The sequence below is a fragment of the Bombina bombina genome, chromosome 6 (genome assembly GCF_027579735.1).
Source record: "Bombina bombina isolate aBomBom1 chromosome 6, aBomBom1.pri, whole genome shotgun sequence".
In the NCBI taxonomy this organism is placed as follows: Eukaryota; Metazoa; Chordata; class Amphibia; order Anura; family Bombinatoridae; genus Bombina; species Bombina bombina.
Genome location: NC_069504.1, coordinates 201067460 through 201139548, shown reverse-complemented (window position 1 = coordinate 201139548; position 72089 = coordinate 201067460).

Genomic DNA, 72089 nt, shown 5'->3' with positions numbered 1-72089 from the left:
TTTGTATGCACTGCTTGTCAATAGAGTTTTGGCTCCAGTCTATTTGTCTTTGTATAATAGTGGCCAGTCTGTATCTCGTCAGGTCCGGTACCCCAAGCCCTCCCTTGTCTCTTGACCTGTATAGTGTTTGTCTGGGAACCCTTGGCTTAGCCCCCCCCCCATATGAACTGTTCCATATGTCTTTGTAGCCGCGGCAGGAGATCTTTCAGGATCGGCATTGGTAAGGTTTGTAATATGTAAAGAATGCAGGGTAGAACATTCATTTTAATCCCGTGGATTCTTGCAATCCACGAAAGTGGCTTGCTTTTCCAGCACGAAAGGTCCCTGAATATATTAGTTTGTAAAGCCTTGTAGTTCTCAGTGAATAGTGTTTTGGTGTCACCAGTCAGTACTATACCCAAGTATTTCAAGTGGGCTGGTGGTATTCTCAGGGGACATGTTTTTTTAATGTGTTCTATTACTTGTTTTGGGGTATTCAGATTTAGCATCTCTGATTTAGTCAGGTTTAGATAAAAATTTGAGTGTTTTCCATATTCTGTAATGGTGTCTAGAAGGAGGGATAAGGAGTTTGCTATGTCTGTAATAGAAAGTAAGACGTCATCGGCATACATTGCCATTTTGTACTCTGACGTATTTATTTGGACATCCCTAATGTTTGTGTTAGATCTAATTTTTTGGGCTAGCACCTCGATTGAAAGTGCGAATAAGATGGGTGATAAAATGCACCCCTGTCAGGTGCCATTTTTTTATTTCGAAAGGTTCGGGCAGAATCGTGTTCACTTTGTCCCTAGCGAAGGGCTCTGAATATAGGGAAACATTTTTGTTTATGAAGGTGTGCCCAATGTTTAGCCTCTACAGTGTGGCCCTAAGGAAGTCCCAATTCACCCTGTCAAAAGCCTTCTCGGCGTCGGTTGAGATGGGGGAGAGTGGTATATTGTTGATTTGGGTATTGGCTGATAGTTGCAACACTTTTAGGGTGTAAATAGTTGCAACACTTTTAGTGTGTAATCCCTGGCCTTCCTGCCAGGGATAAATCCCACCTGATCCAAAGATATTACTATGCTAAGTAGAGGGTTAAGCCTTTCGGACAAAATGTTTGCAAATATCTTTACGTCCGTGTTCAATAATGAGATAGGACTAAAGTTCTGAGGTATATCTGGGGTCCTCCCTGGCTTCAGTAAAATGGCAATATGTGATTCTAGCATTGATTTGCTAAAACCTTTAGAATCTTCCAGGGAATTAAATAGTGTTTGTAATTTGGGAGCTAATATTTTTAGATATATTTTTTATAGTATTTGGCTCTGAAGCCGTCGGGGCCTGGGCTCTTCCCTGTTGGAAAATCTTGGATAGCTTTTAATATTTCGCAATGTTCTATGGGGGCATCTAATTTAAGTGACTGCTCTTCCGATATTTTGGATAGGTTTCCAGTGTCTAAATATTGTGCAATGTGGTCTAATTTGGAGTTATGTGTATGTGGTTTGGATGTGTCTCCTGCCAGATTATACAGTGATGCATAGTATGTTTTGAATATGTTTGCTATAGATATGCTATCATGTTTGGCTTGGTCTGCTTTGTTTTTAACTGAGTGGCTGTGTTGTTTGAGCTGTTTGCGTTTTATTGTTCTTGCTAGGAGTCTGCCTGATTTGTTTCCATGTTCATAATAATGCTGACGGAGGATAAATGCTTGTTTCTGTTGTCTATGTTGAAGGTATTTATTTAGTTCTTCTCTAGTTTTAGTTAGTTTTTTTAATATTGTGGTATTGTCAGGAGAGCATTTATGGGTAGCCTCCAGGGTCTGCAATTTTTTGAGTAGGGAGTCGTATTTTAATCTGTGCTGTTTGTTGATGATGGCCTTATGTTTTAAGTATTCTCCCCTGATCACGCACTTGTGTGCTTCCCAAATGTTAGTGTATTTAGTATCGGTACTGTCATTTATTTGGAAATATTCTAGCAACGATTTATCCAGTTCATTCCCCACTACTGGATGGTCCACCAGTGAGTCCTCCAACCTCCACTGAAATGCGGAGATTGGTTTCTAAGGCTAATTAACCATGCAAGAGACCGGAGCGTGATCTGACCAAGTGATAGGGTGTATATATATGTTTTTAACCAAAGCTAGGCATAATACATCTGTCAGTATGTAATCAATACGGGAGTATGTATTGTGTGGGTGCGAGTAGAAAGTGTAGTCAGCTCTGTCAGGGTGTATTATGCACCACAGATCGATCAAGGTCAGTTCACGGAGTTGTGTATTGATACTTTTATATCTCTCTTGGGTATGGAAGATGTGCCTCCATAAGTGTAAATTTTGGGATCAAGTGGCCCCATGAGTAGTAGTCCTTTGCTATGATCAATTATTTTAGTTAATAGTTGGCGCATAAACACTTTCTGCACCAGTTTAGTGAAGTATGTGTTTGCAATCGTTATAGGCCTACCATATAGCAGACCATTAAGTATGAGCAGTCTACCCTCTATGTCTTTGTCCATACAGTATGTATCAGCTGGAAAGGGGTATCTTGTCTGATGAGTATGCAAACCCCATTTTTTTGGTAGGGCCCGAGGAGAAATAAGCTGTGGGATATTTATGATGTAATTGTTTAGGCTCTTTGCCCTTCTTAAAGTGCGTCTCCTGTAGGAGAAGTATTGCACTCTTATGGTTGTAAAGATCAGACTGAATAATGTTCCTCTTCTGCGGCACATTTATACCTTTCACATTAGCAGTGGTAAACGTAATCGAGTGAGTTTTGTTATGTTGAGACATGGAGGTTATTGCAAAGTATAGGCCCGCTAATATAACTAGCCACTTCATATTGTAGTTTCTAGTGTTTATGTTGGGTGCCTGGGTATGAAAGAGGGGTGGAATGAGGAAGGTGGGAAGGGAAAGAGGTTTCGAGGACACAGCTGACGAGGTGACGGAGAATAAAAAATAGAGGCGCCACTATGGCCTAATATCGCTAGTACAGGTAAAATGAGCAGCAATATGAGAATGTGAATACTCACAAACATAAAGCACCCCACTGGTGCTAGTAGAGCAGACTGACACTTCTCAGTGGTTCAGCACACTGTATCCAAAGCGCAAGGAATCCTCTGACACTCCAATGTATATGTGCCTATGGATAAAGGAAAAAGCAACACAACATGGCCCAATATCATCAAGACAAGGGGAAAATAATACCAATTGCTTGCACTTACAAGATGGTGGGCACCTGCAGGTGCAATCTCAGCAAACTGGAGCCAAAACGTCGCCCAGTAGACTTAAAACAGCAATCCTCAACAGGAACCAGGATCAACGATATAATTTATCACAGGAGGTGAAAAAAATACACACAATAGCAAGTGTATAAAAGTATAAAAAGTCTTTATTAACACAGCAACTAGTTTCTCAGCCTACTCAGGGCTGTTTCATCAGGCTAAACCTAGCACCCCCCTAACTTTAAATTAAAAGTTACAATATAACTATCTTAAAATAAATAAAAACTTATCTGTGAAATGAAAAAAAAAACAAATTTTAGAGGGTTGGTTGGGTGGGGGGTTTTACTGTTGGGGGGACTTCATATTTTTTTCTAGGTAAAAGCTGTTTAACTTAGGGCAATGCCCTACAAAAGGATCTTTTAAGGGCTATTAATAGTTTATTGTAGGTTTGGGGGTGTTTTTATTTTGGGGGGCTTTTTTATTTTTATAGGGCTATAAGATTAGGTGTAATTGTTTTTATTTTTGATAATTTCATTTATTATTTTTGTAATCTTAGAGTTTTTTATTTTTCGTAACTTACTGTTTACTATTTTTTGTAATGTTAGATTTTTTTTTTTTGTAGTATTAGTTGTTTGTTTTAATGTGTAATTTAGGTTTTTAATTGGTAGTTTTTTTTTTTTTTATTAAAATAGTAATGTTAATTTATAGTTTATAGTTAATTTATAGTTTAATGTTAGTTAGTTTTTTAATTTCACAGGTAAGTTTTTATTTATGCTAAGATAGTTATATTGTAACTTTCAATTTAAAGTTAGGGGGTGTTAGGTTTAGGGGTTAATAGTTTAATTTAGTGTTTTGCGATGTGGGGGTCCAGCGGTTTAGCGTTTAATATGTTTATTTATCAGTTGCAATGTGGGAGGCCGGCAGTTTAGGGGTTAATCACTTTATTTTAGTGTCGGCAATCTCATACTTTATTTAGGTGTCGGCGATCTCGGGGGTGGCAATTAGGGGTTAATAATTTTATTTAGTGTCGGCGATGTCGGGGAGCGGCGGATTAGGTGTTACTAGATTTATTTAGTATTGGCGATGTGGGTGGACAGTGAATTAGGGGTTAATAGGTAGTTTATGGGTGTAAGTGTACTTTGTAACAATTTAGTTATGAGTTTTGTGAAACATATTTGTTTTGTAAAACCCATAACTACTGGTCTCAAATGGCAGGATGGCTCGTGTCGGTATAGGCAGTAAAGCAAGCATTTTAGCCGGACTGCACAACCTGTAATAGGGCGCTATGGAAAATCTCGCACTTAAATGTCATTTTTTTGACTGTGGAATGGACGTTGCATTACAGGCTAAAATGCTTGCGGTATAGCTATACCACCGCGACTCGTAATATGCGTTTCTGGCCAATTTTTCAGCAGTAATAGCAGTACCGCACCGTAACGCATAACTCATAATCTAGGCCATTGTTATTAATAGTATAGGACAGAACTATATGAAAAATGCCACTACTTGCACACCATTTGGCTTACGTGAGGGCTTTAGTGCACCTGCAATATCCAAATGCAGATGTTAGAGCAAACTAGACAATTGCTTATGACATAAAAAATAACTTTGAATGTCAAGCTTGGCAATTATTAACTTAAAAAATACAAATACTGGGAAAAACTTTCTGACCATACTATGCTTAGCTAAGAGGAAAGAAGTAAGAGAACTGGTATGAAATAAACCTTCTTACGCCATAAGGAATTTAATAAGGTAGAAACGATCTTTTACAAAAGAGCAGCACACTATCAAGATCTCATTTTGGGGGGATGTAGTAGGTTTAAAGAATAATTTGAGTAATCACTTTATAGAAAGGTTGTCTCACTCATGGAAGAAGCATTCATGAAAAACAGTAAGGACAAATACTGTAAGGGAATTCAATAATACCTGGGGTAAGCATAACAGTATCATAATAATAAATTAAGTTTTATTTTGTAAAAAAAATTATGTCCCTTTTAGTCCTAATCATCTGTCAGAATCAATATTTGTATTATCTGATGCAAAAATAGTTCACAATAGACTTGTGCAGGCCAAAAAAAATATGTTTCTAACTAAATTTTCATTTTGGATATTATAGGAAATTTGTTTCCCTGAATATTTAGTGGCGGCACTATTAGGTTTTTATTTCATTTAAAACTAAATTTAGTTAAACATTTAAATTCATTTTTGTTAAACAAATGTAAATGTTTTAAAGCTACTGAGTTAAAAGTTCACCTGTAGCTACAAATACTTAACTTGGCACACACTGGAGGGTACGATATTCTGATCCTCTTTTTGCCAGAGCTCCAGCTTAACACTCTTGATTCCCAGGACCTGCACTAACTTTAATGCAGGTCCTAGGAGCCAAGCACGCAGTGGGGCATATGTATCAAGCTCCGAATGGAGCTTGATGCCCCGTGTTTCTGGCAAGCCTGCAGGCTCGCCAGAAACAGCAGTTATGAAGCAGCGGTCACAAAGACCGCTGCTCCATAACCTGTCCTCCTGCTCTGAGCAGGCGGACAGACCTCACCGGAAATCAACCCGATCGAGTACGATCGGGTTGATTGACACCCCCCTGCTGGTGGCCTTTTGGCCGCGAGTTTGCAGGGGGTGGCGTTGCACCAGCAGCTCTTGTGAGCTGCTGGTGCAATGCTGAATACGGCGAGCGTATTGCTCGCCGTATTCAGTGAAGTCTGGCGGACCTGATCTGCATTGTCGGATCAGGTCCGCCAGAGTTTAATAAATATGCCCCTAAGACTCCTGTTAGGGCTCTGGCTAGAAGAGGATCAGGTTAGCATGCTCTCCTGTGCGTTAAGTATTAAAAGGAAACTAATGAATACTTATACATTTTTTGGATTTTCTCGCCGAATATGCATTCGTCCAATAATAAATGCACATCTCTAGTTCACAATATACAGAAAATCAATTCTAGATATAAATGTTTTAAGAAACCACTAATTAAAAAATATACAACTTTTCTTTACACAATGTAAACAAAGTCCCTCATTTATCATTCTGCATGTAGACAATGTTCTCACAAAAATAACCTATCCACACACGTTTGGGCCTCTGGAATAGCATCATCTGCTGGAATTTATGATTGCAAGAGCATCCGGGATAAATGAGTCCGGATTGTCTGACATCCGCAATCTCTGAGTTTGCAAATATATTAAGAAGCAGCAGTCGTACAACTGGTGCACTTTAACTTGGGTTTTCAGGCTTGCGTGAGAGAGCCTTCACCAAAACTCAAAGGCTCCAAAACTAATTAAGCATTTCATAAATGGGGGCCAAAGTATCTTGCCATAAAGGGTATTTGTATTAGAGATATCCATAGGCAAATGTTCACAAATGTAATTTTTAATTCTTGCTCACCACATCTTACATACTACGTTTCCTATTTCCTGTGTGTGGGCAACTGTTTATTAAAAATGTATTATTTTTTATTTATTTATATTTTTTGCTTTATAGAATTTCTGAGTTACTTGTACGTGAAGACTAGGGGGCTTGCCGGAAACAGCAGTTATGGAGCAGGCATCTAAAGACCGCTGTTCCATAACTGCGGTCTGCATTCCACCTGATCCTATATGATTGGGCTGATTGACACCCCCTGCTAACGACCGATTGGTCCCTAATCTCCAAGGGACGGCATTGCACAAGCATTTCTGGTGAACTGCTTGAGCAATGTTAAATGGCGACAGCATATGCTGTAGGCATTCAGTGATGTCTGTCGGACATGAGATGCTACAGCGTATCATGTCGGTCAGACATTTATAAATCAACCCCTGAATCTGCATTCAGTGAAGCACCATAACATTCCTACCCTCACAACCAAGCACATTGCATGGGGAAATAAATCATTGTTATGATATTTATTTTTGTTATTGTATATAGAAATCCAATATGTTCACCTTAAAAGTGAGACCATCTGCATAAGTTTGTGCAATGATTCAAGGTACTTAAATATTAGAACGGCTTCATTTATGTTATAAAAAAATGATGCTGTCATCTGATTTATGGTACATGGAAGAAAAAACACTATTTTTTTTGTTAGTCTTTTCAAATAAGTGTCCTGTACTGCATATACCTATTGTTCCTTGGTTAACTACACCCTCAGAAAAAGTAAGTATATTCAGCACATAAGCATTCGTTAAAAAATAAATTAATACAAATACATAAAAAAAAAACTTTTAGACAGAAATTTTGAAATGCAATGTCCCGTTAATATATTGCAAAAAACAAAGATGTAGGGGCATATGTATCAATGTGCGAGTAGACATTATACGAAGAAGCGTATCATGTCCCCTGCATACGCTGTCAGCATTTATCATTGCACTAGCAGTTCTGGTGAACTGCTGGTGCAATGCTGCCCCCTACAGATTCACGCTATCAGGGGGTGTCAATCAACACAATCTTATTTGATCGGATTGATTTCTGTCCGCGGCCTCAGAGCACGTGGACAAGTTATGGAGCAGCAGTCTTTAGACCGCTGCTTCATAACTTCTGTTTCCGACGAGCATTACAGAGCTTGATAAATATGCCCCGTAGTGTCCTCTCTACAAAACCTTTACATGAAAAAATATTTATGATTATACATGTCAGAGAAACCTGCATAAAATAAACCAACAAATATATGTTCTGTTTTATCTGTAAGAATCATTAAGAGAAAGATAGATGATAGATAGATAGATAGATAGATGATAGATAGATAGATAGATAGATGATAGATAGATAGATAGATGATAGATAGATAGATAGATAGATAGATAGATAGATAGATAGATAGATAGATGATAGATAGATAGATAGATAGATAGATAGATGATAGATAGATAGATAGATACAGTAGATAGATAGATAGATAGATAGATGATAGATAGATAGATAGATGATAGATAGATAGATGATAGATAGATAGATGATAGATAGATAGATAGATAGATAGATAGATGATAGATAGATAGATAGATGATAGATAGATAGATAGATAGATAGATAGATAGATAGATAGATGATAGATAGATAGATAGATAGATAGATAGATAGATAGATGATAGATAGATAGATAGATAGATAGATAGATAGATAGATAGATAGAGTTAGAGATGTAGTTTGAGAATAAGAAGTTGAGTTAGTAAAAACAAACTTGCCAGCCTGTTACTAGAAGATCCAATATTCATCACACATATTTTAAATTAATGGAATTCAGTTATAATACACAATGAAACACTTAAACTGACAGATTAATTCATACATGTAGTTTTTAATTTATCACCAGAAACTCTTAAGTTAAACAACTACTTCAATCCATTTAAATTAAAAATTGGCTGCAGGCAAGACACTAATTGCCAGCAAGTCACTGTGTCACTGTGTAATGGGAGCATCACTATGACATTAAGCATTCACTGAATTCATTGGAATCCTCAAGAAAATACCAGAATAAATGGCATATAACATTGTTAGGACTGAGATGTACAGAATCATTGTGCTTAGAGACAGTGAAATTGGCCTCTACAACAATGCATAAAATGAAAATTAGATAGATTGATGATAGATAGATAGATATAGATAGATGATAGATAGATAGATAGATAGATAGATAGATAGAGTTATCCAGTTTGCTAGTCAACATAAAAGAAAATTTACTTGACCAATATTTAGGAAAGGTGGCAGGGGGATACATGTGATGGAGAGCACAGTCTTTTTCTATTTAGTAGATCTAGATATATAAAACATACCAAACATCATTCCAAGGTGCCATCTATTACTGGGAGGTCCAGGTTAAAGTGAAAGTAGGAACCCTGTATGAGAGGATGGAAGGAAGGGTTATGTGACCCCACTAGGAAGAAGACATGGGGTTAAAGAAAGGACAAGGGGTTGGGCTGAAGAAGGGGTTTATAAAGATAAGACAGGAAGTGGCAACACACATTTTAATCAGGAGCAGCCCGGTGGGGGATTAATTTTTCTTACCTGAATGGAGGCCTTGTTAGCTGAGCTGATGGAGGTGGCGAAGCAGAAAGGAGCTGGCTGGATCAGGGAGAGGCTGGAGACTGCAGGGAGAACAGGCACAAGAGATGCGGTGGAGGTCCCTGTCACCAGAGGGGCAGCTGCTAGGAGGAGCGTGCGGCCTGTAAGGAGATCCAGGCCTCCAGCACGTCTGAGCCCAGATGGGGGCATTGGTGGAAGGAGGAGGGGGAGCAGCAGGCCCTCTGGCAGTCCAGAAGATGTGGAGCAGCTGGGAGCAGGAGGAGCGTCAACGGCCAGGCCCAGGTCGGGCTTGAGGCCTAGAGAGGAGGCGGCTGATGACGTCACGGCCCGGCGGTCGCAGCCGGGGCCGCAAGGTAGCTGAAGGAGAGGCAGGTCTGCAGGGGCCATTCAGGAGGCGGAGCGGCAGCAAGCAGGACCAGAGGAGACGGCTATGGAGGGCCCGCTGAGGGGACCGGCTGCTCAGGATGACGTCACGGCCCGGCGGTCGCAGCCGGGGCCTAGGCCGGGAAGAGGTGGACGGCGGAGCAGCCGGGCTGTGACGCGGAGGACAGTGGACTGTGCCTCTACGGCAAGGGTGGATGAGGCGGAGGAAGCCAGCAGGGAAACAGAGGCTTTGGAGGAACTGGAGCTGTGGACGGAGCCACCACTGGAGTTAGAGGCCAGTGGTGACTTCGATGAGGAAGAGGACCCTCTGGAAGGAACATCGGCAGGAGCAGGAACAGCTGGCCAGGTAGGGGGGATGTCTGCCCTGGCGCAGCTTTTGAGGATGTTGTCCCCGCAACGGGGAGGGGAAGGGGGGGCAGGGAAGGGAATGTGAGGAGGGAGAGGGGGGATGATGTGACTGGTGCCTCTTCCTCACAGGCGTCTAGACCCGGACGTGATACGGGGAGGGAGCATACCCCCTTGAGGAGGCGGGAATCACCCAGGGAGCGCAGGAGATCTTGGTCACCTCGGAGCAGGGGACCTGGAGGGACAGAGAGGAGATCGCCAACTTGGGCCAGGGTGGACCGGTCCAGAGAAAGGAGCAGGCATGGCAGGGGGAGGTCCCCTGCCAGGAGATGGACGGTCAGACGCCTTCTGGAAGTGGGCAGTGAGGAGTCGGTCAGGAGACCGAGAGAATCGAGCCGGAATGGGGTTAGCAGGCCTGGCGCAGGAGGAGGAACAGACAGGCGGGGAGAAGGACCGGCTACAGCGGCGCGGTCAGCAGGTGAGTCGACTGTGCTGCTTCCAGGAGTGAATGATAGCTTGGCTGGCGAGAGAGAGGTGTTATTGGCAGGCTTGAAGGGCCTAATAGCGACCCTGGAGAAACCATCAGGGGTGGGGTCACCAGCGGCGGCATGGGTGCAGCCAGGTGGTGGGGCCCAAACAGGAGGATCGCAGGCAGGAGGAAGTACGCTGCTGGCAGTAAGCGGGGCCGCAGGTGGGGGAGAAACTTTGAAGGTGCCGGAGGATGCATTGAGGAGGCCGTGTCTGTGTTCAGTGGGACCGTTGGGGATCCATCTTACCAGTGAGCTGCGGGAGAAGATTTGGAAGAGGGAATACCTGGAGATTCTGTCGCTTCTTCCTTTGGACCAGGTATTGGAGGTGAAAGAAGACGACAAGGAGAAAGGGAAAAAGGAGGAGGAGGAGAGGAAGAAGCGATGGAGGAAGCTGCCCAAGACATTCTGGAATTGGTCCAGGGCATTCTGTATTCTAGCGAGTGTGATGGGGGTAAAGTTCCCAGAGCAAGGTTCGTCCCTATTCTGTTATTATGATGAGATCTCGAATGCGTACAGAACATATGGCGGAATGGCATGGTGGTGGTACGATGAGCGGTTCCGGCAGCGAATGGCGGTGAGGCCCGAGATGCGGTGGGATGATAGGGATATGGGGATCTGGTTGGAGATGATGACGCCCCTGAGGGGGGGCAGTCCTTTCGGTCCGCAGGGCAGGGAGTTGGAGCCGGAGGGGGTGCTGGGAGCACATCGTCGGTTATCCGGAAGGGACTGTGCTTTCAGTTCAACGAGGGTCAATGCCGCTTCGGGGCATCATGCAAATACAAGCATGAGTGTTCGGGCTGTGGGGGAATCCACTCTTTTGCCAAGTGCTTTAAGAAAGCGCGGCAGGGAGGAAAGCCTGGAGAGGTGGGTAATACGGGCGCGGACCCCGGTGAAGGTAGAAAGGATGGTGCCATGGCTAAAGGGGTACGCCAATAGGTGGGGATGTGTGGCGGATGCCGACTTGCTGCTGATGGGGTTTAGTTCGGGGTTTTTTATTCCACATAAAGAGCAGGCACCAGGGGTTTTTGGGGGGAACTTGAAATCGGCACGGGAATTCCCGGGTGTAGTGAGGGAGAAGTTGCGCAAGGAGGTAGCGTTGGGTCGGATGGCGGGACCTTTCGAAAAACCACCCTTGAAGGGTCTACGAATTTCTCCGCTGGGGGTGGTCCCGAAGAAAGGGGCAGGCCAATTTCCGGATGATACATCATCTGTCGCACCCAAAGGGGCTGTCAGTCAACGATGGGATTGACCCAGAGTTGGTGTCAGTGAATTATGCTTCCTTTGACAGGGCATTCGCGTTGGTGAGAAAGGCTGGAAAGGGGGCATTGCTGGCCAAGGCGGATGTGGAATCAGCGTTCAGGCTGCTGCCGGTGCACCCTAAGTGCCATCAATTGCTGGGGTGTTCGTTTGAGGGAGCTTTTTTCGTGGACATGTGCCTGCCAATGGGCTGTTCAATCTCCTGTGCGTACTTTGAAAAATTTAGTTCCTTTGTTGAATGGGTGGTCAGGCAGAAGACGGGAAAATCCTTGGTGGTCCATTACCTGGACGATTTCTTGTTCGTGGGTGCAGCGGGTTCAGGGGATTGCGAACTCCTAGTAAAGGTGTTTGGGGAGGTAACCAGGGATTTTGGTATCCCGGTTGCGGCTGAAAAATCGGAGGGGCCGGTGTCATCATTGAGCTTTCTGGGGATACAGTTGGACATGATTCGGATGGAATGCAGGCTCCCAGAGGATAAATTGACAGACCTGAGGGGCGTGCTGGGGGAAGTGCTGGCCGCCAGGAAGATGACGTTGCGACAGCTCCAGTCACTGCTGGGGAAGTTGAATTTCGCATGCCGGATCATCCCCATTGGCAGGGCATTCTGCCGCCGGTTGTCGTTGGCGACGGCGGGAGTGTCGGATCCAAGGCACCACGTCAGAGTGACGAGGGAAATGAAGGAGGACTTGAGAGTGTGGGTCACTTTTCTGGGCGAATTCAATGGCAGATTGATTATCCAGGAGGTAGGTTGACTTGGGTCTATTCACGGATGCGTCGGGGGCCCAGGGATTCGGGGCTTACCTTCAGGGCAAATGGTGTGCTGACAGGTGGCCGGGCAGCTGGAGGGAGAGTGGGTTAACCAAGAACCTCACGTTCTTGGAGTTTTTCCAGGTAGTGGTCGCGTTGCGGGTATGGCCCCACATCCTGAGGGATAAAAGGGTCACCTTCCATTCGGATAACCTGGGGGTGGTGATGGCCATTAACAGGTTGACAACGAGTTCCCCTCCGGTGGTCAAGTTGCTGAGAGCGTCTGTGTTGGAGTGTCTGAGGAATAACGTAACTTTCAGAGCTGTGCATGTGCCGGGTAAGCTGAATGTGATTGCTGACACTTTGTCCCGTTTGCAGTGGGAGCGTTTCCGGGCAGCAGCACCGGAGGCAGACCAGGAAGGCGTGCCTTGCCTGAGGGATCTATGGAGCTTGGGCATGCTGTAATTGACTTGATATGAGGGTCGTTGGCGTGCGCCACGTGGAAGGCATACGCCCGGGTGTGGAAGCAATGGTGTGAGTTACATGGGGGGAGGCATTTACTGGAGGATGAGGATAACCAGTTAAGGGTGCTGTTGGCCTGGATAAAAAGGTGGGGGGAGGAGAGGCTGTCGCCTTCAGAAATAAAGAAAAGGGTGGCAGCCTTAGCGTTTTGGTTCCAGTTGGTGGGGGGTGGAGACCTCACGAAGGTGTTTATGGTACGGATGGCGGTGAGAGGTTTGTGTAGGGGGAGAAGGAGGAGTGATGACAGGAGGCCGGTGACGTTCGCTGTGTTGGAAAAGGTAGTGGGTTGCTTAAGAGGGTTGTGTGTCTCTGAATTTGAGGTAGCGCTGTTCAAGGCGGCTTTTATCCTAGCGTCTGGGCATTTAGGGTGTCGGAATTGGTGGGGCGGAACAGGAGAGACGAAGGGGGTCTTCAAGGTGGGGAGGTGATTGTGAGAGAGGGGGTGGTAGAAGTGTGGTTGAGACGGTCGAAAACGGATCAGTTGGGGAAAGGATGCGTGGTGAGCTTAAGGGAGATCGGGGGCGAATGTTGCCCAGTGGCTGCAACCCGTGTTTACCTCAGTCTCCGCTCCAGGAGGGAGGGGCCATTGTTTGTCCATGCTGATGGGTCCATATTGTCGAAATACCAGTTTATTGCGGTTTTCAGGAAGGCCTTGGGGAGGCTGGGGATTGGGGCCATGGAATTTGGATCCCATTCATTTAGGATTGGGGCGGCGACTGAGGCTGCGGGGTTGGGTTTGGATGTTGCTGTGATTAAGAGGATTGGGAGGTGGAGATCGGATAGGTTTCGGGGGTATGTGAGGCCAGGGCTAAGGGCCTGAGCGCAGGGTGGGAGCTGATACGGCTTTCTTTGTCTCGACAGGTCCGGTGAAGTGCTGGGTGATCGGGCACTCATACATTTATTGGGTCAGGAAGGCTGCCGCGGTGAAGGACGATGGCTTACAGTTGGGACTTGCTAGGGAGCAGGTGGAGATCAAGTGGTTTGGGATCCGGCGGGTATGAAGTGGGATCAGCTAGTGAGGAAGGTGGTGGAGTTTTCTAGATTGTTTTCTACCCCACAGGTTTTGGTCATACATGTCGGGGGAAATGATTTGGGATTCATGTCCCAGAAAGAGTTGGTGGAGGACATGAAGAGGGGTATTGACCGGTTGTGGCAGCTCATTCCTGGGGTCATCATTGTATGGTCTGAGATTGAGAGTCGGTTGGTGTGGAGGGCAGCCTGGGATCTGGGGAGGTTGGAGGCTTCCAGACGGAAGATCAATAGGATGATGAGCGGGTATGTGAGGCGTGTTGGGGGTATAGGCTTGAGGCATGTGGAGTTTGAGGGGGAATCAGGGAGGTGCTTCTATTTGAAAGACGGGGTCCACCTTAACGAGGTGGGGCTTCACCTATTTAACTTTACTTTGAAAGAGGGGATTGAGAAGGCCTTGGCTCTGGGTGGCGGTTCTCATCCGGAGGGTGAGAGGTGGCGGGTTGCTTGCCCTGGTAGGTAAAGGCTTACGCCTGTTAAGAGATGGTTGGGACTTCCTGTTTCAGCAACAGGGGGTTGGTTAATGGTGGTAGCCCCTCCCCTGATTCGGGCGGGGCTTGTAAGAGGAATAAGTGGGGGCAAGCACTGGGTTGTTTATAAAAGTTGATGTTATTTATGTTTATTTATTGTTAATAAAGGAGCTGCGGCCTTTCAATCCCAACAATAAGTGTGTGGTGTGTTTTATTGGGTAAAGGTGCAAAGTCAACTTGACTATGGGGGGTCATGTAAATTTTGTTGAACTAAGCCCAGTTTTTAATAATCCTATTAAAAACAGGGGCACTTTCATTCATCAAACTTTACATTTCACTGCTTTTGTTAAAATACTTACCTTTTCTTCATGAAAGCCACTCCATTGCTTCCCTGCCCGTCGCAAGTCTCTTCCTACATCAGAAATGATGATCCCGGCCTTCCTCCAATCACCGTGTTGCTTTAGGCAATGATTCCACGGGGGGGGGATCCAGAATTGAAGGATGCCGGAATCGTCATTGCTGACGTATGAAGAGGCTTGCGACGGGCTGGAGAAGTGCTGGAGTGGCTTTCAAGAAGAAAAGGTAAGTATTTTAACAAAACCAGTGAAATATAAAGTTTGATGAATGAAAGTGCCCCTGTTTTTAATAGGATTTTAAAAAAAAATGGGCACTCATTCTGCAAACTTTACATTCACTTTAAGTAAGGTTGTCAGGCTCCACAGCGTGCTAAGAACTGCGCTGTCTTGAAGGCTTGGACTGGCAGGCGCACTAAGGAAAGAAGGGTGTAGCAGGAGCCGTACTACATAGGGTCAGATTAGCATGGTCAGCTCTCTGGATGTCCCTCATACCTTGCCTGGATTATTTTAGTATTATTGATTATCAGAAGTGACCCTGGCCTTGTTCCTGGTGTCAAGATAGAATAGGAGTTGTTAAAAGTCTTGTTAGACTCCCATTTAGTGCTTGGTTATTTTGCATGAAAACTGAAGAATTCTTATTACTGGTCTGTTCCTCTGACCTTGACGACAGCAAAGTTTCTGACTTAAAGGGACTCTGAACCCAAATTTTTTATTTTGTGATTCTGATAGAGCATGACATTTTAAGCAACTTTTTAATTTACTCCTATTATCAAATTTTCTTTATTCTCTTGGTATCTTTGTTTGAAATGCAAGAATGTAAGTTTAGATGCCGGCACATTTTTGGCGAACAACCTGGGTTGTTCTTGCTGATTGGTGGATAAATTCATCCACCAATAAAAAAGGGCTGTCCAGAGTTCTGAACTAATAAAAAAGCTTAGGTGTCTTCTTTTTCAAATAAAGATAGCAAGAAAATGAAGAAAAAAATTATAATAGGAGTACATTAGAAAGTTGCTTAAAATTGCATGCTCTATCTGAATACGAAAGAAACAAATTGGGTTTAGTGTTCCTTTAAGCAACTTGTCGGAGCTCCCAAAAATTGACAGTTCTGCAATATGCAGAATGGTTTGAACAATTGATATAAAGATTTCAGGGCACCTTCCTATATCTCAGGATTTCTGAACAAAGCATCACCATTAGAGTTTTGCAAGTAAAGACATTTTTACATGTGCTTTGTACAGTACATGTGTGTCTTACTGGCAGTCAGAAGCTGTAGGCAACTGTATTGGAAAGCACATTAACCTGATGTATACAACAATTGTTTATGCACTACACTTTACCACTAAAATTATAATAAATGATATGAGTTCTGGTAATCTCAGAATGCATGTATTCAAGCCCTCACACATTTCTTAAATATTATTATTATTATTATTATTATTATTATTATTATTATAATTTTTATTATTTACTTATAAAGCTCCAACATTTTTACATGGCACTGTTCAAAGGTACATTAAATTTATAAGGATACAGTTTGATACAATATTTAAAATAGCATATCATACAACAATATGTTGCATGCATAACAATTGGCAGCTTTTCCTTTAATTTACCTTTTTAAATTTGTGCTTGTCAACTCCCCTCAGAAAGGTTGGAGTTAACACTGAATAATTAACCCTCTCAGATTAATTTGATGATTACATCTTTCACAAATCTATCGTATGTTTAAAGGGACATAAAACACTTTGGACTAGATTCCAAGTGGAGCACTAAATATCAGTTAGATAAAATGATAATGTGCGCTGGTATTACAAGTTTTCAGCAATGCTAATTCGACCTAGCATTTGCATCAATGGGAAGCACTGCTCTCACAAGAGCGTGCTTCCATGGGAGCTTCGTTCTAATGCCGTCAGAGACAGCATCAGAACTTCGGCGCCAGCGAATGGCAGCAAATATAAATATATATGCTGATATACATATATATTTACAGTATGTGTTAATATGTGTATATACACAAAAATATATAGGTATATAAGCAGATACATATATATTTACTGGGAACACAGTTTTATAAGCGCCATTTGATAATTATCTTGCTCCCACAAACTGGCAAATTTGCCCGTTTGCAGAAGCGCGATAATGCTAAAACTTTGCAATATAATATTAATATTTATTTTGCACCCTTTTCTTGTAATTTAATTCAGAAAATTGTGGGTTTTGCAATTTAGCATAGACTCCAGATTTAGGCCCCATTTATCCTAGTGCATGGGGACAAGGTTCTCAGAAAGAGAACCTTTCTGCACATCTTCAGGACCTCTGGTGCAGCATTACCTCTGAAATGTTAGCGTACAAAAGCAATAGCTGGTGCAGCCCCACCCCCTGCTCTCCAACCAAGCAATTGAGCAAGAGAAGAGCATGTCAGTCATCCCAGATTGATTGTTTGACATTCACAATCAGAGCTTCTTACCTTTTGGATGTAGGCTTGCATAAGTGAGTTTGCATTAAAATGTCCTTGGTTAATGGGATCTTAACAATCCTTTATTCCTCATGTCATAGGTTACACACTCTATAGACCAGAGCTTTCCAAACTTTTTATGTTGGTGACACACTTTTTAGACTTACATAATTTTGCGACACAGTAATTCAGTTGTACTAGCAAACAGGAGGTTAAACTAACTTGTTTTAAGAGATACGGACACATACATAAATTATATAATAATGAAATGTATTACAAGTAACAGTAATGAGTTAAAAAAAGTTTAATAACACCAGTAGCTACTTACCATTTTAATGGGATGTATGAGGTTGATGGGATGAACACAGTTTTTGAATATTTAGTGGAATATTATATAAAGACACTCGCATTTCATCATCAAGCATTTTAAGCTTCCACTTCCTATCCATATATCAAGAGCAGGAACAGCAATGCACTACTGGGAGCTAGCTGCAGAAAGAAACCCTGACTTCAGCTCAGCGTTTAAGCTGCCGCCCTCAGCTCTGTGAGTTTGACTGACTACTGCCTGTGCTGCAAACACATTGCTGTCCCACTCACTGACTACACATTCAGTCACGAGCCAATTGAGGAGTCTACATGTGTCAGTCAGGAGCCAATGTGCCGCCAATGGGAATAGTTTCAGTTCCCACTGACCTGCGCCAATAGGTTAAGATGATCTGTGACCCACTAGGTATCAATCACGTGTTACCATGTGATATGCGTAGCAGGCAGGCGGAAAGTTGGAAACCAGAAAACAATTTAAAAAAAAATCTCATTAACCCTTTAATGACCACAGCACTTTTCCATTTTCTGTCCATTTGGGACCAAGGCTATTTTTACATTTTTGTGGTGTTTGTGTTTAGCTGTAATTTTCCTCTTACTCATTTACTGTACCCACATATATTATATACCGTTTTTCTTGCCATTAAATGGACTTTCCAAAGATACCATTATTTTCATCATATCTTATAATTTACTTTAAAAAAAATTATAAAATATGAGAAAAAAATGGAAAAAAACACACTTTTTCTAACTTTGACCCCCAAAATCTGTTATACATCTGCAACCACCAAAAAACACCCATGCTAAATAGTTTCTAAATTTTGTCCTGAGTTTAGAAATACCCAATGTTTACATGTTCTTTGCTTTTTTTTGTAAGTTATAGGGCCATAAATGCAAGTAGCACTTTGCTATTTCCAAACCATTTTTTTTTCAAGATTAGCGCTAGTTACATTAGAACACTAATATCTTTCAGGAATCCCTGAATATCTATTGACATGTATATATTTTTTTTTAGTAAACATCCCAAAGTATTGATCTAGGCCAATTTTAGTATATTTCATGCCACCATTTCACCGCCAAATGCGATCAAATACAAAAAATCGTTCACTTTTTCACAAATTTTTTCACAAACTTTTGGTTTCTCACTGAAATTATTTACAAACAGCTTGTGCAATTATGGCATAAATGATTGTAAATTTTTCTTTGGGATCCCCTTTGTTCAGAAATAGCAGACATATATGGCTTTGGTGTTGCTTTTTGGTAATTAGAAGGATGCTAAATGCCACTGTGCACCACACGTGTATTATGCCCAGCAGTAAAGGGGTTAATTAGGGAGCATGTAGGGAGCTTTTTGGGGTAATTTTAGCTTTAGTGTAGTGTAGTAGACAACCCCAAGTAATGATCTAGGCCCATTTTGGTATATTTCATGCCACCATTTCACCGCCAATTGCGATCAAATTAAAAAAAAAGTTAAATTTTTCACAATTTTAGGTTTCTCACTGAAATCATTTACAAACAGCTTGTGCAATTATGGCACAAATTGTTGTAAATGCTTCTCTGGGATCCCCTTTGTTCAGAAATAGCAGACATATATGGCTTTGGCATTGCTTTTTGGTACTTAGAAGGCCGCTAAATGCCGCTGCGCATCACACGTGTATTATAGCTAGCAGTGAAGGGGTTAATTAGGTAGCTTGTAGGGAGCTTGCAGGGTTAATATCACATTTAGTGTAGAGCTCAGCCTCCCACCTGAAATATCAGACCCCCTGATCCCTCCCAAACAGCTCTCTTCCCTCCCCCACCCCACAATTGTCCCCGCCATCTTAAGTACTGGCAGCAACTCTGCCAGTACTAAAATAAAATATATATTTAGGCTTTTTGGGTGTTTTTTTTTAAGCATATTTACATATGCTGCTGTGTAGGAGCCCCCCTTAGCCCCCAACCTGGCTGATCCCCCACCAAACAGCTGTCTAACCCTCCCCCTCTGCCTTAATGGCCGCCATCTTGGGTACTGGCAGCTGTCTGCCAGTACCCAGTTTATAAAAAAACAGTTGCTTTTTTATTTTTTCCCCATTTTCTGTAGTGTAGCTCCCCTACCCACCAAAGAACAAACCCCCACCCCCTCCTAGATACCTTTGATTGTTTTTTTTTTTTTTAATAAATGCTTTTTTCTGAAACTTTTAGCACAGTCTTTTCTGTAGTGTAGCGGTTCCCACCCGCTCCCGCCCCGTGCACGCGCCCGCCCGCCGCCCGGCGTGCACGCACGCGCGCCTGTGCGCGCCCCCATCGCCCCCGCCCCCGATCCCGCCCCCCTCTACATTACCCGGCCCATCGATGGCCGCCCACCCGCCTCCCAAGTCAGCTCCCACCCACCAACGATACCGGCCATCGATGTCCGGTGCAGAGAGGGCCACAGAGTGGCTCTCTCTGCACCGGATGGCCATTTAAGGTTATTGCAGGATGCCTCCATATCGAGGCATCACTGCAATAACCGGAAAGCAGCTGGAAGCGAGCAGGATCGCTTCCAGCTGCTTTCCACACCGAGGACGTGCAGGGTACGTCCTCAGGCGTTACCTGCCTTTTTTTTGAGGACGTACCCTGCACGTCCTCGGTCATTAAGGGGTTAAAAAACATTTGTGCTGAAGCAGGGACACACCTACATACTGCTGCTGACACACTAATGTGTCACTCCACACCGTTTGGAAAGCACTGCTATAGACCCATTAAGAACTTCCATTATTGTCCTCAGCAGATAAGAAAACTTAGTTTATAACATGTTAGCCATTGCTTTATGGACTTTAAAACTTTACACTTATTGTTTCAATATTTAAACAACAAATGACTGTTTAAAAATACATAATTCTGTCTATAATTTATTACATTTGTAACACCCCTTTAACTATTTAACTATCGGCCAGATTACGACTTTTGGGTTATGAGCGGCTCGGTAATAACTTGCAAGTTATTTCCACCGCTCACCTTTAATAGCGCTACTATTGCAGGTTTTCCAAAAACCAGCGTTAACGGGCAATATGTCAGCGTTGAGCTCCATACCGCACACAAATACCACTGCTGCTTTGAGCTGGTTTTACATGCTCATGCATGATTTCCCCATATACATCAATGGGGAGAGCCGGCTGAAAAAAAGCCTAACACCTGCAATAAAGGAGCATAAAGCTCCGTAACGCAGCCCAATTGATTCCTATGGGGAAAGAAAATTTATGTTTAAACCTAACACCCTAACATAAACCCCGAGTCTAAACACCCCTAATCTTCTGCCCCCGACATCGTCGACACCTACATTACACTTATTAACCCCTAATCTGCCGCCCCAGACATCGCCAACACCTACATTACACTTATTAACCCCTAATCTGCCACCACCAAAATTGCCGACACCTACATTACACTTATTAAACCTTAATCTGCTGCCTCCAATGTCATCGCTACCTACATAAATGTATTAACCCCTAATCTGCCGTCCCCAACGTTGCCGCCACCACTATACTAAAGTTATTAACCCCTAAACCTCTGGCCTCCCACATCACTAACACTAAATATATATATTAACCCCTAAACCTAACCCTAAGTCTAACCCTAACACAACTAACTTTAATATAATTAAAATAAATATAAATAAAACATACTATTATTACCTAAATAATTCCTATTTAAAACTAAATACTTACCTATAAAATAAACCCTAAGCTAGCTACAATATAACTAATAGTTAAAATAGTTATTTTATTGCTAAGTTTTTATTTATTTTAACTGGGTAGACTAGTTAGTAAATAGTTATTAACTATTTATTAACTATCTAGTTAAAATAAATACAAAATTTACATGTAAAATAAAACCTAACCTAAGTTACATTAACACCTAACATTACACTAAAATTAAATAAATTACATTAAGGGACTGCGTTCCCGAAATGTTGCATAATTCTCTGTCCATGTGTTTTCAATAAAGGACATTTTATACATTTAAAGGTGCTGAGGATATATATTTATTGTAGTGCTGTACGTAAGTGAGCGGTGTATTTAATTAATGCAATTTATTTAATTTTAGTGTAATGTTAGGTGCTATTGTAAGACAGGTTAGGTTTTATTTTACATGTAACTTTGTATTTATTTTAACTAGGTAGCTAGTAAATACTTAATAACTATTTACTTACTAGTCTACCTAGTTAAAATAAATACAAACTTAGTTATATTGTAGCTAGCTTAGGGTTTATTTTACAGTTAAGTATTTAATCTTAAATAGGTATTATATAGGTAATAATAGTAATTTGTATTTAGATTTATTTTAATTATATTAAAGTTAGGGGTGTTAAGGTTAGGGTTAGACTTAGGGTTAGGTTTAGGGGTTAATATTTTTATTTAGTGTTAGTGATGTGGGAGGCCAAAGGTTTAAGGGTTAATAACTTTAGTATAGTGGCAGCGACATTGGGGGCAGCAGATTAGGGGTTAATAAGTGTAGTTAGGTGGCAGCAATTTTGGGGGCAGCAGATTAGGGGTTAATAACAGTAATGTAGGTTGTAGCGATGTTAGGGACAGCAGATTAGGGGTTAATAATATTTAACTAGTGTTTGCGATGCGGGAGTGCAGGGGTTTAGGGGTTAATATGTTTATTATAGTGGTGGCAATGTCCAGAGCGGCAGATTAGGGGTTAATAATTGTATTTTAGTGTTTGCAATGCAGGAGGGCTTCGGTTTAGGGGATAATAGGTAGTTTATGGGTGTTAGTGTACTTTGTGACACTTAAGTTATGAGTTTTATGGTACAGCTTTGTAACGTAAAACCCATAACTACTGACTTTCAGTTTGGTACAGATCTTGTAGTTATGGGCTGTACCACTCACTTTTTGGCCGGACAGGAAAACTCGTAATACCGGCGCTGTGGAAGTCCCATTGAAAAAGGACTAAAGGACTTTTTAAAAAGTGCGGTGGTTACGTTGCGTGACGGCCGGAAAGGTGTGCGGTACAGCTGTACCTACAAGACTCGTAATAGCAGCGGTAGTGAAAAAGCTGCGTTATGAGGCTTTTTCACTCATAACACAAAACTCGTAATCTGGCTGTATTTTTCTAGTATCTTTCTTCCATGCTTTTAGGGAATAAACACATATATACGGATCAAGCACTGCAAGAAATAATTAGACACAAATTGATCATATGAAGAACACTCCTGGCAAGCTATAGAGGCTTATATTTATCTTTTTTATGCATCATGCATGGGGTAAAAAAACAACTATGTTATGTTGTTATACTGCAGGGAAAATAATATACAAGAAAAACCTGCTGCCAAGATATCAGCTGTGTTTCTGGCATATATTGTAAACATTTTATGCATTTCTTCCCTAGCCCACATAGCTACTAGGTATACTATTTTTAAACAACTGCTCTAGTTGAAACCAGGGATTTTTATAACTCACATAACAGCAGCGGCGAGATATTATTTTAGGAAATGACCATAAGTAATAAGAAAGAAGATTAAAAGGAAATCAAAATAGTGTGTGAAGCTGGATTTAAGATTATATTTGTTAAAAAAAAAAATTGTTTCCATTATCCTTTTTTTTAAACAAAATTCACTACTACAAATCATTTATGAACATAGATGTAAATGTAAGATAATAATACAAATATATTTTATGTTCAAAAATATGAATGCAACATTATGTAATTGTCACATGCTAATGGAATGTAGGAAGATTCCGCTTGATAGAGATTGAAGTTTTGTAGAATATTCTTGGAAAGAATATGGTTATTACTTTAAAATATTTATAGAGCCCATAATCAGGTTATATTACATTATTCATGATGATTCCTTTGGGGTTTTTTCAGTACTGAAATGATACATTTTGGCTCAATCATCCCCAATAATATAAAATGATTTTTTCCTATAAAGTCACCTAATATGTCAAAACAGATTGATCCTTTTGACATTCATATGTTCCTTATAATTTTGACAGTTAAAGTTGTTGCAATAATTATTTGCTCAATTTTATAAGATTTAAAGGGACACTAAACCCAAAAATGTTCTTCCATGATTCAGGTAGAGAATACAATTTTAAACAACATTCCAATTTACTTATATTATCTAATTTGCTTCATTCTTTAGATATCCTTTTGTTAAGAAATATCAATGCACTTGGGTGAACCAATCACACAAGACATTTATGTGCAGCCACCAATCAGCAGCTACTAAGCCTATCCAGATATGCTTTTCAGCAAAGGATATCAAGAGAATGGCGCAAAATAGATTAAAATTGATTGCTCTTTCTAAATCATGAAAGAAAAAATTTGGGTTTCATGTCCCTTTAATTAACTTTAGTGCATGAATTAAATACATGCACATCAGGTATTTTTAACTCCAGTCCTCAGGCTTTCCTAACAGGCAATATTTTCAGGATACCTGAAATAATCAGGTGATTAACTCCTGCTGTACACAGATTATAATTGAATAACTCTTTAACCAATTTCCATACACAAATTCATAAGGACATTCACAAGTGGGAGACCTCATGGACATTTTAAAAACATGTACTACTCTTATATGGTTAAAGGAACTTTGTGTCGTAAAATGTTTCTCCTTTAAGGAATTCCCAGTGTGTTGTGGTTTTGTTTGTACTATGCCTACTAACTAGACTAACTAAATGGACTAGATGGGCGAGCTGAAAGAGAGACAGTTTCATTTTGTATGTGAGTGCTTCTGACTTCTAAGGCTTATTAATGGATTTGTGATGACCCCAAGATTATGTTTTATATTTAGGTGGGAATTCTTCATTTTTGAAAGTCCTTTTCCTTAAGCACCTGTGATTATTCTGTAAGCAACAGTAAAATGCCATGTAGGTGCCATGGTTGCTGAAAGAGGGTACGTTTTATACGTACCAATTGGCATGTATGCTATTTTTATAATGCTGTCCTACATTTACCAATAATAGAGACATAAGTGAGCTGAGAGCTATGTTACAGTGTTTTGGTGTAGGTGTCACATAAGGGTTACACTTTTCTCTTTTGTATTATTCCTGAAGAAAGGTTACACAGAAGGTCTGTGTTTGGTATACAAAAGAAGGCTAAAATACTTTCACCTAGATTATTAGTTTTGTGCTCATGTTTTAACGCTAAAAAAATGGCTGATTTGAGTAGCCAATAGAATTTCTGTAGCTCTCATCCTATTGGCTGATTTGAACAGCCAATAGGGTTTCAGTAGCTCTCATCTTATTGGCTGATTTGATTTACCAAAATCAAATCAGCCATTAGGAATTTAAGGGACGCCATATTGAAAAGGCTCCCTTGCATTGAAGATTCAGTATATGGCGGCGACCATATGAAGAGGATGCTCCGCGTCGGATATCTTCAGGATGGTGCCGCTCTCCACGCCACCGGGATGAAGATAGAAGATGCCGCCTGGATGAAGATAGAAGACGCCACCTGGATGGATGAAGACCTCGCTGCCTGGATAAATACTTCAAAAACTGTAAGTGGATCGTTGGGGGTTAGTGTTAGGTTTTTTAAACCTTTTTTGGGTGGGTTTTTTTTAGATTAGGGTTTTGGGCATTCTTAAAAGAGCTAAATGCCCTTTTAAGGGCAATGAAAAAGAGCTGAATGTCATTTTAAGGGCAATGCACATACAAATGCATTTTTCAGAGCAATGGGTAGCTTAGTTTTTTTTAGAGTTAGCTTTTTTATTTTGGGGGGTTGGTTGGGTGGTGGGTTTGGGGGGTCTTTATATTTTTTTACAGGGAAAAGAGCTGATTTCTTTAGGGCAATGCCCTACAAAAGGCCCTTTTGAGGGTGCTTTTTTATTTTAATAGGGCTATCGGATTAGGTGAAAATGTTTTTATTTTGAATAATTTTATTTGTTATTTTTTGTACTTTATTGTTTTTTTATTTTTGTAATTTAGTATTTTTTATTTTTTGTACTTGTAGATTTAATTTTTTTTTATAGGGTTAGGTTTTTTAAATTTGTAATTTAATTTATTTAATTAATAGTTATTTTAATTTTAGTATAATAGTAATCTTAGTTTAATATATAGTTTAAACTTAGCATTTTTATTTATTTTAGGATAGGGATCTTGTAATTTTAATTTAAATTAGGGTTTTTTAGGGGTTAATAGTTTAATTTAGAGTTTTGTGATGTGGGGGGCTGGCGGTTTAGGGGTTAATAGGTTTATTTAGTGGAGGTCATGTGGGAGGTCAGAGGTTTGGGGGTTAATAACTTTATTTAGTGGCAGCAATTTTGGGGAGCAGCAGAATAGGGGTTAATATCTTTATTATAGTGTGGACGATGTTGGGGTGTGGGGGAATAGGGGTTAATAATGTTATTATAGTGGCGGCGATATCTGGAGCGGCAGATTATGAGTTAATAACTTTATTTCTGTGGCAGCGATCACAGGAGCGGCAGATTAGGGGTTAATAACTTTATGTAGGTGGCGGCAATGTAAGGGGCAGCAGATTGGGGTGTTTAGACGTGGGGTTTATGTTAGGGTGTTAGATTTAAACGTAACTTTTTTCCCCATAGACATCAATGGAGTTGCGTTACAGAGCTTTTCATTCCGTGATCGCAGCTGTTAGGTTTCTTTCTAACATTCTCTCCTCATTGACGTCAAAGCAGTGCTTGTATTTTGTGTGGTAAGGAGCTTAACGCAATCATATCGCATGCACAAGGCGGCTTTCCAAAAACTCGTAATGGCAGCGCTATGAAGGGTGAAATAAAACAACTTTTGTTGCATTCGTTTTGCACCCTCTATAGCGCAAAACTTGTAATCTAGGTGTTTGCTAACAATCTGCAAGTCCTGTGATTGAGGCCTTTCACTTATTTTGTAAAGTTCAGCACCACAAAATGCAAGACAGATTAGATATTGCTTATTTCTGTAAAATGAAAGTTGCTTATATCTAGAAACAAATATATATTGGGCCAGATTACAAGTGGTGCACTAAATATCACTTGCTGGCAAGCAATATTAGCTCTCCACTTTGTAATAGCAGCGCACAATAATGTGTGCTGGTATTACAAGTTAATCGCAATCTGAATGTGAGCTTGCATTTGCATTGCTAGGAAGCATTGCGCTCATGAGAGTGGGCTTTCCATAGCGCACTCCTTTGGGTGCCTCGTTCTGATGCCGTCAGAGACGGAATCAGAACTTCAGCATCAGTGAAGGGGTGTATAGGCTGATATACATATATATTTATGTGCTAATATGTATATATAGACATATTAACAAATAAATATATATGTATATAAGCATATACTTTTAATATTCCATAGTGCAGTAAATTTGCTGTCATCTTTATTTTTTAATAAACTACACAAGACAGTATTTTTGGGCCATATTTATAAAAATGAACCAGAGATCTCTGATTAATTTCATGGGGCTGATTTATCAAGAGCTGAATGGCCCCCGTTTCCGCGCGAGCCTTCAGGCTCGCCGGAAACAGCAGTTATGAAGCAGCGGCCTTAAAACCGCTGCTCCTTAACTGGTCCGCTACCTCTGGGGCTGCGAACATCAATTCGGGTTGATTGACACCCCCTGCTAGCGGCCGATTAATCGCAAATCTGCAGAGGGGCGGAATTGCACAAGCTATTCACTGGAACTGCTTGTGCAATGTTAAATGCCGACAGCGTATGCTGTCGGCATTCAGCAATGTCTGGCAGACATGATACTATACAGAGTATCATGTCCGCCAGAATTGGTAAATCAGACCCCATAAGTGCTAATTGCTACTGTTAAATTTGTAAATTGTAAATTTGTCCGTTTGCGGGAAGCACTAATTTAGCGCTCCACTTGTAATCTAAGGCATAATGTTCTCCCTTTTATGCAATTATATAACTAGATGTAAATCTGCTTTGTCTCCCACACTGGTATTTTACCAGACTGGTTACTGGTGAAGTTAGCTCCTGGTGTCCAGATGTCTGATATATTGTGGTAATAAAACTGCAGACAGAGACTTTTTTATTGTTTTATGATTGCTGAAATTTACAACATTGATCAGTTTTACACACTGGAGAGTACAAAATTGTTTACAAATAGTTTTACCTTTACCTTTTATCTTTTCCTATACAATTTAAAAAATGAAGTATTGGCTATATAATGCTATCTCCCTCCATGTGGGAGAGGGAAGACAAAGCTCAGCTCATTTAAAAGTTTGTTCCTGAAGCTGCTTTGAATACAATTAACTCTTGTCAGAAGCTTCCTGAATACATTGTTCTTTTTGGTTGCATTGAAAAATGTACTTATATAACCCCTTACACAAAATCAACATAGGTACAACTTCACACAGTACATGGCCAGAATTTTCTCCATCATTCGCTGAAATGTGACAGGGCACCATGCAAAAAGCCTTCAGGGGTAGAAAATGCTGTATTTTCCTTTGCTTGATCAGTGAGGGGCAACTACGAATACCTTTTCATTAAATCAATTATCATGATATAGCATGATTTTCCTAGTTTCTCTATTAATTCATCAACTCTAGGCATTTGGCAAGTGAACTTTTCCACTCGCTGTGTGACTCTTCAATTACCCCAAGTTTTAAAAAAATGTCCTTCTTCAATTTTTATAGCCTTCCTATGGGCTTAAATGATTCTATAGTGTTTAAGACAAACTGTCTTCCCTGTCTCTGCTATTACGTAATGCTTGATCCAATTTTCTAAGCTAGAACTTGGCTCTTCATTACACGGAACAGGTTGATCTCCTACCAATACAGGCATATTGCAATAAGTTTTGTTTTTCCCTTTTCAATAACATCACCTTCCAAATCAATTTCAGAGAAATGAAGCACATAAACCTCATTAATTTGACCCCTTTCTGCACTTTACTGATCTGGCTTTTCTGCTGAAGATGATAATTTCAAAAATGTTGGAAAACCCCTTCCTATCACTAAATTTGGTACTAAACAAACACAATTGCCATAATGAGTTTCAGGGCTCTATTTATCAAGGTCTGGCGGACCTGATCTGACACTGCGGTTCAGGTCCGCCAGACCTCGCAGAATACAGCGAGCAATAAGCTGGCCGTATTCAGCATTGCACCAGCAGCTCACAAGAGCTGCTGGTGCAATGCCGCCCCCTGCAGACTCGCGGCCAATCGGCCACCAGCAAGGGGGGTGTCAATGAACCTGATCGTACTCGATCGGGTTGATTTCCGGCAATGTGTGTCCGTCTGCTCAGAGCAGGCGGACAGGTTATGGAGCAGCGGTCTTTGTGACCGCTGCTTCATAACTGCTGTTTCTGGTGAGCCTGAAGACTCGCCAGAAACACGGCCCTTCAAGCTCCATACGGAGCTTGATAAATATGGTCCTCAATATTCACTTAAGATGTAGGATAGTCAAGTTTATCTCCATAAACACAGATAATGCTCATTGTCTGCACATAATTTAACACCACATCAGGTACTATAATCTTAGTGACTCGTGTGACCATACTTCCTGATTCAAGCAAGGCCCTGAAGATTGGTGCAGAGCTTAAGCTCAAGCTATAGACCTTTCCACCAATGCAATCAACTGGTCTGCTGTTTGAGGATCACTTTGACTAATCTACAATTGCAGGGAGGCAGTTAATCCACACTGAAAGTAGTCCATTACAGGTAATTCCACATTTTAGTAAGCAGAATTGACCTCTGGGAATAGCCTTTTCTAGGCAATATGTATGAAGTCAAACATCTGGGTTCATACAGCTTTATGAGAGGAACACATCCAATAATGGAGTATTTGTGCACGCACTCCCAAAGTCACTCCCAGGTATACCAGGATTTCAGCTTTTAACTTTTTATTATTGGCTTGTGCTGGCTCTGAATCAAGTTAGGCATTCTGAGGTTCTCCACTCATGGTGTAAGTATACTCACTCAGCTGCTGTCACTCCTTCTCTTTCTACCATGCACTTAAGAGCTAGAAGGTACTTCTCAACATCTTTAGCTGCAGTCATCTTTTGATGGTAGTTACTGTCCCTAATTACTCTGGAACACTGATAGCCACCAACAAAATCAGGGTTCAGCCTTTCTGATATAGCTTGAAACCCCTGCTGCAGAGTATGTGTAGCATTTTGTTGCTCCTCATGGACCTTTCTAAATGTCTCAGCTTGCACAGCAGTAATTTCTTGCAACAAAATCTCAGTGTTTTACTTCTGTACATTAGCCACAATCATAGCGTTATCTGCCTTGGCTAAGATTAGCTGCTGCAGGGCTGCACTATTCTCAGCAGCTCGTGTAAGCCTCTTGTTGCACATTGTTAGACTGGATCAAAGCTTATTGTGCACTGATTAATGTGCAATTACCTGATCATAATAGCCTATGACCCAGCATACCATTTTGATATGAGTTAAAGTTAAAAGGTCTATTCTCCTCTAATATAATATTACAATGCCAACCTATATAAATCTAATATATTTTTGTGATTGTATAATTGTCTAGGGGAATCCTAAAATCTGATTTCCAAACACGAGAATGCCAACAAACAGTGCCAAGCATAATAAGCAGGCTCGTGTGAAGCTGTCCTGCATTTCTTATAATGTCAGAAATTAACGAGCATGAGCATACAGTGAAAATTATGTTTCGTTTTTCTAGCTGTGTAGGAAATTGTTGTCTTACTAGTGATGCTCTCTTTACACTTTCTATTTGTCAAGAGCATTCCAGATACCAAAGTATAAACATCTTCCTCACTACATAGCTTTATAAATTATTTGGTTAAAAATCAGGATTCTGGGAAATTATGTACTTTTATGTCAAAATAAAAAATAAATAATAACACCTGTACGCAGTTTAAGAAAGGATCGGAAATGAAAAATACAGTTGTTCTTTAGCAAGTACAATATTATAAACCTTAAAATGTAACATAAAAATGCATAGGGTCTCATTTAACAATGAGCGGATGAAAATGGTTTGCTTCCATTAAGCTGTCCGTCAGTCATCGCAGTGAGCAGGCAGCAGTAAGGGCAAGCATCGCGGGCAGCACGGCCAACCACATGCAAACAGGGGCTGTAAAGCATCTCGATCAGACTTGTCTGGGGTGATTTTAATCCGGTAGCTAAGAGCTGGCATATAGGTTAGGAAGCAGCAGTCTAAATTGCAAGTGGAGCTCTATTTAGCGCTCGCTCATTAACATCACTAGGCAAAGGCTTTTTGCATGAATTGAGTTGAAAGTAAAATTAATTAAAATTATGGTGGAGATAAATGCATGAGATTAAAATCCTCCATATCACAAAAGAAAATCAATAGAACATATTGCATAGGGAATTAGCCCATCTGGGCAAGTATCCCGGCTTGCCTTTACTCAGTAAAATTCCATATATATTGTTACCAATGCACAAGAGGATTCAATTTTCATATCTTACCTAGAATTCTCTTGTGCATTGGTAACAATGTATATAGAGTTTTACTGGATAAAGGCAAGCAGGATACTTGCCCAGATGTGCTAATTGCCTATGCAATAATTTCTTTTGATTATGTTGAAAGTAAAAAGTTTGCACGCGATCGTGTATATTCAAGAGTTCAAAACCCGACCTGAATTGTGAATATTTCACATTGCAATGTTTTTCACATAGAAGAATATGTTCTATTTATTCTTTAAAATATATATATATATATATATATATATATATATATATATATATATATATATAAAGATATACTGTATATATATATATATATATATATATATATATATATATATTTATATATGAATATCTATTTAAAAATAGACCCCTTTGTATATGAAGAACATTAGAATGTGAAATATTTACTTAAATACACACTTAAAAACTTTGTTAAATACTAGTCCTAAAGCCTGTGTACACGGGACATTTTTTGCAGTACAGCGGTCCCATCCCTTGCTCTCTCTATCCACCTTCTCTTTTGCTCTCTCTCACCCCCCTTTCTTTTGCTCTCTCTCTCTCCACCCTCTCTTTTGCTCTCTCTTTCCCCCCCTCTCTCTCTCTCTCTCTCTCTCTCTCTCTTTCTCCTCTCTTTTGTGCTCTCTCTCCCCCTCTCTTTTGCAATCTCCCCCTTTCTTTTGCTCTCTCCCCCCTTTTGCTCTCTCTATCCCCCTATCTTTTTCTCTCTCCCCCCTCTCTTTTAGTCTCTCTCTCCCCCTCTCTTTTGCTCTCTCTCCCCCCTCTCTTTTGCTCCCTCTCCCCTTCTCTATTTTGCTCTGTCTCGTCCCCCATTTTGCTCTCTCTCTTCCCCTCTCTTTTGCTTTCTCTCCCCCTCTCTTTTTATCTCTCCCTCCCCCCCCTTTTGCTCTCCCCCCTCTCTTTTGCTCTCTCCCCCCTCTCTATTGCTTTCTTCCCCCCCCCTTTTTTGCACTCTCTCTCCGCCATCTCTTTTGCTCTCTCTCCCTCTCTCTTTTGCTCTCTCTTCCTCTTTTTCAACCTCTTTTGTGCTCTCTCTCTCTCTCTCCCTCTCTATTGCTCTCTCTCTCTCTCTCTTTCTCTCTCTTCCCTCTCTTTGCTCTCTCTCCCCTCTCTTTTGCTCTCTCTCTCCCCTCTCTTTTGCTCTCTCTCCTCCTCTCTTTTGCTCTCTGCCCCTCTCTTTTGCTTTCTCTCCCCCCTCTCTTTTGCTCCTTCTCTGGCCTATCTTTTGCGCACTAACTCTCTCCCCCTCTCTTTGGCTCTCTCTCTCTCTCTTTCTCCCCTCTCTTTTGCTCTCTCTCTCTCTCTCTTTCTAACTCTCCCCACTCTCTTTTGCTCTCTCTCCCCTCTCTTTTGCTCTCTCTCCCCCACTCTTTTACTCTCCCTCCCCTCTCTTTTGCTCACTCTCCTTCTTCTTTTGCTCTCTCTCCCCTCTCTTTTGCTCTCACTCCCCTCTTTTGCTCTATTTTGCTCTCTCTCCTCTCTTTTGCTCTCTCCCCCTCTATTTTACTCTCTCTCCCCTCTCTTTTGCCCTCTCCCCCCTATTTTGCTCTCTTTCCTCCCTCTTTTGTTCTTTCTTCCCCCTCTTCTGCTCTCTCTCCCCTCTCTTTTGCACTCTCTCCCCTCTCTTTTGCTCTCTCTGCCCTCTCTTTTACTATCTCCCCTCCTCTTTTGTGCTTTCTCCCTCTCTTCTCTTTTACTCTCACTCACCTCTCTTTTTCTCTCTCTCCCCTCTCTTTTGCCCTCTCTCCCCCTCTCTTTTGTTCTCTCTTGCCCCCTTCTTTTGTGTTCCCCCCTCTTTTGCTCTATCTCCCCCTCTCTTTTGCTCTTTCTCACCCCCCCTTTTGCTCTCTCTCTCCCCTTCTCTTTTGCTCTCTCTCTCCCCCTCTCTTTTGCTCTCTTTCTCTCCCTCTCATTTGCTCTCTTTCTCTCCCCCCTCTCTTTCGCTCTCTCTTTCTGCCCCCTCTCTTTTGCTCTCTCTCCCCCTCCCCCCTTTCTTTTGTTCTCTATCCCCCCTCTCTTTTGCTCTCTCTATCTAACCCCTCTCTTTTACTCGCTTTCCCTCCCCCTCTCTTTCCCTCTCCCCCTTTTCTTTTGCACTCTCTCTCTCCCCCTCTCTTTTGCTCTCTCTCTCCCCCTCTCTTTTGCTCTCCCCCCTCTCTTTTGCTTTATCTCCCCTCTTTTGCTCTCTCTCCCCGCCCTCTTTTGCTCTCTCCCCTCTCTTTTGCTCTCTCTTCCCCCCCTCTTTTGCACTCTCTGCCCTCTTGTTTGCTCTTTCCCCTCTCTTTTGCTCTCTCTCTCTCCCCTCTTTTGCTTTCTCTCTCCCCCTCTTTTGCTCTCCCCCTCCTTTTGCACTCTCTCCCCCTTTTACACTCTCTCCTCCCTCTCTTTTGTTCTCTCTCTCCCCCCTCTTTTGTGCTCTCTCTCCTCTATTTTGCTCTCTCTCCCGCTATTTCCCGTCTCTTTTGCTCTCTCTCCCCTCTCTTTTGCACTGTCTCCCCTCTTTTGCCCTCTCTCCCCCCTCTTTTGCTCTCTCCCCTCCCTCTTTTGCTATCCCCCCTCTTCTGCTCTCCCCCTCTCTTTTGCCCTCTCTGCCTTCTCTTTTACTCTCTCTCCCCTTTCTTTTGCTCTATCTCCCTCCTCTTTTGCTCTCTCTCTACACTCTTTTGATCTCACTCACCTCTCTTTTGCTCTCTCTGTCCCTTCTCTTTTTGCACTCTCCCTCCTCGTTTGCTCTCTCTCCCCCTCTCTTTTGCTCTCTCTCACCCCCCTTTTACTCTCTCTCTTCCCCCTTTCTTTTGCTCTCTCTCCCCCCTCTCTTTCTCCCCCTCTCTTTTGCTCTCTTTCCCTCCCCCTCTCTTTTGCTCTCTCTTTTTCTGCCCCCTCTCTTTTGCTCTCTCCCCCCTCCCCCCCTTTCTTTTGTTCTCTACCCCCCCTCTCTTTTGCTCTCTCTATCTACCCCCTCTCTTTTGCTCTCTTTCCCTCCCCCTCTCTTTCCCTCTCCCCCTTTTCTTTTGCTCTCTCTCCCCCCTCTCTTTTGCTCTCTCTCTCCCCCTCTCTTTTGCTCTCCCCCTTCTCTTTTGCTCTATCTCCCCTCTTTTGCTCTCTCTCTCCGCCCTCTTTTGCTCTCTCCCCTCTCTTTTACTCTCTCTCTCCCCCCTCTTTTGCACTCTCTGCCCTCTTGTTTGCTCTCTCCCCTCTCTTTTGCTCTCTCTCTCCCCTCTTTTGCTTTCTCACTCCCCCTCTTTTGCTCTCCCCCTCCTTTTGCACTCTCTCCCCCTTTTACACTCTCTCCTCCCTCTCTTTTGTTCTCTCTCTCCCCCCTCTTTTGTGCTCTCTCTCCTCTCTTTTGATCTCTCTCCCACTCTCTCCCCTCTCTTTTGCTCTCTCTCCCCTCTCTTTTGCTCTCTCTCCCCTCTCATTTGCACTCTCTCCCCTCTTTTTCCCTCTCTCCCCCCTCTTTTGCTCTCTCCCCTCCCTCTTTTGCTCTCCCCCTTCTCTTGCTCTCCCCCTCTCTTTTGCCCTCTCTGCCTTCTCTTTTACTCTCTCTCCCCTTTCTTTTGCTCTATCTCCCTCCTCTTTTGCTCTCTCTCTACACTATTTTGATCTCACTCACCTCTCTTTTGCTCTCTCTGTCCTTTCTCTTTTTGCACTCTCTCTCCTCTTTTGCTCTCTCTCCCCCTCTCTTTTGCTCTCTCTCACCCCCCCTTTTACTCTCTCTCTTCACCCTTTCTTTTGCTCTCTCTCTCCACCTCTCTTTTGCTCTCTTTCTCCCCCTCTCTTTTGCTCTCTTTCTCTCCCCCCTCTCTTTTGCTCTCTCTCTTTCTGCCCCCTCTATTTTGCTCTCTCTCCCCCTCCCCCCTTTCTTTTGTTCTCTATCCCCCCTCTCTTTTGCTCTCTCTATCTACCCCCTCTCTTTTGCTCTCTTTCTCTCCCCCTCTCTTTCCCACTCCCCCTTTTCTTTTGCTCTCTCTCTCCCCCCCTCTCTTTTGCTCTCTCTCTCCCCCCTCTATTTTGCTCTACCCTCTCTCTTTTGCTCTATCTCCCCTCTTTTGCTCTCTCTCTCCGCCCTCTTTTGCTCTCTCCCCTCTCTTTTGCTCTCTCTCTCCCCTCTCTTTTGCACTCTCTGCCCTCTTGTTTGCTCTCTCCCCTCTCTTTTGCTCTCTCGCTCCCCTCTTTTGCTTTCTCTCTCCCCCTCTTTTGCTCTCCCCCTCCTTTTGCACTCTCTCCCCCTTTTACACTCTCTCCTCCCTCTCTTTTGTTCTCTCTCTCCCCCTCTTTTGTGCTCTCTCTCCTCTCTTTTGCTCTCTCTCCCGCTCTCTCTCCCCTCTCCTTTTCTCTCTCTCCCCTCTCTTTTGCTCTCTCTCCCCTCTCTTTTGCTCTCTCTCCCCTCTTTTGCACTCTCTCCCCTCTTTTGCACTCTCTCCCCTCTTTTGCCCTCTCTCCCCCCTCTTTTGCTCTCTCCCCTCCCTCTTTTGCTCTCCCCCCTCTTTTGCTCTCCCCCTCTCTTTTGCCCTCTCTGCCTTCTCTTTTACTCTCTCTCCCCTTTATTTTGCTCTATCTCCCTCCTCTTTTGCTCTCTCTCTACACTCTTTTGATCTCACTCACCTCTCTTTTGCTCTCTCTGTCCCTTCTCTTTTTGCACTCTCCCTCCTCTTTTGCTCTCTCTTCACCCTCTCTTTTGCTCTTTTTCTTTCTTAGGGTAAATCAGAAGAGAATATCCATAGCGCAATATGTTTGGTACACAAGAAATATAGAAATAAAAAATCTTGCAGTCACATTTGGTGAAGCACTTCCAAGTGCTATACTCGCAGGCCAGATATTCAAGAGTAGTCTGGTTAACTCTTACACCGTATCAGGAACATAAGTAGGAGGTCTCTTAATATTTGGTGTAGTTGAATTCAAAAGAAAAGTTTCCAGGAGTTTACCAGTGTACTAGTAAATACCACTTGAAAAATCCCATGTAAAATGTGTATAAAACTCAGTTTTGAATAAAAAATAGTATTTTTATTATCAAAACTAAAACACAGCGACACATTTCTAAGTGATACACTGTTACATCAGCCACAGGGGCATATTTATCAAGCTCCGGAAGGAGCTTGATGCCCCGTGTTTCTGGTGAGCCTGCAGGCTTGCCAGAAACAGCAGTTATGAAACTCTGAGTAGGCGGACAGACATTGCCGGAAATCAACCCGATCGAGTATGATCGGGTTGATTGACACCCCCTGCTGGCGGCCTATTGGCCACGAATCTGCAGGGGGCGGTGTTGCACCAGCAGTTCTTGTGAGCTGCTGGTGCAATGCTGCGATACGGCGAGCATATTGCTTGCCGTATTCAGCGAGGTCTGTCGGACCTGATCCGCACTGTCGGATCAGGTCTGACAGACCTTCATAAATATGGGCCTAAGACTTCATATATTTGAGCCCTTATAGATTTTTAATGCATTTTAAAAAAAAACCACATATTTTTTATCAGACAGTGTTAATATACGTGTAACTATAATGTAATGTGAAGTCGCAATAACCCGACACATGTTAAACTTGAATGCGCTAACGCATGTGCTTTGAACTCATAATATGCGCCCTACTTCCGTCAAGCATAAAGAGCTGAGAAACACCAAATATCACTCACACACTACAGTTAGCACGCCACTCGTAATCTAGCCGATAATTGGTAAATACTTAATATCATATTTACAATAGTGTATTTTAAGCATTAGCATCTTTGCAATATGGTCTTGAATAACAATAATCTTATTATTTGCAAAACTAATTTAGATAAGTAATAAATTAGCATAATATATGTATAATGATAAATGAGAGGTGTGGTAAACTTAACAATACTAGTTGTGATATGTATGTAAGCTTTCAAAACATCACATTAAAATTATTTATTTCAAAATCTACGTTAAAAAACAAAACAAAAAAAACATGATTGAAAGGTTATAAATTTCTATTCACATGAATAGTTGTTTCTTACCTTCAAGGCTATTAGCTAATCTTCATCATTTATGCCTTTGATAGTATTTCAATAAACTGGCCTCCTCTTGAGTTCAGCTAATGTCTTTAAACCATTTTACACCATTTATTCTTTAGCTATGTAATGACTAAATCCTCTTACTGATTGCCCTTCTTTTATATATAACCTCTTAATACTCATTCAGCAAAAACATTAGCCACCTTAAATATGCAGCTAATAATTCCGCTATAATTAATACTTTCAGCAGCATCTCCTACTAACATACATTCACAAAATACATTGCAAACCTTTTTACCATCTTTGTAATCATTTAATATTAATGAAATTGTGTAGTTCTTATGAGAAGATTGTTCTTTCTTTCTTTTTAAAGTGACTTAAAACCTATCATAGAGTGTAAGTGGTAATATACACTATTTGAATAAAATTATTCAAAAAAATATTTAAAAATATATATTTATAATAGTTTAAATGTATATGGTATATGACAAGGTGGTTGACTGGAAAGGACAATTATGTATGTAAATATATATATATATATATATATATATATATATATATATATATATATATATATATATATATATATATATATATATATATATATATATACTTGTGTGTTTATGTGTTTATATATCTATATACATATATGCAAATATGAATATATATATATATACAGTACATACATACACATTGTAGCCGTTCCAAGACAAATTAATTTAAACATGAATATTAATTAATATTAAACAAGAAGATCAAAATAAAAAGGACCCCACACACAGATAACCTTGCAAACCTCACACAGGCTAGAGAGGAAATCAAACACCTACTGGCAGAGGAACACCAAAGAAATGCACTCCGTCTGAAACAATTATACTATGAGCACAGTGATAAAACAGGAAAGCTCCTAGCAAGGGCCATCAAACGCAAACAGTTTAAAAAATGGGAAAACATATAAAAACCAATGGTCAGAAACAAGGTGTATGCCACCTAATTGGTACGTTTCTAGAAAATGAGCATGACTTAGGTAAATGAGTCAGGCATAACCGGGAATACCCCCTTAACTCAAATATGCATTCTACTAATATCAGGAGATAGAATGTATCAAGATAGTATCTAAATAGCATTAGACAGAATCACTCATGCAAGCTTGCTTACTGCATTGTAAAAAGCAAAGGTCACGACCCTAAACATCTGTTGTCCGCTAACCACAAAGATGGGATGATAGGTTCCCAATAAGGAACCGTGTCCATCTTCCCAATAGTGCATGAAGCATCATGTTTTTTCTAGTGGGTTTGCTTTAATTTGCATCATATTTTCAAGTATATTCAAAAAGATAATCAGGGAAAAGTTGTGGCCAGATATAGGAGCACAAACTGCAGCATATTTTCCTGCAACATATCATACTTCAGCTGATGAGCCATGTTTTTCATCCGTGACCACTTGAATTTGAATAGTGGCTTGAATTTTCTAAGAAAAGTTTGTCCCGAGTTAGCAATTGTAAGAGTTATGGAAGTTTTCATGATTCCATGCACACATAATTCATCAAACAGTAAAAATATTATCAGGCCACATTAAATCTTGCTTTAGAGAACATATATAGCTAAAACCTTGGATACTTGGCAAAAGAATAAGGCTTGTTTTAACTTTGCTGCACAGTTTAAAAAAGTAGGCTAACAGTATTCATTACTAACTCTTATTATGACTAACACACACATATGTTTATCAACACAATGGCAGGGATAATGGTTATATCAAAGCTTGTTGGATATATATTCACAGTCTTTTAAAACTAGCAAGGAGAGACTTTTTTGTGGTTCTGTTCATGTCATGTGTGTGGAAGGAGAGAAATGAGGAGAATCTTGGCTTTATTACATGTAGTACCTAGAGCTCTCTAATACCTAAGAAACTAAGGCCTAGATTTAGAGTTCGGCGGTAAAAGGGCTGTTAACGCTCCGCGGGTTTTTTTCTGGCCGCACCATAAATTTAACTCTGGTATCGAGAGTTCAAACAAATGCTGCGTTAGGCTCCAAAAAAGGAGCGTAGAGCATTTTTACCGCAAATGCAACTCTCGATACCAGAGTTGCTTACGGACGCGGCCGGCATCAAAAACGTGCTCGTGCACGATTCTCCCATAGGAAACAATGGGGCTGTTTGAGCTGAAAAAAAACCTAACACCTGCAAAAAAGCAGCGTTCAGCTCCTAACGCAGCCCCATTGTTTCCTATGGGGAAACACCTCCTAAGTCTGCACCTAACACCCTAACATGTACCCCGAGTCTAAACACCCCTAACCTTACACTTATTAACCCCTAATCTGCCGCCCCCGCTATCGCTGACCCCTGCATTACACTTTTAACCCCTAATCTGCCGCTCCGTAAACCGCCGCCACCTACGTTATCCCTATGTACCCCTAATCTGCTGCCCTAACATCGCCGACCCCTATGTTATATTTATTAACCCCTAATCTGCCCCCCACAACGTCGCCGACACCTACCTACACTTATTAACCCCTAATCTGCCGAGCGGACCTGAGCGCTACTATAATAAAGTTATTAACCCCTAATCCGCCTCACTAACCCTATCATAAATAGTATTAACCCCTAATCTGCCCTCCCTAACATCGCCGACACCTACCTTCAATTATTAACCCCTAATCTGCCGACCGGAGCTCACCGCTATTCTAATAAATGTATTAACCCCTAAAGCTAAGTCTAACCCTAACACTAACACCCCCCTAAGTTAAATATAATTTTTATCTAACGAAATAAATTAACTCTTATTAAATAAATAATTCCTATTTAAAGCTAAATACTTACCTGTAAAATAAATCCTAATATAGCTACAATATAAATTATAATTATATTATACCTATTTTAGGATTAATATTTATTTTACAGGCAACTTTGTAATTATTTTAACCAGGTACAATAGCTATTAAATAGTTAAGAACTATTTAATAGTTACCTAGTTAAAATAATTACAAATTTACCTGTAAAATAAATCCTAACCTAAGATATAATTAAACCTAACACTACCCTATCAATAAAATAATTAAATAAACTACCTACAATTACCTACAATTAACCTAACACTACACTATCAATAAATTAATTAAACACAATTGCTACAAATAAATAAAATTAAATAAACTATCTAAAGTACAAAAAATAAAAAAGAACTAAGTTACAGAAAATAATAAAATATTTACAAACATAAGAAAAATATTACAACAATTTTAAACTAATTACACCTACTCTAAGCCCCCTAATAAAATAACAAAGCCCCCCAAAATAAAAAATTCCCTACCCTATTCTAAAATACAAATATTACAAGCTCTTTTACCTTACCAGCCCTGAACAGGGCCCTTTGCGGGGCATGCCCCAAGAATTTCAGCTCTTTTGCCTGTAAAAAAAAACATACTATACCCCCCCCCCAACATTACAACCCACCACCCACATACCCCTAATCTAACCCAAACCCCCCTTAAATAAACCTAACACTACCCCCCTGATGATCTTCCTACCTTGTCTTCACCATGCCAGGTTCACCGATCCGTCCTGGCTCCAAGATCTTCATCCAACCCAAGCGGGGGCTAGACATCCACTGAAGAAGTCCAGAAGAGGGTCCAAAGTCTTCCTCCTATCCGGCAAGAAGAGGACATCCGGACCGGCAAACATCTTCTCCAAGCGGCATCTTCTATCTTCTTCCATCCGATGACGACCGGCTCCATCTTGAAGACCTCCAGCGCGGATCCATCCTCTTCTTCCGACGACTAGACGACGAATGACGGTTCCTTTAAGGGACGTCATCCAAGATGGCGTCCCTCGAATTCCGATTGGCTGATAGGATTCTATCAGCCAATCGGAATTAAGGTAGGAATTTTCTGATTGGCTGATGGAATCAGCCAATCAGAATATAGTTCAATCCGATTGGCTGATCCAATCAGCCAATCAGATTGAGCTCGCATTCTATTGGCTGTTCCGATCAGCCAATAGAATGCGAGCTCAATCTGATTGGCTGATTGGATCAGCCAATCGGATTGAACTATATTCTGATTGGCTGATTCCATCAGCCAATCAGAAAATTCCTACCTTAATTCCGATTGGCTGATAGAATCCTATCAGCCAATCGGAATTCGAGGGACGCCATCTTGGATGACGTCCCTTAAAGGAACCGTCATTCGTCGTCTAGTCGTCGGAAGAAGAGGATGGATCCGCGCTGGAGGTCTTCAAGATGGAGCCGGTCGTCATCGGATGGAAGAAGATAGAAGATGCCGCTTGGAGAAGATGTTTGCCGGTCCGGATGTCCTCTTCTTGCCGGATAGGAGGAAGACTTTGGACCCTCTTCTGGACTTCTTCAGTGGATGTCTAGCCCCCGCTTGGGTTGGATGAAGATCTTGGAGCCAGGACGGATCGGTGAACCTGGCATGGTGAAGACAAGGTAGGAAGATCATCAGGGGGGTAGTGTTAGGTTTATTTAAGGGGGGTTTGGGTTAGATTAGGGGTATGTGGGTGGTGGGTTGTAATGTTGGGGGGGGGGTATAGTATGTTTTTTTTTACAGGCAAAAGAGCTGAAATTCTTGGGGCATGCCCCGCAAAGGGCCCTGTTCAGGGCTGGTAAGGTAAAAGAGCTTGTAATATTTGTATTTTAGAATAGGGTAGGGAATTTTTTATTTTGGGGGGCTTTGTTATTTTATTAGGGGGCTTAGAGTAGGTGTAATTAGTTTAAAATTGTTGTAATATTTTTCTTATGTTTGTAAATATTTTATTATTTTCTGTAACTTAGTTCTTTTTTATTTTTTGTACTTTAGATAGTTTATTTAATTTTATTTATTTGTAGCAATTGTGTTTAATTAATTTATTGATAGTGTAGTGTTAGGTTAATTGTAGGTAATTGTAGGTAGTTTATTTAATTATTTTATTGATAGGGTAGTGTTAGGTTTAATTATATCTTAGGTTAGGATTTATTTTACAGGTAAATTTGTAATTATTTTAACTAGGTAACTATTAAATAGTTCTTAACTATTTAATAGCTATTGTACCTGGTTAAAATAATTACAAAGTTGCCTGTAAAATAAATATTAATCCTAAAATAGGTATAATATAATTATAATTTATATTGTAGCTATATTAGGATGTATTTTACAGGTAAGTATTTAGCTTTAAATAGGAATTATTTATTTAATAAGAGTTAATTTATTTCGTTAGATAAAAATTATATTTAACTTAGGGGGGTGTTAGTGTTAGGGTTAGACTTAGCTTTAGGGGTTAATACATTTATTAGAATAGCGGTGAGCTCCGGTCGGCAGATTAGGGGTTAATAATTGAAGGTAGGTGTCGGCGATGTTAGGGAGGGCAGATTAGGGGTTAATACTATTTATGATAGGGTTAGTGAGGCGGATTAGGGGTTAATAACTTTATTATAGTAGCGCTCAGGTCCGCTCGGCAGATTAGGGGTTAATAAGTGTAGGTAGGTGTCGGCGACGTTGTGGGGGGCAGATTAGGGGTTAATAAATATAACATAGGGGTCGGCGATGTTAGGGGTAGCAGATTAGGGGTACATAGGGATAACGTAGGTGGCGGCGATTTGCGGTCGGAAGATTAGGGGTTAATTATTTTAAGTAGCTTGCGGCGACGTTGTGGGGGGCAAGTTAGGGGTTAATAGATATAATACAGGGGTCGGCGGTGTTAGGGGCAGCAGATTAGGGGTACATAAGTATAACGTAGGTGGCGGTCGCCAGATTAGGGGTTAAAAATTTTAATCGAGTGGCGGCGATGTGGGGGGACCTCGGTTTAGGGGTACATAGGTAGTTTATGGGTGTTAGTGTACTTTAGGGTACAGTAGTTAAGAGCTTTATAAACCGGCGTTAGCCAGAAAGCTCTTAACTCCTGCTATTTTCAGGCGGCTGGAATCTTGTCGTTAGAGCTCTAACGCTCACTGCAGAAACGACTCTAAATACCAGCGTTAGAAAGATCCCATTGAAAAGATAGGCTACGCAAATGGCGTAGGGGGATCTGCGGTATGGAAAAGTCGCGGCTGAAAAGTGAGCGTTAGACCCTTTAATCACTGACTCCAAATACCAGCGGGCGCCCAAAACCAGCGTTAGGAGCCTCTAACGCTGGTTTTGACGGCTACCGCCGAACTCCAAATCTAGGCCTAAAAGATTTGTTAGCGGAGATGCTTCTGAGCCGAACAAAGAATTGAGCAAGCAGCTGCTGAGGGAAGAGTGTGCTGAAACATTTTCCATAAAGCAGAGTGATGTGTCTGACACCGATGGAGAAGAGGGCAGCGCCACAGACAATAGCACTCCCAAAATAGCCCCCAGCATGATAGCCCCCCGATCTTCTAGCCGTAACAAACACAAGGATTTTTTAGAATCAGGAGACAAAGAATGGGAACACACAGAGGAAGAGGGAAGAAACAAAAGACCCACCAGAGGCCGGAATCGTGCACCAACAGAATGACAGGGGAAATGGAGACAATCGAGGAGACCCCCGAGCCCATTTTCCCAGATTAGGTTAAATCACTAAATGTAATTAACCTATCGGAAATTCCCTTACCCAAAGATCACATATCAGTATTGTCTAAAGGTTTATCATTCTGCCCAACCAGTAATATAGACAAATTTGAAACCATAAAAGATATACAGTTATATATGTGCAAATTAGCTCTTAATACATTTTTCTCACAAACAGAAAATGAAGCAGGATGGAATGCTGATGAGTTGAAATCTATTTAAGATTTAGAGAATCTATTGGAACAATCAGATACAATAACATCAGCAAGGTGGAGGAACAGTATTAAGAACAAATCCACAATTATGCCCAGAAATATCAATACTGCCCAGTTAGATACCTTTATTGAGAAGATATGCAATGATATCACTGCACTACAGATATCCCTTATGTATCAGAACTTAACATATAAGGAACGGATGGTCCTTCAAGATTTAAGACAAAAAGATGAAATAGTCATCCGTAATACAGACAAGGGGGGTAATATTGTCATATGGCCCCTGGACATGTACCTGAAGGAGGTTCATAAACAATTAAGAAACCAAAAATGTTATACTAAACTTTTGCACAACCCAATGATGGGATACTCTAAGAGCTATAACCAAATGTTCAATCAGGCATTTGCAGAAGGTACAATATCTAACTCTAAGGCCTAGATTTGGAGTTTGGCGGTAAAAGGGCTGTTAACGCTCCGCAGGCTTTTTTCTGGCCGCACCATAAATTTAACTCTGGTATCGAGAGTTCAAACAAATGCTGCGTTAGGCTCCAAAAAAGGAGCGTAGAGCATTTTTACCGCAAATGCAACTCTCGATACCAGAGTTGCTTACGGACGCGGCCAGCCTCAAAAACGTGCTCGTGCACGATTCTCCCATAGGAAACAATGGGACTGTTTGAGCTGAAAAAAAACCTAACACCTGCAAAAAAGCAGCGTTCAGCTCCTAACGCAGCCCCATTGTTTCCTATGGGGAAACACTTCCTACGTCTGCACCTAACACTCTAACATGTACCCCGAGTCTAAACACCCCTAACCTTACACTTATTAACCCCTAATCTGCCGCCCCCGCTATCGCTGACCCCTGCATTTTTTTTTTAACCCCTAATCTGCCGCTCCGTAAACCGCCGCAACCTACTTTATCCCTATGTACCCCTAATCTGCTGCCCTAACATCGCCGAGCCCTATATTATATTTATTAACCCCTAATCTGCCCCCCTCAACGTCGCCGACACCTGCCTACACTTATTAACCCCTAATCTGCCGAGCGGACCTGAGCGCTACTATAATAAAGTTATTAACCCCTAATCCGCCTCACTAACCCTATCATAAATAGTATTAACCCCTAATCTGCCCTCCCTAACATCGCCGACACCTACCTTCAATTATTAACCCCTAATCTGCCAAGCGGACCTCACCGCTATTCTAATAAATGTATTAACCCCTAAAGCTAAGTCTAACCCTAACACTAACACCCCCCTAAGTTAAATATAATTTACATCTAACAAAATAAATTAACTCTTATTAAATAACTTATTCCTATTTAAAGCTAAATACTTACCTGTAAAATAAATCCTAATATAGCTACAATATAAATTATAATTATATTATAGCTATTTTAGGATTAATATTTATTTTACAGGCAACTTTGTAATTATTTTAACCAGGTACAATAGCTATTAAATAGTTAAGAACTATTTAATAGTTACCTAGTTAAAATAATAACTAATTTACCTGAAAAATAAATCCTAACCTAAGATATAATTAAACCTAACACTACCCTATCAATAAAATAATTAAATAAACTACCTACAATTACCTACAATTAACCTAACACTACACTATCAATAAATTAATTAAACACAATTCCTACAAATAAATACAATTAAATAAACTAGCTAAAGTACAAAAAATAAAAAAGAACTAAGTTACAAAAAATTAAAAAATATTTACAAACATAAGAAAAATATTACAACAATTTTAAACTAATTACACCTACTCTAAGCCCCCTAATAAAATAACAAAGACCCCCAAAATAAAAAATTCCCTACCCTATTCTAAATTAAAAAAGTTACAAGCTCTTTTACCTTACCAGCCCTGAACAGGGCCCTTTGCGGGGCATGCCCCAAGAATTTCAGCTCTTTTGCCTGTAAAAGAATAAATACAATACCCCCCCCCAACATTACAACCCACCACCCACATACCCCTAATCTAACTCAAACCCCCCTTAAATAAACCTAACACTAAGCCCCTGAAGATCTTCCTACCTTGTCTTCACCATCCAGGTTCACCGATCCGTCCTGAAGAGCTCCTCCGATGTCCTGATCCAAGCCCAAGCGATCGGGACAGCCAATAGAATGCGAGCTCAATCTGATTGGCTGATTGGATCAGCCAATCGGATTGAACTTGATTCTGATTGGCTGATTCCATCAGCCAATCAGAAAATTCCTACCTTAATTCCGATTGGCTGATAGAATCCTATCAGCCAATCGGAATTCGAGGGACGCCATCTTGGATGACGTCCCTTAAAGGAACAGTCATTCGTCGTTCAGTCGTCGGTCCGGATGGATGTTCCGCGCTGGAGGTCTTCAGGATCCTGCCGCTTCGCTCCGGATGGAAGACCATAGAAGATGCCGCCTGGATGATGACTTCAATCGGATGGAAGATCCTCTTCTGCCCCGCTTGGATGAAGACTTTGACCGGATCATGGACCTCTTCAGCCCCCCGCTTGGGCTTGGATCAGGACATCGGAGGAGCTCTTCAGGACGGATCGGTGAACCTGGATGGTGAAGACAAGGTAGGAAGATCTTCAGGGGCTTAGTGTTAGGTTTATTTAAGGGGGGTTTGGGTTAGATTAGGGGTATGTGGGTGGTGGGTTGTAATGTTGGGGGGGGGGTATTGTATTTATTCTTTTACAGGCAAAAGAGCTGAAATTCTTGGGGCATGCCCCGCAAAGGGCCCTGTTCAGGGCTGGTAAGGTAAAAGAGCTTGTAACTTTTTTAATTTAGAATAGGGTAGGGAATTTTTTATTTTGGGGGTCTTTGTTATTTTATTAGGGGGCTTAGAGTAGGTGTAATTAGTTTAAAATTGTTGTAATATTTTTCTTATGTTTGTAAATATTTTTTTATTTTTTGTAACTTAGTTCTTTTTTATTTTTTGTACTTTAGCTAGTTTATTTAATTGTATTTATTTGTAGGAATTGTGTTTAATTAATTTATTGAAGAGGATGGATCCGCGCTGGAGGTCTTCAAGATGGAGCCGGTCGTCATCGGATGGAAGAAGATAGAAGATGCCGCTTGGAGAAGATGTTTGCCGGTCCGGATGTCCTCTTCTTGCCGGATAGGAGGAAGACTTTGGACCCTCTTCTGGACTTCTTCAGTGGATGTCTAGCCCCCGCTTGGGTTGGATGAAGATCTTGGAGCCAGGACGGATCGGTGAACCTGGCATGGTGAAGACAAGGTAGGAAGATCATCAGGGGGGTAGTGTTAGGTTTATTTAAGGGGGGTTTGGGTTAGATTAGGGGTATGTGGGTGGTGGGTTGTAATGTTGGGGGGGGGGGTATTGTATGTTTTTTTTTACAGGCAAAAGAGCTGAAATTCTTGGGGCATGCCCCGCAAAGGGCCCTGTTCAGGGCTGGTAAGGTAAAAGAGCTTGTAATATTTGTATTTTAGAATAGGGTAGGGAATTTTTTATTTTGGGGGGCTTTGTTATTTTATTAGGGGGCTTAGAGTAGGTGTAATTAGTTTAAAATTGTTGTAATATTTTTCTTATGTTTGTAAATATTTTATTATTTTCTGTAACTTAGTTCTTTTTTATTTTTTGTGCTTTAGCTAGTTTATTTAATTTTATTTATTTGTAGCAATTGTGTTTAATTAATTTATTGATAGTGTAGTGTTAGGTTAATTGTAGGTAATTGTAGGTAGTTTATTTAATTATTTTATTGATAGGGTAGTGTTAGGTTTAATTATATCTTAGGTTAGGATTTATTTTACAGGTAAATTAGTTATTATTTTAACTAGGTAACTATTAAATAGTTCTTAACTATTTAATAGCTATTGTACCTGGTTAAAATAATTACAAAGTTGCCTGTAAAATAAATATTAATCCTAAAATAGCTATAATATAATTATAATTTATATTGTAGCTATATTAGGATTTATTTTACAGGTAAGTATTTAGCTTTAAATAGGAATAAGTTATTTAATAAGAGTTAATTTATTTCGTTAGATGTAAATTATATTTAACTTAGGGGGGTGTTAGTGTTAGGGTTAGACTTAGCTTTAGGGGTTAATACATTTATTAGAATAGCGGTGAGGTCCGCTCGGCAGATTAGGGGTTAATAATTGAAGGTAGGTGTCTGCGATGTTAGGGAGGGCAGATTAGGGGGTTAATACTATTTATTATAGGGTTAGTGAGGCGGGTTAGGGGTTAATAACTTTATTATAGTAGCGCTCAGGTCAGCTCGGCAGATTAGGGGTTAATAAGTGTAGGCAGGTGTCGGCGACGTTGAGGGGGGCAGATTAGGGGTTAATAAATATAATATAGGGGTCGGCGGTGTTAGGGGCAGCAGATTAGGGGTACATAGGGATAACGTAGGTGGCGGCGCTTTGCGGTCGGAAGATTAGGGGTTAATTATTTTAAGTAGCTGGCGGCGACGTTGTGGGGGGCAGGTTAGGGGTTAATAAATGTAATACAGGGGTCGGCGGGGTTAGGGGCAGCAGATTAGGGGTACATAAGTATAACGTAGGTGGCGGTCGGCAGATTAGGGGTTAAAAATTTTAATCGAGTGGCGGCGATGTGGGGGGAGCTCGGTTTAGGGGTACATAGGTAGTTGATGGGTGTTAGTGTACTTTAGGGTACAGTAGTTAAGAGCTTTATGAACCGGCGTTAGCCAGAAAGCTCTTAACTCCTGCTATTTTCAGGCGGCTGGAGTTTTGTCGTTAGAGCTCTAACGCTCACTTCAGAAACGACACTAAATACCGGCGTTAGAAAGATCCCATTGAAAAGATAGGATACGCAAATGGCGTAGGGGGATCTGCGGTATGGAAAAGTCGCGGCTGAAAAGTGAGCGTTAGACCCTTTAATCACTGACTCCAAATACCAGCGGGCGGCCAAAACCAGCGTTAGGAGCCTCTAAAGCTGGTTTTGACGGCTACCGCCGAACTCCAAATCTAGGCCTAAGATTGCCACCTTTTACTTAATACCAAAGGTACACAAAAACCTCCCGGAAGCCCTATAGTGTCAGGAATGGGTTGTCTCACAGAAAAAGCAAGCCAGTATGTAGATTATAGACGTAAGAATATGTCCAGGAATTACCCGCTTATATACGATATACCATGCAAATATTAAAGAAATTGAAGGATGTCAATTTAAATGAAAACCTTTGGTTATTCACTACAGATGTGGAATCTCTTTACACGTCGATAGATCACAACATGGGAGTTAAAACAGTGGGAGGCAGAACATGTGTTTACGGACTCCAAAACTAGATACACTAACATGATCCCTCTATGGCGGAGGTTCATAGATGATAGTTTCTTCATCTGGGAAGGAACACATGATCAGCTAAAGAATTCCTTAGTATACTGAACCTCAATGACTTAACTATTAAACTGACCCATGAAGCCAGCCAGAATGCGATAAACTTTTTAGATCTAACAATCTACAAAGATATCAAAGTGGACATTAAAACAGATCTGTACAGGAAGAAAACGACAACAAACAGTTCACTGTACAGCACTAGCGCCCATGCTCCGGGGACCATCAGAGGCTTGCCTATGGGTGAGTTCCTGAGAGTACTGAGAAACTGCTCAGACGAACAGACATTCAAACGGAGAGCCACGGAACTTGAACAAAGATTAATCAACAGAGGTTACAGCAAAAGAAGCATAAATAGAGCAAAATATAGAGCATTACATACTAATAGAAAAGAACTACTATACAAGAAGGTCAAAGCAGACTCGTAAAGTTTCAAGATTAATTCTCACTTATAATACACAAACACCTCAAATCATTGAAATCATCAAGAAACATTGGGACATCTTAATGACCGATCCAATCCTTCTAACTAAATTAGGGAATAAACCAGCGATCAGCTACAGATGCACTAAGAATTTGAAAGATGTAGTCAGTAGCAGCCATCTCAATGCAAAGAGAACAAAATCAGCATTCAATCCAGGCACATACCGATGTGGTAATTGCAGCACATGCAAATACATAGTTAAAACAAACCAAATAGAAGATAGATTTGGAGTTAAACATCCGATTAAAAGATATAACAGCTGTAATACTGAGGGAGTGATTTATGCAGGTGTAATTTACTTTACATCGGAATGACCACTCATAAACTATGCAACAAAAGATGTGGAAAATGGGAAAACAAGCACGAGTGTGGCGTCCAACTTTCTGACACACCATCACTCCAATAAAGATGAACTCCAATGCTGGGGGATTGAGAAAGTATCCCCAGGTATCAGAGGAGGAGATTTAGAGACTGCACTTCTCAAAGCTGAGAGTAGATGGATTTATTTGTTAAATACTGTCTATCCAAATGGAATGAACAAAATAATTACTATATTTTTTTATAAACACGATATGACCCTAATTTTTATGTTATTAAAATATCAATATTTTAATATTTAGAAAGAACTACCGTATACAGGGAACCTTGTAAAGAGATGTTAATAGTAATATTTATAATATTGTTGTAATAAAATTAATGATCTTAGAGTCATGCTAGTGCTTATTGTTGAAGATGAGGGACCACATGATAAGTTTCATGGTGTTATATATAATCCAGCATTTTATGCTTTTTATATTATCATCTAATATATCAGGTGCAGATATCCACCATTATTGTCACATTTTACATTGAGTAAATCCTTGTTTCCATTAGATGGATATATGTATTTCACTTCATGTCATTTACTTTTGGAATTAATTCCAGAATGCTAAACAGCAATACTTTTATTCCCCAGCAGAATTTCACAGTTTCTCACTTGGTCTATATTATTAACCTTGCACACACACATTATTTTATGAGCACATCTAGTTTTAAAAATAAACTAGAAATACTTACAACATAGAGAATATCACTATTATATATATATATATATATATATATATATATATATATATATATATATATATATATATATATTTAGTTGTTTTAATCACGGAATTTGGATCCATGTTTTCCCAGCAATACAATGCAACATTGTAATTTTACACATCACTAATATAATATATACAATAGTTTTGTCAGATCACAATTGTGCCACTTATGTATTGAACCCAGATGCCTGACACCCATTAGAACTACTAGTATAAGGGTGTATCTTATATATCAGCAAACAAATATATAGTAGGTCTCTGTAATCAAATAGTGTATAGTATCTCTGATATCAGACAACATTTGGAGTCTTTGAGAAAGAGATAACATCATTGTTCCCATATATGATATTTATGTGAACTGTGTCTGAAGTAATTATACTCAAGCATTCAATCCATTTAATACATCCTAAGCATAGCTTTCCAATAGTGCCCGTTTTTCTGTTGAGGTTTTATTTATGGATTTATTCCATTTATTAATCCTAAATTTACTTCCCAGTTATATGGCTATCTTCAATACTTTAATATGCAAACTCATTGGTAAAATACATAAATATGATTGCATGCTTATGTTAATGTACAGTATATTTAGAGACATAGAATGATATTTATAGATTTCATATGCTGAGCAATATGTTAACCGCATTAGGTATTCACCACTGTATGGACATTATTCTGGTGATTGACAAGCGTAGAATCCTATCAGTATTCACAGGAAGCGGTACTTCCAGTACAACTGGAACTTAAATTTCACAAACGCCGGTGGCCAACTGCCTTTGAAAAAGCCTGAACGGACGAAACACGTCAGCATGGATGCTTTTTAAATCCTATACTCTGTTGAGGCTCTCCCTAGAGCCTACCACTATTTGTTACTTATTTAGTTAAGAGCGCAATTAGCGATGTGAAGTGAGTTTCTGATAACGGGCAACTGTTCATAGTCACGAGTTCTCTGAACGACTGTTGTAATTTTCACTAGTTAATATCTTATTTAACTAGCTGGGCAGTGTGTGTGTAAGATACAGTATGTTATAGTGAGCCTATCGGGTGGTTACCAAAAAAACTATTTTACTGATCCAGCCACAATAATACAGGGGATTACAGTTCCATTAATAATCTAATTAAAATCAGCACTATATTAGTGCGATACATTATCACAGATAGATTATTTTATGAGATAACTGTGTGGCAACTTCACAGGTCTTTGGCAATACTAAATACTAGCAACACATGAAGCAATTGGCTACATAGGGACTATTATAATACAAAGTATACAATTTTTCCCTGTGAAGTGCTATAAAGTTAATAGTAATCAGGATAGTCGAATACAGACAAAAATATAAAAACACTTTTTACCTATGGGGCAGATAATGTATCAGTACGATTCTAAGATGAACATTACACTGCAGGTAACTATTATAAGGCAGTATTTTGACTAACGCTAATCATTAATATTTACTACTACAACCTATTTATTTAACTTTGAACCAAGATCTTATATGCTCTCAGGAATTTATTTTGCAAATATTTCAGCTTAAAAAGGATACTTTAATGCATTCTGAGTTTGTACAAGGAATCAAACTACCACTGAGCCTTTTGTAATACACCAGCTAGCTATTGCCATTCAATAAATGGCATATGCCACTAATTACATATGGTTATCTGTTATGCTAAGCACACGTGTTTAAGCACAACATCTATGGACATATTGGTACGTAACCAATATTTCTCGAACTGGTTATCAGCATAAGCCTTTATTATATGGTTATCAGGTAACATCATTTCACGTGTCCAAGCATAAATTTCATAGATACAGTGGCATATAGCACATAACTCCATATTACTGGAACTTTGTTGCAGTACCAGCATAAATTATTACCACTTGAGGGGCCAGTGTGATTGGCTAGTTGGTTGTTATCCAGCAACATTACTATAACCATTGATGCAAATGGAGCATTACCCACGGTGTACTAACAGTTGAAAGCAATATACACTCTACATAGGATTTGTGCACTCTCAGCCCAGTTGCTGAATAAACTATCACATTTTCACTTGTTTCTTTCATGGGTGCTATCTACACCCTTTTGCCTTATTAATTTACCTATTGTAGCTATCGCTAAGAGACATTCAATTTACCTTGTGATAATGTGTCACTTAAACCTGATAAACTGTTTCATTATCTGAACACTATTTTTACTATAAACCCTGCAAGCATACATATTCCTAGTTGAGGAACCCATTCCTATATTATCACCACTACCATATTGTGACTTTCACATTCATTTTACTTCAGTCTACTACTATTAGAGGAAGTTAGACTCCAACACAAATAACAATTCTGTGGTGATTTGATACTCCTTTATTCTTGTTCTGAGATTAATATATATCACCACATCAACCGGATACAAGGTCGTAGCCTCACATAGTTTAAATTTTAAACTATGTGTGTATGTTCTGTCATTTTATTTTATTATACCCATTAAAAGTTATGTTTTATTATTACTGTTAAAACTGCCTACTCTGTAGTCTGGGAATAGAGTGCTACACTGCATTCTTTCCGTGGATCTCTTTTTATCCACAATTTTTGCATACATTTTCCATAAAGTGTTTTGTCCCCTGATGAAATGAAGTTTTTCTTGCATGTGATTACAATGATCTGCCTTCCTGCTAGTGTATGCCACCTTTAACAAGTCATTGCTTTATTTGAGTATACATTTTTTTAAAAAAGTAATCTGATTTCAAACCATTCTGGTGTTCTTTTTTTCATTACTGATATGCACACTTGGGGGTAGATTTATCATACCACGGGCAGATATAGTGAATCATGTCCGCCCTGCATCACTAAATGCTGTTAGCATACGCTGTCGGCATTTAACATTGCACTAGCAGTTCTGGTGAACTGCTTGTGCAATGCCGACCCCTGCAAATTTGTGGCCAATCGGCCTCTAGCAGGTGGTGTCAATCAACCAGATCCTATTTGATCAGGCGGATTGATGTCCACAGCCTCAGAGGCAGTGGAAGCATTAAGGAGCAGCGGTCTTAAGACCGTTGCTTCTTAACTCCTGTTTCCGGTGAGCCTGAAGGCTCGCACGAAAACAGGGGTATTCAGGGCCATTCAGCCCTTGATAATTCAGCCCCATGGAGTTCTCCCTGGTGCAACAGAAATCTCACTTCAATAAGGGCCTTATTTGAAATCAATCAACCATCATTACCAACTCAGGGCAAAATCTGCTTCAAAAATTCAAGTGCCCATCCAACTTCAGGTGTGTTTTTATCATTTCAGTGTTGCATTGAACAATTCAGAAGGTTTTTTTTTTTTAAACTATAATACAATGTGACAATTAAGACTTTTCTGCTTAAAGCACAGACAAAAACACAGTCATCTATATTAAGAAAAGTCTTGTGGTCTTTAACAGATGCCACTTTGTATAACTTATACAAACTTGCAAATAACAAATAACTGTATAGTTTAATTTGTTGTATTAAACATTGGTTGTAGAGCTGGAAAAGTATTATTTAGTAGTTTAACATATTATCTTAGATTCTGTTTTACTAACATTCTCTTATTTTAGTTTATTTTAGTTATTGTAGTTTATCCCTTTTAATGAACACTGTAGATCAGTTGTACAAAAATGATCAAAGTAAATACAGATAATGCAGCTCATATTATATGTTTTTTATGTTTAAATCTATCTAAGATAAAAAAAATAACATGTACACAATATTTTTCCTGTCAGGTTAACAGGAACCAGACAGAGACGTGAAATGCTAAATTAATCTCACCTTTATTAAAAAATAACAAAACAATTATAACAAGCCCAAAAGCTAAATAACAAACCAGGAGTCAAAGCCAGAGTGAGTAGTTAAACAAGCCGGGTCAGGAATCAAAGTAAGTAGACCGAAAAGCCGGGGTCAAGAACTCAAAGATCAGCAGAGTGAGGAACAAGCCAGGGATCAGGAAGGACTTAAAAAAAAGCCAGGTAATACATGGAGTCAGGAACACAGGAACTCACTAAGTCCAACTAATCTGAGGCACTTAAATAGTAAGTGACGATGTCATCATTTTGGGACTGCAACATGTCTCTCAGTAATGTTGTTCTCCAGTTTGAACATAAGAGGGAGCCTGGGTGTAGTGAGCATCGTTACACACTCTGCTTTAGGCAAGGAGGAAACACAGTTGAGAGAAATGGCAGCCATAAGAAAAAGCTGCAAATAGCAAGCAAAGTAAGGTGAAACCCTGAAAGAATCAAAATGGATGAAAATGTAACTGTAAGTTAAATTGATGTTTGTTAGAAACAGTTGGTTTAACTCAGTGATTTTCAAAGTATGAGGTGAGCAGGGTGGGCGCTAGAGCATATAATGAGCAGCGAGGGAGAAGTGAACAAAAGATAGAATGATTTTTAAGAGTTAACGACACTTGCCATGTAGTGGTGGAATAAGGCAAAAGACACACCTACAGACACACACACCTACACACACACACACACACATGTAAATATGTGTATGTGTGTATATTTGTATACATGTGTATTTATGTGTTTATATGTGTAAATATGTATGTGCACTATTTAACTTTTGCATATTATATTACTCAATACCACTAACTATCTGTGACTCCCCCAGCCAGGTGCTGTGACACTTTGCTGTTTAGATACCCTGATTGAAAATTACTGTTATTCCCAGCCAGTCTAATTTCACTAATGTGTTTCTAAAATTAAAAAAACCCAACAACAACAAAGAAAAAACAACCATTAATTAAGATAAATCGCACTGGTTGCAAATTTTAATACTTATGTGTTTATCCTAGAACCTTTGGGGACTGGGTGGATCAGAAATTCTGCAAACATTATTGCTTATTTTTATATATATTATATATTTATATATATATCATACATTTACTAGAATTCTAATATAAGCATACATCATATAAAAACGGCTACTAAAAGAATTGAGCAACAGCACAGATATAATCATTTTCGAGCAGCCATCATATCTGATACACTGACACATATAATATGTCAATTATCATGGCAGTACCTAAGTAACAGCAATCAACTTTTTTTTATGACTACCTCTATAATATATGTCAGCTTGCAGAGCTACCTATAACCCATTTCTTTGACAGTGACTTCTGAAAACAGTGTTACGGTTGTTTTAGCTGCTACAAAATGCTTTCCAGTAAACAAAACATAATATTAAGGATCAAAAAAAGATTTTCCTACCTGCACATTCAGGCCTAGATTTGGAGTTTGGGGGTAGCCATGAAAACCAGCGTTAGAGGGTCCTAACGCTGGTTTTAGGCTACCTCCGGTATTTGGAGTCATTAAAAAAGGGTCTAACGCTCACTTTTCAGCCGCGACTTTTCCATACCGCAGATCCCCTTACGTAAATTGCGTATCCTATCTTTTCAATGGGATTTTTCTAACTCCGGTATTTAGAGTCGTGTCTGAAGTGAGTGTTAGAAATCTAACGACAAAACTCCAGCCGCAGAAAAAAGTCAGTAGTTAAGAGCTTTCTGGGCTAACACCGGTTCATAAAGCTCTTAACTACTGTACTCTAAAGTACACTAACACCCATAAACTACCTATGTACCCCTAAACCGAGGTCCCCCCACATCGCCGCCACTCGATTAAATTTTTTTAACCCCTAATCTGCTGACCGCCACCTACGTTATACTTATGTAACCCTAATCTGCTGCCCCTAACACCGCCGACCCCTATATTATATTTATTAACCCCTAACCTGCCCCCCACAACGTCGCAGCCAGCTACCTACAATAATTAACCCCTAATCTGCCGACCGCAAAGCGCCGCCACCTACGTTATACTTATGTACCCCTAATCTGCTGCCCCTAACACCGCCGACCCCTATATCATATTTATTAACCCCTAATCTGCCCCCCACAACGTCGCCTCCACCTGCCTAGACTTATTAACCCCTAATCTGCCGACCGGACCGCACCGCTATCATAATAAAGTTATTAACCCCTAATCCGCCTAACTAACCCTATAATAAATAGTATTAACCCCTAATCTGCCCTCCCTAACATCGCTGACACCTAACTTCAATTATTAACCCCTAATCTGCCGACTGGAGATCACCGCTATTCTAATAAATGTATTAACCCCTAAAGCTAAGTCTAATCCTAACACTAACACCCCCCTAAATTAAATATAATTTTAATCTAATGAAATTAATTAACTCTTATTAAATAAATTATTCCTATTTAAAGATAAATACTTACCTGTAAAATAAATCCTAATATAGCTACAATATAAATTATAATTATATTATAGCTATTTTAGGATTAATATTTATTTTACAGGTAACTTTGTATTTATTTTAACCAGGTACAATAGCTATTAAATAGTTAAGAACTATGTAATAGCTAAAATAGTTAAAATAATTACAAAATTACCTGTAAAATAAATCCTAACCTAAGTTACAATTAAACCTAACACTACACTATCAATAAATTAATTAAATAAAATACCTATTATTATCTACAATTAAACCTAACACTACACTATCAATAAATTAATTAAATACAATACCTACAAATAACTACAATGAAATAAACTAACTAAAGTACAAAAAAATAAAAAAGAACTAAGTTACAAAAAATAAAAAAATATTTACAAACATAAGAAAAATATTACAACAATTTTAAACTAATTACACCTACTCTAAGCTCCCTAATAAAATAACAAAGCCCCCCAAAATAAAAAAATGCCCTACCCTATTCTAGATTACTAAAGTTCAAAGCTCTTTTACCTTACCAGCCCTGAACAGGGCACTTTGCGGGGCATGCCCCAAGAAGTTCAGCTCTTTTGCCTGTAAAAAAAAACATGCAATACCCCCCCCCCCAACATTACAACCCACCACCCACATACCCCTAATTTAACCCAAACCCCCCTTAAATAAACCTAACACTAAGCCCCTGAAGATCTCCCTACCTTGAGTCGTCTTCACCCAGCCGAGCCAAATTCTTCATCCAAGTGGAGCAAGAAGAGGTCCTCCATCCGGTAGAAGTCTTCATCCAAGCGGGGCAGAAGAGGTCTTCCATCCGATTGAAGTCTTCATCCAAGCGGGATCTTCTATCGTCATCCATCCAGAGCGGAGCGGCAGGATCCTGAAGACTTCCGACGCGGAACATCCATCCTGGCTGACGACTCAACGACGAATGACGGTTCCTTTAAATGACGTCATCCAAGATGGCGTCCCTCGAATTCCGATTGGCTGATAGGATTCTATCAGCCAATCGGAATTAAGGTAGGAATATTCTGATTGGCTGATTCCATCAGCCAATCAGAATCAAGTTCAATCCGTTTGGCTGATTGGATCAGCCAATCGGATTGAACTTGATTCTGATTGGCTGATTCCATCAGCCAATCAGAATATTCCTACCTTAATTCCGATTGGCTGATAGAATCCTATCAGCCAATCGGAATTTGAGGGACGCCATCTTGGATGACGTCATTTAAAGGAACTGTCATTCGTCGTTCAGTCGTCGAATTCCATCAGCCAATCAGAATCAAGTTCAATCCGTTTGGCTGATTGGATCAGCCAATCGGATTGAACTTGATTCTGATTGGCTGATTCCATCAGCCAATCAGAATATTCCTACCTTAATTCCGATTGGCTGATAGAATCCTATCAGCCAATCGGAATTTGAGGGACGCCATCTTGGATGACGTCATTTAAAGGAACTGTCATTCGTCGTTCAGTCGTCAGCCAGGATGGATGATCCGTGTCGGAGGTCTTCAGGATGCTGCCGCTCCGCTCCGGATGGATGACGATAGAAGATCCCGCTTGGATGAAGACTTCAATCGGATGGAAGACCTCTTCTGCCCCGCTTGGATGAAGACTTCTCCCGGATGGAGGACCTCTTCTTGCTCCGCTTGGATGAAGAATTTGGCTCGGCTGGGTGAAGACGACTCAAGGTAGGGAGATCTTCAGGGGCTTAGTGTTAGGTTTATTTAAGAGGGGTTTGGGTTAGATTAGGGGTATGTGGGTGGTGGGTTGTAATGTTGGGGGGGGTATTGTATGTTTTTTTTTACAGGCAAAAGAGCTGAACTTCTTGGGACATGCCCCGCAAAAGGCCCTGTTCAGGGCTGGTAAGGTAAAAGAGCTTTGAAATTTAGTAATCTAGAATAGGGAAGGGCATTTTTTTATTTTGGGGGGCTTTGTTATTTTATTAGGGGGCTTAGAGTAGGTGTAATTAGTTTAAAATTGTTGTAATATTTTTCTTATGTTTGTAAATATTTTTTTATTTTTTGAAACTTAGTTCTTTTTTATTTTTTGTACTTTAGTTAGTTTATTTCATTGTAGTTATTTGTAGGTATTGTATTTAATTAATTTATTGATAGTGTAGTGTTAGGTTTAATTGTAGATAATTATAGGTATTTTATTTAATTAATTTATTGATAGTGTAGTGTTAGGTTTAATTGTAACTTAGGTTAGGATTTATTTTACAGGTAATTTTGTAATTATTTTAACTATTTTAGCTATTAAATAGTTCTTAACTATTTAATAACTATTGTACCTGGTTAAAATAAATACAAAGTTACCTGTAAAATAAATATTAATCCTAAAATAGCTATAATATAATTATAATTTATATTGTAGCTATATTAGGATTTATTTTACAGGTAAGTATTTATCTTTAAATAGGAATAATTTATTTAATAAGAGTTAATTAATTTCGTTAGATTAAAATTATATTTAACTTAGGAGGGTGTTAGTGTTAGGGTTAGACTTAGCTTTAGGGGTTAATACATTTATTAGAATAGCGGTGAGCTCCAGTCGGCAGATTAGGGGTTAATAAGTGTAGGCAGGTGGAGGCGACGTTGTGGGGGGCAGATTAGGGGTTAATAAATATAATATAGGGGTCGGCGGTGCTAGGGGCAGCAGATTAGGGGTACATAAGGATAATGTAAGTAGCGGCGGTTTACGGAGCGGCAGATTAGGGGTTAAAAATAATATGCAGGGGTCAGCGATAGCGGGGGCGGCAGATTAGGGGTTAATAAGTGTAAGGCTAGGGGTGTTTAGACTCAGGGTACATGTTAGGGTGTTAGGTGCAGACGTAGGAAGTGTTTCCCCATAGCAAACAATGGGGCTGCGTTAGGAGCTGAACGCAGCTTTTTTGCAGGTGTTAGGTTTTTTTTCCGCTCAAACAGCCCCATTGTTTCCTATGGGGGAATCATGCACGAGCACGTTTTTGAGGCTGGCCCCGTCCGTAAGCAACTCTGGTATCGAGAGTTGAAGCTGCGTTAAATATGCTCTACGCTCCTTTTTTGGAGCCTAACGCAGCCTTTATGTGGACTCTCAATTGCAGAGTTATTTTTATGGTGCGGCCAGAAAAAAGCCGGCATTAGCTACGCGGGTCCTTACCGACAAAACTCTAAATCTAGCTGTCAGTTAGCTTATTTTTCCCCCTACTAAAAATATTATTGTAGTACAATTTTGATATGATAAGAAACTACATATGATACCTCCTATCTCACTAATGCTTTCATTTCATTTAATCCCCCCAAAACACACACACACTTTCTACATTTGCCTCCCAATGTGATCCATTCCCCTATTGCAAATAACCTCTCAACACATTAATAAACCACAAAAGTAGAATGCTCAGTTTTGACAGCCCACCCACACACAATCCTGACAGGTTAACTAATGAAGACATTTTCTAGTTATTTTTTAATCAAAATAAAGTAACTGACTTATTTGAAATTTCAGAAAGTAGTTTGAATTAAGATGAAGATGACCTGCTGTTGATTTTTATAACAGAATCAACACTGAAAAAATGTAAGATATACTTTAGGAAAGGAACTAATAAGAGATAGTGTCGAACCTCCATTTCCGGGTTGTGGGTGCAGCCATTTTTGTTCATTTAGTTTTTTACGACACTACATTCAGTGTATTTTTCCAATGGGTGACTGCTTCTTTCGCAGACAGGATTGATGTATCGTGTCCTAATTTGCCTGCAACCCACATAATAGTGGCTGCACTATTCGGTATTCCTTTTGTTTAAAATTAAAAGAATACTAAAGCTTAGTTAAACATTTACATTAGTTATTGTTAAAACAATTCTTAGGGGTCGATTTATCAAAGGCTTTCACCAGCCTTCAGCCGCCTATGACTGAAGGTTCTCACAAGAGAACCTGCAGACTGTATTTAACAAGCAGCAGTCATCAGACCACTGCTTCCCTAACCTTTCGCCACCTCTTAGGTGGAGAATTTAAATCTCCTCAGTCTCGTCCGACCGTGGAGATTGACAGCTCCTGCCCACGCGTGATTGGCTGTGAGTGGGCAGGGGATTGCACATGAGTGCAAAATAGCGCTTATGTGCAATGCTAAATTCTGGCAGCGGAATTCAACCCACCAGAGGCAAGCTGTGGTGGACAAGGGCGGTATGTGCACCCCTGTCCACCACAGCTTCATAAATTGTGCCCTAAATATTTCAAAGCTAGAGGTGAAAAGTTCACTTTAGTGCAGGTCCGGGCAACCAAGCACACTAAGTCTCCTGTTAGCACAGTAGGGGCTCTGGGTTAGAGCACTCTCCAGAGAGTGTTAAAGTAAGTATTAACCCCTTAAATGAAATTAATCAAAACAAAGGAATACTGACGATTTTTTTTATACAGATACCAATGTAATTTCAACCAAATGAATTATTGATAGACAAATTATTAAAAATTGTTGAAAAACAGTTGCAGCAAACTTGACATTCCTTGACTCAAGTGCCACGTCCCAGACGGGGGGGTAATAGAGAGTTAATGCTAAAAAAGAAGGAGGCATTTTGGATATATAAACTCACTGCAATGCAACCCCTGGGTTTAAATAAAGAATTAGATTATACTCTATTTTTGTAACTATTTTTGTAATCATTTTGAGTCAAGGAATGTCAAGTTTGCCCCAACTGTTTTTCAACAATTGTTTTTTCAACAATTTTTAATAATTTGTCTATCAATAATTCATTTGGTTGAAATTACATTGGTATCTGTATAAGTCATTGTTTTGCATATGTATATATTTTGGTATTGTTTTTAATTCTATCTTGCACCAAGGTGAAATAAGAACATTAAGTTCTAATATAGATGTAATTAAGTGAGTAACCACTAGGTGGAAATGCTGAGAAATGTTAATTGAACACCTGTGTACAGGTAGGCCTTTATAAGGATTGAACAGTGTGTTTTAGCTTTGTATGATTAAGGGTTCTATACCCGAAATGTCACTGTTTTATTCCAGCATGTGGAAATAAAGATATTTTTATACTGCAAGGTGCTGCCTTCTTCTGTGGATTTACAAAATAAATAATAGTTACATTTTAGCTATCTTAGGTTTTATTTTTATGAAGAAGAAAATTAACCCCAATGAAGGGGAGACCCTCTAAAAGACACGTAGATACAACTTATGCAGTGAAAGATTATGCTGCGTGCCGATAACACGGCTGTAGTAGCCACACACTATTCCAATATGATTTCCAAAACAGTCCCTGTTTCACCTCTGCGAAAAGGACTTACCCTCTCTTCACAGCCTTCCTGTTGCCCACTGGGTGGAGAGCCGTTCGGGAGACCTTCCTACTAGGCTCTCTGCGGACCGCCGTCCTTCAGCTTGGAGCGAGCTCCCACAAGCAAGCAGCCTCAGACACGCTGCATCGGCGTCGGCCCAAACTCTCCAGGGATCTGTAGAGTGACGTCAGAAGACGCGGCCGGCTTGTGAGGGGGAAATTGATGCCAGGTAAGACACTTCTAATGGAAAAATACAGCTGGTATATGGAGTGTGCGGTAAAACTTCACCTCCTTAGATAGGTAACCTCCATGGATTCACCCGCTGCAAGAGCTCCATTGACATAGGCTTGAAACTTGAAAAAATATGCAAAGTCCGGAACTTGCAGTTAAAACTTCAATGCTTTAATAAATCCTTAAAAGCGGTACATGAACATAAAACAAAAACATGCCCTTAGTGCAAGCTTACACGTTTCGGCTTAGCTGCCGTACTCATAGCTTCCTGACCACCTTCTCACTACTGGGCTATTTAAGAAGTGTAAAACCATTTAATTGGCTAGGGTTCCATGTTTAAATTTAAATGTTTCATTGCTGTCTAGCTTAGCTACGTGAAAAATAGGCTTTATTGGCCCTCCTCTTTAGATCTAGCTAAACGTTTGACCTTAACAATTTACATGACACACTTAAACATTTATACATTGATTGCAACCAAATAATTAAAATCCTGATTTTACAAAAAAATTCTCAATTTTACAGAAAGTTCTCAATTCAACTAAAAAATGCTGCATTGAGTAATACATAATCCATGGTGAATTACACAAATTATGGCAATATTAGGGATACATAACCAACCCTCTAGCAATCTGCTTAACTTAATATGATAGCATATCTATACATTTAAGCGTGCTCTTTAAATGTTAGTATCATATAATTTAACAGTTTAACAACCTAAGTCATAAAGTTTAAGAATATTATCTATATATTTAAAAGTTTATAATTACTATTCAAAGTATACATTCTGAAAATTAGATTAGTGTTCTCCCATTAAATATCTGAAATGTCTAATTGAACAATTAATTATTTATGCATCACCAAATTTGAAAACTTCAAACCATCCTTTTCGGTGTAGCATAATGGTTCAATCGTTACATATTAATTCCAAAAAATTAATGAGGTCATAGGAAGAATTCAAAAATTTTGGATATCTAGTTTGGAGATGAAATATCCAAAAAACCTCACTTTTCCCCAGTGCCTGATCTCTATCCCCTCCTCTTTGATTGGTGCTAACTACTTCTATAATGGTCCATTTAAAGCTCTCTGCTTTTTTATTATGGACCATATTGAAGTGCTGCACCAGGGGGGTAGTCAGGACACCAGTTTTAATATCCGAAAGGGGTTCCCTAATTCGTACACGTGTTTCTCTGGATGTCATCCCTACATACTGTAGGTGACAAACTTCACAACCTGCTAGGTAAATGGTGTACTTACTTCTACAGTTCATACACCTATTGTGTCTATATGATTTATTTGTTACTTCACTTCTGAAGCCTTCACCTGTTATAACATGTTCACAATCCTTACAGGAGTGATTATGACATTGAAAAACTCCCTTGAAACATAGCCAAGAGCTTGAATCCCTTGTTTTTAGCTGTGTGGGTGCCAAGATATTGCCTAAAGACACTCCTTTTCTAAAGGAACATTTACATTCCTTCTTTACCGTATCTTCTAAAGCTGCATCTGCTGCTAATAGTCTGAAGTTCTTCTGTACTATATGGCAGATTTGATGGTATTGCGTACTATAATCAGTAGTGAAAAAAATTCCTTGATTGGCTTGTTTTCTAAGTACTGATTTCTCTAGTAATGCCCCTCTTTCAATGGTAGCAACTTCCTGTCTTGTTTTTGCAACTACATGTTGATTATAGCCTCTGTTGATAAGGTGTTCTGTTAGTTGTTGTGCATGCATCTCATAGACCTGAGGATTGCTACAAATCCTCTTCAATCTAGAAAACTGTCCCTTTGCAACTGACCTGAATACTTGTTTGGGATGACTGCTCCTGGCGTGGAGAAGAGTATTGCCTGTGATTGGTTTTCTATAAACCTCAGTTTCAATTCCTACATTTGGTATATCGATCAGGGTTAGGTCCAGAAAATTAATTCTGGACTTATTAAGTTCAAACGTGAACTCTAACCCTATATCATTGGTATTTATCCAGGCAACAAATTCCATTGCCATTTCTTCAGTACCTCCTGACACCAGGAGCAGATCATCTATATAACGTTTATAAAAGCGGATGAACTGTAGAAAGGGGTTCTCACCCTCATAGATGCGGGACAGCTCCCACCAACCCATGTACAGGTTGGCGAAAGAGGGTGCAAATTTTGCACCCATAGCTGTCCCGCATCTCTGGAGGTAGAAAACCCCCTCAAAAGAGAAAAAATTGTGCGTCAATAGAAACTTGAGTATCCTCAATACATATTGCACATACTCATCCGCATATCCAGTTTGTTGCAAGAAAAATTTGACAGCCTCTAAGCCTTTGTCGTGGGGTATTGAGGTATATAAGTCCCTGACGTCAATGGTGAGCCACCTATCCGAAACCTCCCAGTCCAAATCTTTCATAAGATTTAGTATATAAGTGGTATCCTGGAGGAAACTAGCTAGACCACTTACCAATGGCTGCAATATACTATCCAGCCATTGGGAAGTTCTCTCCAGTAATGACCCAATGCCACTTACAATGGCTAGGCTTGAGGGGAGTTGACACCCACCTCAACAAGAATACACATATAGCACTCCTGAGTTCTGTCACATAAATAGTATCAACCGATATAACTATTCACAATAAACTACTGTCCAATAAGACAAATGGGTCAGGATAGATAGAAGTGAGAAAATGCACATTAAAATATAACTTTTATTCATACTATGTTAAAAAATGTACACAAACATAATCATGACACACAATTTAAAACTACTGATAGGGGGGGCATGGATCTGCGTGTCAATCAGATAAAGAATAATAGTAGTAGTAAGTAATACTACAGGTATAGCAAGCTAAATGTCAAATATCATCAGAGAATTAATTGTGACTATTAATATACATACTGGTGAGCAGCTAATACTCCTAATTATGTGAAAATGGATTTCAGTAGCTGGTGTGTGGCTTAGACAATGATGCACACAAAATTAGTGTAATAGATATCACTATGTGTATATGTGAGAATATACTCTAGTCCACTACATTGATATCAGCAGCATTAATTAAGTGCTATAGGTTGATGGTTCTTATACCAGAGAAAAAAATGTATATTCCTTACTAATTGTTAACTATCAGGTCTATTTGTAGTGTCTGCAGTCAGTGTGCTGCATAGTATGAGAACGTAATCATTAATGATTAGAGTCGGCTCTATATGCGACTTCTGCAGCCAGTGTACTGCTTGTTATGTAGACCTTTTGGTTATTATAATGAGTTTGATTGTACTTGGTGGGAGGTGAATTATAGGTTTTGCCCCAGTGATATAAATCAGATCATTTCAATGCTTGCTCGATAAGAGCTATCAGTATAGATTTGGTATTATATTCGTTATTAACATATATAGGTTGTCACTTAATTTCTATGCTACACTTATGTAACTAAATTGTTACCACCATTTAAAGTGATTTCATATAGACCTTATAAAGGTGAATATATTATTATTTAATTGTATCAAAGTTGACACCTTAACTGGGGTGGTAGAAATTGATGTTTAAATACCAAGATTAATCACTACTCCACTCATGAACTACGTATGCTCACACTATTTTTGTAGTCAACCCGCTACATAATATAACATGAAGGTTGAGAATTCAAAGAATAATAAGAATCATCACTCACAATGTGAGTCGGGTTAATTTGTAACTGCTATAATCAGCGTACTGCTTGTTGTAAACAACTTTGTGTTATTACAATGAATTTAGTTATACTTAGTGGAAGGTGAATTACTGGTTTCCCGCTTGGGATATAAGTCTGATGGTTTTGATCCTTGCTCAATATTTCTATCATACCAGTAACGATGTAAAGTCTGATACAATCTATTAATAAACTCACTTGTGTAAGGTTTACTTATAGTCACTCCTAACGGTGGTAACAATGTAGTTACACTAAGTGAAGCACAGATACAAAGTAACAACGTATAGATGCCTATTATTAATTCAATACTGAATCTATACTGTTAACTTTCATTGAGCAAGGATCAAAACTATCAGACTTATATCCCAAGCGGGAAACCAGTAATTTACCTCCCACCAAGTATAACTAAATTCATTGTAATAACACAAAGGTCTTTACAACAAGCAGTACGCTGATTATAGCAGTTACAAATTAATCCGACTCACATTGTGAGTGATGATTCTTATTATCCTTTGAATTCTCAACCTTCATGTTATATTATGTAGCGGGTTGACTACAAAAATAGTGTGAGCATACGTAGTTCACGAGTGGAGTAGTGATTAATCTTGGTATCTAAACATCAATCTTTATCATACCAGTCAAGGTGTCAACTTTGATACAATTAAATAATAATATATTCACCTATATAAGGTCTATATGAAATCACTTTAAATGGTGGTAACAATTTAGTTACATAAGTGTAGCATAGAAATTAAGTGACAACCTATATATGTTAATAACGAATATAATACCAAATCTATACTGATAGCTCTTATCGAGCAAGCATTGAAATGATCTGATTTATATCACTGGGGCAAAACCTATAATTCACCTCCCACCAAGTACAATCAAACTCATTATAATAACCAAAAGGTCTACATAACAAGCAGTACACTGGCTGCAGAAGTCGCATATAGAGCCGACTCTAATCATTAATGATTACGTTCTCATACTATGCAGCACACTGACTGCAGACACTACAAATAGACCTGATAGTTAACAATTAGTAAGGAATATACATTTTTTTCTCTGGTATAAGAACCATCAACCTATAGAACTTAATTAATGCTGCTGATATCAATGTAGTGGACTAGAGTATATTCTCACATATACACATAGTGATATCTATTACACTAATTTTGTGTGCATCATTGTCTGAGCCACACACCAGCTACTGAAATCCATTTTCACATAATTAGGAGTATTAGCTGCTCACCAGTATGTATAGCAATAGTCACAATTAATTCTCTGATGAGATTTGACATTTAGCTTGCTATACCTGTAGTATTACTTACTACTACTATTATTCTTTATCTGATTGACACGCAGATCCATGCCCCCCCTATCCGTAGTTTTAAATTGTGTGTCATGATTATGTTTGTGTACATTTTTTAACATAGTATGAATAAAAGTTATATTTTAATGTGCATTTTCTCACTTCTATCTATCCTGACCCATTTGTGTTATTGGACAGTAGTTTATTGTGAATATTTATATCGGTTGATACTATTTATGTGACAGAACTCAGGAGTGCCATATGTGTATTCTTGTTGAGGTGGGTGTCAACTCCCCTCAAGCCTAGCAATTGTACTCTCTATAATACACAGCACCAACCCCGGATCTCAGGTTATTATACCTCTGTATCCCTTTGATAGGGCAGCAGTTCTCATTTATGTTCTAGTAGTGCCATTGGACCTTCTTTTCTTGTTCTGAAATTTCCGCCACTTACAATGGGTCTACCTGTGACTCCCTCCAAGGACTTATGAACTTTAGGCAAGTGGTTGAAAATTGGCATCACTGGATTGTCCACTAGGAGGAAGTCACAGGTAGACTCATCCAAAATCCCCAATTCCTTGCCGTCGTCTAAAATTTGTGCCAGTTCCCTTCTGAACCTGATAGTGGGATCCTCACCTAATTTCTGATAGCATTTCTCATTTTCCAATTGTCTCTCTGCTTCTGCAATGAACTGGGATCTAGATATCACCACAACGGAACCACCCTTATCAGCATTTCTAATTACCAGATCTTTGTTCTTTTGTAATTTCATCAAAGCCTTTCTTTCCTTAGCATTTAGATTGTGCTGTCCTGATTGGGTGGTCTGATGTAGCGATGTCAGATCCCTCTCTACCCGTGCCTGGAAGGTTTCCAAAATGTTGCCCCAACATTGAATGGGGTAAAACCTGGAATCCTCTTTAAATTTCGGTGCATTTGCCATTACTGGGTGTTCTTCCACTATCCCTTCCTGCCATAAATCATCTATTGTAGCAATGTCACATGCCTCAGTGAATGATACTGTATTAGCTATGGCTATCCTGTTGTAATAATCTACCCCACTTGGATGTTCAATTCCCTCAGTGTCTTTATTGCAAAATAATTTTTTCAAGGTTAATCCTCTGATTAGTTTGTTTAGATCTATCAAAGTGTTGAAGAGGTTGAAGCTTTGTGAGGGAACAAAACCCAAACCTAAATTCAACACTTTTAATTCCATTTCAGTAAGAGTATAATGTGACAGATTTATGACATTATTATTCACTGGTATTTGCTTCTGAATCTCCCTCTTTGAGTTGGATATCTGTTCTGGCCTGAATGTCCCTCTAAACCTCCTCTCCCTCGACCCCCTCCTTCCGGTTTGGTGTGGGGGAGGGAAAAAAACCTGTTCCAAACCTAGCCTTTCTTATTGATTTATAGTAGGAAGATCTCTATGACTTTCTTGAGCATTTTCTGTAGTATATTTAGAGCCTACTAATCTCTGTTTTTTCTTAAGAATGGGCATAATTTATTTTGTTTTAGCCTTAGGTCTCACCACTTGTTCCTCCTCTGTGTTTGTTAACAAAGGGAAAGGTCTAGCACCTTACTCTTCCCCACCTGACGCTGAACTCTCATCATATGACTCCGCCTCGCTTTCAGAGAAGGTCACCTTTTTATTGGCAGAATCCTTCTCATTATAATCAGTGTTAGAAACGCTCCTAGTATTCTTGTTATTGTTATTATTGTGTCCTCTGCCCATACTTCTGCCTCTAGTCCTATTATAGGTTCGCCGGCCTTCTGATCTTTCTTTTTTGTTCCATACAAAGATTTGATTATTATCATAGTCGGATTGGTCCCTTAGGTACTTATTGTGTTTAACCTCTCTTAACAGTGCTCTGGTTTCTGCAATTGTTTTTTTCAGAATATCATCATATTTTGCAAACTCCTGAGCACTTCTTTTAAGGTTCAACTCAACCTGTAATAGTTCTATTTGCTGGACTACAGAGTTAAGGGATTTTGTTTTAAAGTGAACCAATAATAATATCAAATGAAGGGAGCAATCAGAAAGGATAATGTTCCACTCATTAATAAATTCTACATCATCCATCTGGAATGTGGGGAATTTATTTACCCTGAGGCCCCTGGGGATAATTTTTAATTTGTGATATTTATTCAATGTCATAATATCCCATCTTAACTTATTTTCTTTAATAAGTAAAAACTCGACCTCCTCAAATAATTTTGCAAGGGTAAATTTTTATCTGTCAGTGCAAAAAATTTCATCCAAATCTTGTATACAACTCCCTCTCTTGGGTGGAGATCAGGGAGAACAATTCTCTTTCATCATTTACTGTAACCACCTCCATAATGACTATAATAAATATCCTACCCTCATAAAAATGTGGGATAAGGAAACGTATTCTGATATGTTTGATACTTACAAAATACCTTTATGGGAGTAAAAAAGTAGTGGAATCTTAACAAAACTTAATTAGTTGATAATGACTCAAGAAATATGTACATATATCCTATTCTAGCCTCTAACTGCAAACAATCAGTCTGGGCCCCTAGGGAGACATTGGTGAATGTCTCCCTAGGGGCCCAGACTGATTGTTTGCAGTTAGAGGCTAGAATAGGATATATGTAAAGATTTCTTGAGTCATTATCAACTAATTAAGTTTTGTTAAGATTCCACTACTTTTTTACTCCCATAAAGGTATTTTGTAATTATCAAACAGATCAGCATACATTTCCTTATCCCCCATTTTTATGAGGGTAGGATATTTATTGTAGTCATTATGGAGGTGGTTACAGTAAATGATGAAGGAGAATTTTTCTCCCTGATCTCCACCCTAGAGAGAGGGAGTTGTATACAAGATTTGGATGAATTTTTTTGCACTGACAGATAAAAATTTACCCTTGCAAAATTATTTGAGGAGGTCGAGTTTTTACTTATTAAAGAAAATAAGTTAAGATGGGATATTATGACGTTGAATAAATATCACGAATTAAAAATTATCCCCAGGGGCCTCAGGGTAAATAAATTCCCCACGTTCCAGACGGATGATGTAGAATTTATTAATGAGTGGAACATTATCCTTTCTGATTGCTCCCTTCATTTGATATTATTATTGGTTCACTTTAAAACAAAAGCCCTTAACTCTGTAGTCCAACAAATAGAACTATTACAGGTTGAGTTGAACCTTAGAAGAAGTGCTCAGGATTTTGCAAAATATGACGATATTCTGAAAAAAACAATTGCAGAAACCAGAGCACTGTTAAGAGAGGTTAAACACAATAAGTACCTAAGGGACCAATCCGACTATGATAATAATCGAATCTTTGTATGGAACAAAAAAGAAAGATCAGAAGGCCGGCGAACCTATAATAGGACTAGAGGCAGAGGTAGGGGCAGAGGACACAATAATAACAGTAACAAGAATACTAGGAGCGTTTCTAACACTGATTATAATGAGAAGGATTCTGCCAATAAAAAGGTAACCTTCTCGGAAAGTGAGGCTGAGTCATACGATGAGAGTTCAGCATCAGGTGGGGAAGAGTCAGGTGCTAGACCTTTCCCTTTGTTAACAAACACAGAGGAGGAACAAGTGGTGAGACCTAAGGCAAATACTAAAGAAATTATGCCCATTTTTAAGAAACAACAGAGATTAGTAGGCTCTAAATATACTACAGAAAATGCTCATGAAAGTCATAGAGATCTTCCTACTATAAATCAAGAAGAAAGGCTAGGTTTGGAACAGGTTTTTTCCCTCCCCCACACCAAACCGGAAGGAGGCGGTTGAGGGAGAGGAGGTTTAGAGGGACATTCAGGCCAGAACAGTTATCCAACTCGAAAAGGGAGATTCAGAAGCAAATACCAGTGAATAATAATGTCATAAATTAGTCACATTATACTCTCACTGAAATGGAATTAAAAATGTTGAATTTAGGTTTGGGTTTTGTTCCCTCACAAAGCTTCAACCTCTTTAACACTTTGATAGATCTAAACAAACTAATCAGAGGATTAACCTTGAAAAAATTATTTTACAATAAAGACACTGAGGAAATTGAACATCCAAGTGGGGTAGATCATTACAACAGGATAGCCATAGCTAATACAGTATCATTCACTGAGGCATGTGACATTGCTACAATAGATGATTTATGGCAGGAAGGGACAGTGGAAGAACACCCAGTAACGGCAAATGAACCAAAATTTAAAGAGGATTCCAGGTTTTACCCCATTCAATGTAGGGGCAACATTTTGGAAACCTTCCAGGCACGGGTAGAGAGGGATCTGACATCGCTACATCAGACCACACAATCAGGACAGCACAATCTAAATGCTAAAGAAAGAAAGGCTTTGATGAAATTACAAAAGAACAAAGATCTGGTAATTAGAAATGCTGATAAGGGTGGTTCCATTGTGGTGATGTCTAGATCCCAGTTCATTGCAGAAGCAGAGAGACAATTGGAAAATGAGAAATTCTATCAGAAATTAGGTGGGGATCCCAATATCAGGTTCAGAAGGAAACTGGCACAAATTTTAGACGACGGCAAGGAATTGGGGATTTTGGATGAGTCTACCTGTGACTTCCTCCTAGTGGACAATCCAGTGATGCCAATTTTCAACCACTTGCCTAAAGTTCATAAGTCCTTGGAGGGAGTCACAGATAGACCCATTGTAAGTTGCAGTGGCATTGGGTCATTACTGGAGAGAATTTCCCAATGGCTGGATAGTATATTGCAGCCATTGGTAAGTGGTCTAGCTAGTTTCCTCCAGGATACCACTCATGTACTAAATCTTATGAAATATTTGGACTGGGAGGTTTCAGATATGTGGCTCACCATTGACATCAGGGACTTA